The following is a 72,089-nucleotide window of genomic DNA, read 5'->3' as shown; positions in this document are numbered from 1 at the left end:
ACAAGATTTCTGCAGCTGAAGTCTCTTAGGAGTGTCACAGATTTGATTAATTTCCTCTCTAGATCATGTCCCTTAGTTTAGATGTCGAGGTCCGCTCCCTGCCTTACTCTCCCCCAAAATCTGCTTTTGAGCAAGCGGAAGTGTAGTAACTACTTTATCAGACTTGCTAATTTAAAATCTTGAGACACTGATTTAAGAACAAGTTCTGGTTTAATAGATTAATACTTTATAGTCCACTGGTGAAAAGATGTCAAGCAGTCATGATTAGATGATACTAGCTTTTATTTAGTTAATTATTTGGTAATGTTAATATAACATGGATGTTACTTAATTAAAACTGCAACATTTAAAGGGTGCTTGATAAGGACCAGCTGTCTTTTCCAACAGATCAGTCTAAAGATGATGAAACAAAGCTTTGATGTGAACCTGTCTGCTTAATTCTGCTCAAAGGCTGAATTTTACCCATAGATTTAGCACGTTTTTTGGAAGCAAACAAGAGAAGAGGAGCATGAAGCATTATTGGAGAACTGTTAAGCTTGAGTACCATTTTTAATTTTCAAAAGTAAAAATATTTTTTATTTTTGAAGTATATTGCTTTGTTTTTATATATACTGCTACCAGTATAATGAAGTGTGTTTGAAATACAATGGTTTTTTTTTTTTTTAAAGAAACTTTAGGTTAATGCTGCTATTTCTATACCATGCGTTGTTTTTACATTTAAAAATGAACATTATGCATAAATACATCACACCTAGAAAAACACATCAAAGTTATATCAGATACATTGATGGATGTTTATTTGTTATATCCTTCTTCCTATATTAATTATGAAAAAATATTTTATGGAAGTGCAAGTTACAGTAACTTAAAACAAGGAACTATGGCTAGATCAGTACACATTAATTACCTAATTTTAGGTTATGGTAATGTGAGACTTTATTTAAGGATGAAAATTTAAGTGCAAACTTCAAAAAGGATTTTATCCTTTTACACATACATATTTTTACATACAGTTTTACAATTGTACGTTGTCTAGCTATTTTTCTTTTCCAGCTGTCCTCAATAGGAGTCGCCCATCTTGACACCCAGAGCTTCTACATGATTTTCTCTGAGGCTTTAACCAGCTACATACTTACTAAAGTAGTGAATACACGCTTATGCCAGTAATGGAGAGACGCATTGCGGTAGTTTTACTGCAATATTTATTTAACAGAAACATATATCTTATCACTTTGATTATCCAAAATTGTGCCAGCCAAGCCAGGGTATATATGTATACTTTAACATGCTTAAAGCTTCTTTACTTACTAAATTGTACTTTCAAGATCATATCTAAGGCATAATTTCTGGATTTATAAAAAAGTATTGTTGACCTCAGTGGATCAGAGAAAATGTCCCTTATCAAATGGGTGTACTGGTATAAAACAAGCAGGTGTAATTTTTGGAAGTGAGTCAAACTCCGTAGACAGTAAATATTAAGGAACAGAGGAAAGTACAGTTAAGAAGTGTTTCTTACTAAACTGCAGTGGATGTCCAGTTTTCTCTGGGTCTATATACATCAAGTGTTCTATCTTACAAATTCTTGTTTGCACCAAAACTCAGAAAATTATCAGTAAACCTATTTCTTATAAATATATGAATTCTTAATGTTGTATTTTTTAATGTTCGTAAATACTTTATACTTGTAGGTTCTTAACTGTTTTTGGCTTTAGCCTATCAGCAGTGTTTTTACATCTGGCTTAAAAATGGGTTGAACACAGACTTTCTTGGTTGGTCATGTGTATACATAAGGGCCTGAGTTTTGTTTTTAAAAAGGGCCTGGAGTAACCTACGTTATGGTGAAGATGCATCTGATGACTCTGTATCAGTGTTAAGTTTTTGCTAAGTCTTCTACTAATACCAGCTTTCAATGGGTCTCTGCTTGCAAGCTTTCTGTCTTAAAAATTACTTCATTTGCCACCAGCACTCGGGCGGCTAGCTGATACCTGGTGTGTTAACCCCTCTGTTCATGGGGCCTGTTCTGTTTGGTTCTACCAGTCAAATACCCCTAGGAGATACTGTCCAAATGCACTGTTTCTTGACTGAAGAACAGCAGTGGGCTTCTGGTTAATTTACAGTGTGACTGCAATGAAGAACATGATTCTGAGGAAATAAACTTCTGGTGTTTTACCAGTACCTCAGAGAAATTGTTGGAGGTCGGTTAAGCTAGAGCCCATCTAGTAGAAAGAGCATGAAAAAGTGAAACATTTATGACATGGCAAGTTAGGGTAGCTGCCAGTCCAGCAGTAACTATCAGTCATACCTGTGCAGTTTGACTGAATTCTCATCCCTGCCCAAAGTATGGTCTTTAGACTTCCAAACAGAGCAGAGTTGGAGGCAGAAGAGGCAGAAATGGTACCAGAGGAGCCTGTCATGGTAAAACCAGAACAAGATGAGGTGCAACTGATGAGTCTGGAATAAGTTCTAGAACAAGTCACCTGGACAGGTCAACTAGAGGATGTTCAAAGAACAAATTCCAGAGATTTGTCTTTTTAAAAAAAAACCAAAAACCACAAACCCAAACCCATCAGAAAACCCCAAACTAACAAACTTCAGGAACCCACTGAGGAAGCCTCACAAGAGCACATCCAGACATGTTAATGACAACATTTTAAAAGGTAGTATAAGCAATAGTACATGAAGCCACATGTACAAGTCGCATCATTATTCTATTCTTGCTGTCACCTCTCACCACTGAATGGGTGGATTCCAAGAGTGTGAAGGAAATTACATGTGCAGGTAAGGATTTGTTCTCTCAAAGTTTGAACTGATTATTAAAAATAATTAAAGCTTGGATTAGAGGTTTCGCAAGCATCAGCACATGTTTTGGGATATATTGTATTCTTTGGAGTTCTGTTTCACTTGAAGGCTGTTGCAGTGTTACATCACTACTGGCTTCAAAGAATTGTTCCAGACATCCTGTTTTATTACTCCTTGTGCTGATAATGGTGCAAAAGTCCCATGGGTATTCCAGAACACTGGCTCTTGGTTCTCTGTTCTTGGCACATCAATCAGGTGGTAAGGGGATAGCAAAAGGAAGCTAATTCTGTGGCTAGGAAGTGTCTGCATCCTAATTTGGTATCGTGTTCAATAGTCATACACATTTTCCCTCATCTCTTGGCTGTTGATGAGCATTTTTCATACATTTAAAACTCAAAATGCTGTGTTAGATTCTTGTAAAGGGCACATATTAAGTGGCTATTTTTGTACTTTTTAAGCCCTCTCCATTCTTTGGTGGGCTTTTTTAGGCAGTAGGTTATGAATATCTTCAAACAGGTGGATGAATTCCATCTAGTGGCTTAGAAAAGCAGTTGTCTGCTCCTGCCAGAGCTATCCAGTACATTAAACTCCTGTTCCTCCTCGAACCTGAGTTAAACAATCCATTACTGACCTTAGATGAGTTCCTTAATCTATAATGACCAGGTTGAAAGAGTTAAGTATGAAATTCTTTTCTTAGCATGTTATCAATGATTAGGGCTGGAATCATGGCTAGCAAAACCTTTTGAGTAGGTTTATGTAGAGATGAAATAAGGAGTACAACAAGATTAATTTAAGTATCAGCCTGCAGGTGTGCATGATGCAGAACGTAAGGGATAGGGATTGGTTTCTTTTAGATGACCGAAGAATCCTTGCTCTTTCATTTCACTGGTAGGACACTGTACCTCTGAATAGTCATCGAGACCTTTTGGGAGAGGGCTGTGCACTTCTAGGGCAGGTAGGAAGAAAAAGACTGATAGCTCACCTGCTGCATGCAAAACACATTGATGCTGTCTACAAGGCAAGTGAGCAACATTCTTCAATAAAGCATCAAAATCTATCAGTAGTACATAAATGGATATTGAACATATGGAATGTATGTCATAGCAATTTGTTAAATGCATGTTATCTTTCTTCATGTTGCCTCTTAAGTTTAAAGCTGTAGGTGCATGAGCACCCTTTATTTTTCTTACTCTTGCAGATCTGGTCTTGGGCTGTTACTCAGCAAGACAGTAACTGGGTTTGGGATATGTCATGCTGCTTAATTCTGATGTGCCCACATAAATGTGAGAGGTAGCTTTGTTCTAGGAGATTGCATGCTAGATCAGGTATCACCTCTCTTCTTGCAGTTCTGAAAGCCTAAACTCTGAAACGTATGTTCTGATTAGTTCAACAGAATTAGAGTTGTGTGATTCAGACTGATCTGAATCAAATTTGTGCCACTTGGTGATTGGTCGGTGTAGAGAGGTGGCTGTGAAATGATGACCTCTGTGTTGACAGATGCACCTTCTTGTTGGCAGCATGGAGTCAGCAAGCTGCCAATCTTTGTGTCTGTACCTGGCCTTTTCCTTTTCCTTTACAAATGCTGTACAGAGCGTAATGCGTCACAGCAAAGCAGAGGTCGTTGTAATGTCTTCGAGGGAAGTGCTGTTGAAATGCGTTGTTCTGCTGTCACCTTTGTATTCTGATGATCTAACATTGAAAGTACATGCTCCTTCTGTGCTGGAACCCTGGGTTGACAGAAGCTATAAGGGTCAAAAGAGGAGCCTGCAGAGTTCAAAGGGCTCTAACTAAAGATGTGTATTGGATCATAAGTTGCTATAAACGGTGGCTGTTACACTAACAACTAGACAACATCAAAGTCTTGAGGCTGCTACATGGAGATGATAGGCATGCAGTTCTGCTTGGAACTGCATGTGAAGGCTTCCAAGTAATTGATTTCTATTGATCTAGCTATACGATTCTCTTACCTCAGAAAATTGTATGTAATAACCATTTCTATACCCCCTGTAATACAGCAATGCTGGATTTTCCTCATAGTTGGTGGGCAGACTTAGGTTTTAATTTCTGACCTTCCCTATGTTCTTCACTCTTGTATCAGTGGGAGGGACTAGATATTTCTGATCTTACTTCTGACTACATTCAAATCCAACCAAGCAATCAGTGACTTCTCCGACTTTTTTTGTATACGGCTGTGGGAAAATTCCTGGTTGGCTGGCTATGAATTAATGAAAATCCTTAGAATGCTTCACTAATGATAGCTCCTGTGGCTTTAAAAATGCTATTCCCTTTTTTAATTTGAGGGAGGTCACAGAGGTTTACAGAAACTAAGAAAAGAAAACTTAACATCTGGTTGTGCTCTGTTGATGACTGCTTTTGTGTGAAGAAAAGTTATGGCGTCTCCTCAGTATCAAACGCATTCAAGGTGATCCTTTCTAAGAACTCTTTGCAAGAATACTTTTCACTCAAACTGTGTTTTCTAATTAATTTTGCTTTGTATTTTCAAATGGAGGATTTTAGTCCTCCATGGGAATCCCAAACTCATAATATTGTCACTTAAAATACACGCTACCTTTATAAAATAAACTTATTTTCTTGAGTTCTGTATTTGTAACAAAAATATTTATGTATGTTTCTAATATTTTCCTTTAAAGTTGTAGAACTGCAAGATTAAAACAAGCTATTGGGTTAGATTCTGGGATTCAAGAAAGGAAGGGGTTTTTTTGTGTGTTTGCATGTCCATAGTGAAGTTCAGTTTCGTGTATCTGCATATAAAATTCCAAAGAGTAATGTGATTTGTAAAAGTCCCCTTTTTTATAATTTTAATTTTACAGGCTAAAAGAGAATGAATTTTTTTTTTTAATAATGCAGGTTAAAATTGTGTGTGAATTTAGTTTAGCTAGTAGGAAGGCATAGTATGAGATTTACTGTTTCGAGCTAAACAATCTTCTAAATTGTTAAAACTAGAAGCTATCAGCTGCTCAGTTAAACATAGGTATTCCAGGTGTGACTGGCCTGGAATCAGAAAGCATAAAAAAATACAACTTGAGAGACTTTCAATAGTCACATTATCTTTTTATTTTATACAGTGATTTAAACAAACTATATGGAGGCCTCTATTTGTCATCTACTTGTGGAAACAACACCCCAGTCTGTTTTCCTTTTAAACATAGAATGCTAAGGGCTTTGTTGAGTGGGTTTGTTTCTGTTGTTTGTTGGGTTTTTTTTAAAGAGCTAAAATCCTACCTGTTAAAATCAGTGGCAAAAACTTGGACTTCAGTTCTGATGGGATTTTGTCTTTTATACCTCAAGTGGCTTGACGCTTTGTGGTTACCCAGCGCTAAACAGCTGTGACTGGCTTCAGTGCAACAGCTGCGTGCTTTGCACGCTTGTGAAAACAAGCCTCTTATCTACACACAGAAGCAGCCAGATGGGAATATTACTGCCCGCTAAACTAGGACGCAAGCAGTTCACTTCCACGGTAATGTCCCATGTGGAGAGTTTTTGGGTGCATCTTCTCAGCACAGGGCAGTGCTGCAGACAGCTGGACTAACTGGGAGCCAAGGAGCTGAACACCAGGACTGCTGTGTTAGCGGGGCACCATGCTTGCGTTCATGGCTCATCCAAAGCGGAGCAGTTTGCCAGCACAGCAATTTCTGATGCTTAGGCTTTCTTGTAATAGCTGTCTTCAATCTCAGTGTTGTGTAGGTGTGTCCTGGAGCAAACCACGTAGTGTGTTGTCATAGAGTGGGTAGTGCGCTGTAAAGTTACATCTTAGTTTATCACGCAGTAATAACTTCTTTTACAAACAGGCCCTTAGGGATAGATTTCCTGCCCCGCCTCAAAGTACCATAGTAATGTTGGGTACAGCTGCCCAGGCAATGAAGAATTCCATCCCTTTCCCCTGTCTGAACTATTCAGGTGCCAGTCTTTATCTTGTCTCAAAGCCCTTGTAAAGCCTGTGTGCCCTGCTTCATATTCCTCCAATTTCTAAGGGGATCAATGTTATCTCCCTGTCTGGGCTTGCCCCTAATTATAGGCAGTAGTAACAAAACGAGGATGGAAGTTGGAACTAGTAAGTTGTGCAGTTTACTCTGAACATAAAGACTGCTCTGTCTGGATGAGCTTTAAATAAGGTGTGGGAAGGGGGCGTTGCTGAATCGCAAACCTTTTTAGCAAAGTTTTCAAGCTTGTGCTGGGCTTCCCCTTGAAGTCTTAGAGATATGGGGTATAAATGGGTGATTTAAGCCTCACCCTGTAAATGTGAGCAGATCCTTAGAAGCTTGGAGTGGGATTCTGAAAAAGAATAGAGTGCCCTAACTCCTATTAACTTTCAATGGGATTTGTTCTCTTTTGTGGCCTAGGGTGTAGTTACATTTTATATTGACTCAGCAGTGAAGCTGGTTAGTGAAATTTTCATTCCCATCTGCTTCCTCCCACTTTGGCGTTGCTGTTTGCCCTTCCATCCTGACCTGTTTTCATGCACCTGTTTGTGAGCTGCATTGCAAATCACATTATTAAAACAGTTTGAATTGAAAGTATCCCTTTTTTTTTTTTTTTTTCTTTTCACAACTGGGATCATTTCGATGACATGGATAAAATGAATTGCAGTTATGTTAAGTATATGTTCAGAAGTGGTGAACTACAGCATGAAGGAAGAGCCAAGGACTGGACAAGGGAGTCAGGAAATCCCTAAGCTAATTTTGTGATTAAGTCAATGTTCCATGTAACTGTTCAGGTACTTTTAAAATTTCCACTCTTGAGGTGTGTTAATTTAGATACCTTTAAAAAAGTATCTCATCAAAAGAGTTTGAGGTTAGTATACTGAGCATATATGAAACTTTAAATTATACAAGATTTTTCATGTGAACATTTTTTTAAACAGTGAATTTTTCCACAAGCAAGAAGATGGTAATGTTTCAGAAATCACTTCAGCGTCTGTTGAAATGCAGCCAACTCTGTGGTGGAATACAGAGTGCACAGTAACGCTATACGACCCTTCCTGCCAGGAAATGAAGAGTAGTGTATTCATTTGTAACCCGAGGGGGGGGCTTCACTATACAGCCTACAGTTTTTGAATGGAATTTGGGTAGATTACCCCTAAAATTACAGAATGACCCGCTAGATCTTACATAACTCTCTATTTCTGACCTTGCTCTGAAGACAGCATCTCCTATTAGTGCAGTATCTATGAGCAAATTTGTATAGTTACAGAGTATAGTTAAGGATTATTCCCCATTTATAAGGAGCTTTGATTTTATTTACTGCATCAGAATTTTATTTGAGGCCTCCTGATACTGCTTCACAAGGCATGTATTAGCAGCCCCAAAAGAAGGAGGGGCCAGATGTATAGCCTGATGCTTTTGTTACAAAAGAATATATAATTTTTGCTTTTTCTGTTGTATAATACAAAATATTTAGCTAAGATACTTTTCAAAGAATCAGTAACACGATCTATTCCAAAACAGTTACAGCTTTGCTTTTATTGCTTACATTTTTTCAGCAAATTTTGTTGGTGGTGTTTAATGATTATCTTTACCTTAGTTTACCTCCTGACAGGAGCAACAGGTTAACCACAAAAAACGTTAAAATAAGAATCAAAAAGACAAAACAAACTAACTCGGCCTGACCAGTAACAGGTGAAAAGTTATTATTCTATGCTGCTTCGGAGCTTCAATGACAACAAAACCTTTATCTTTTATTCATTAGTTAGGAATAATGCAAGTTGGGATAGCTTAGGTTTCTCCATATAGTTGCATTTGTAAGAGTAATTCACTAATCATGCCATTCACTTTTGGGGCTCTCTTTCAATAAGGACCACTAGCCGTGAAATGTCATGCAGAGGTTTGAAAATGGGACATTCAGCTCACTCAACAATGAGCTGCAAGGGCAGAACTTCCTTTTTATTACATTCTGGCAGTAAATGTAGGAATCAAAGCCACAAAATAAGTGATAGAATGATGCCTGGTATCATCTAACAGTGCTGATAGATATGGATGACTGTTGTTCAGTGTAGCCACATTACATTTGGTGTATAAGTTTTAGTTATTGTTTGTTGTATTCCATTCAACCGCAGAAGTTAGCAATACGTAAACTCCAGTAGTTTATTTGCATGCTTGTATGTGGAAAGTTGATTTGTAGTTATAGGTATGATCTCCCCCTTCTCCCCCCAGTATCGTTACGTTTTGTTTCAACAGGGAAAAGAACTGTTTCCATGTTTGTATTTTACAATCACATCCAAGTAGTATTCCTGTTGTAAGTTATTTGTATTGGAAGTGAAACTTGCTAGTCTTTGGATCTACTTCTCAATTTACTACAATAACGTGATTTTGTTTTAATAGAGATGAAGGTTTAAACTGAGAGAGTTTTATATTCTGTATTGTATTTATCTTCCTGTTCAATGTTTTAGGATTAGCTATTTATATATTCAGTTTAACTTTGATAAAAGGAAGTCAAGTAAAAGTTTGAGAGAAATAGAGGTTCAGTTTAACTTTTTAATCTGTGTATTGAAATGGTTAAGCTCTTAAAACTTATGTTGCAGTTCTGGCTTCGTAAATAAGATGACTGCTGGAAGGAAACTTGTTCATGGTATTGACTTTCTGTATAGAGACTTTTTTGTTAGAAGTGATTGTTTCCTACAGAAAAAGATGAGTTAGTGTGCGTGGCTCTTTAAGAGGTTAAAATTATTATAAATGCTTTTTCAAGTATTTTTACATTCAAAAGAATTTTTTTCATAATTTGATCAAAGTCGTGTAACCTGTGGCTCTGTTTTTGTTACACATGCTGATGGTCTGTGGATAACATTACATTTTTTCAGCATGAAACTGAACACTTCAAATCCCTAAAGCAGTCTCAAATTTATGGTTAATAAAAGAATTTATTGTACTGGATGTCATCTGTTATATCACTCTGGGAACAGAAACTGGCAGTGAGTGGACAGGAAATACTTCCATTTCAAATCGCTTCAATCTTATGGTCTAGGGTGAAAGTGTCTGATTTCAGAAAAATCACTGTGACTATCGATGTCATAGAAGTATTTCATTTAAGAAGAGTGTGATCTTTTTCAAATATTTTTTTTTTGCTTTACAGTATTTTAAGTAAAGATACTACTTATATTATTAGTGTCATACTTTCTGTATTTCAGTATTATCTCTTAACCTTTTCAAGGCAGAAAGAGTAGTAGTTATGTATTTTCAGGTAAATATCTATACATGCCAAGTGAACAGCAATTTGGTGAGTTACTGTACAGTGGCCAAACTGCTTCACAGTCTCAGACCTTTGTATTTGTAATTGGTTGTTTTTTTAAGAGTGTGAACTCCTGTGTGATGATTAGGGTCTTCCAGCTTAATGGATTTCTTCAAGTTGTCTCCTTTTCAAATGCATTATCAAGTGTGAGATCCATGGATTGTAACTTTATTAATGGGAACTTCAAGTAGTCAGAGTGAAGTTGCTGTATATTTTTCATGTGTTAAGTAGTATTTGAACAGCTCTGCATTTTAAAGTGTTTAAAGCATTTCACATAATTGTACATTTTAAATAGATACATTTGTCTAGGGGACATTATAACCGGGGAAAAAAGTTTTACATTTTTATCTTCAGCATGTATTAACAACCTGAAATACTCCTTTTTTCATTTTCGTACTGTTGTGCATTAGTATGTGGTTATAAAAGTTTGGAACCAATTGTGTATTTCCTTCTTTAAAGATATGTATCAGAGGCAGAAGTGTTCATTTTTTTTTTACAGATACTGTATGAGACTGAATAAATTTCATTTATTGGATGATGGGTTTCAGTTTAACTTTTTCAGTGCAAACCAGTTTATCTGGCATTATTTTAGAAAATTATGTGAGAAGACAATGTGAAAAGAAAACAGTACCAGGTAGTGGCCATGTGAAGACTAAATCTGATTGGTAATTTTCATTTGAGTCCTTTCTCTTTCAACTAATTACATTTTATTTTATGCTTTGACTAAGTTAGAGGTGGAAGGAAAAAGGAATTCATGGTAGTGTTCAAAAGGAAATAATAAAAGCCTAGTATGATTGCTTTCCTTCTGGGAGTGTGTATACCTTGATGTGACACAGGTGTATTTGTAAATAGAGAAATCAGTTCTGAAGCTTTTTATTCATCATTTTACAGAACACAGGGAAGCAGTGAATTTGGTGTGTCTCATGCCTTGGAGGATCTGGGCTGGAGTAATGAAGATCATCAGATTAAGACAGATTGAATAGGGTTCAGATAATACTTGCTGTACTTGCTTGGTTTCTGTCCAATCATGGTAAAATTACTACACAAAGCTAACTGTTTACTTAAAAATCAAGAGAAAAGTTGATACACCCTGCCACTAAAATCAGACCAGATGATTATTTTACCCAACTTGACACCCTGTTTCTGCTAGATTGTAATTGTGTCTTGAACATCACCTTGTGGAAAGCTCAGTGCATTGCTACTGTAAATGTGACTGTTGTTCATCCTTAAATGTTTTACATATTAACTTTGTAAGTTCTTTTTTTTTTTCCCCTAAGCCTCAGTAGATTATAATTTAGGTTTCAAATCGTTCTTGTCAAATTTATATCAGCACTTATTACCAGTTACCCTGATTGTACTATTATAATAACTTAACCTCATACCTTATTACTAATCAAAAGAACTCAAACAAATAATCCACAGATTATAATGTGGAAAACTGTGTGTCTGTTTTCTTTTATAATCAAGCCTTAGCTTCTGTGTATCAGCTCTGCATCAATGAAGTTGTTTAGGTGTATGGGATTTTTTCTGTTTTGCGTAACTGCAAAGGTGAAAACCAAGCCTTAAAAGTGTCATGATTTATTACTTTACTTGGGCAGTTTGGAAAAGTTTTATTATCTGAAGTGTAGACTAAAAAAATAGTTAATTAAATCTAACCACCCCCCCCCCCCCCAAACCAACCAAAAAACCAACCCCCCTGCCCCCCAAACAACAAACCACTCCCCTTTTAAAGAGAGAAAAAGTTTAAACTATGGATTTGTTCTAAAACTTACTAGTTACTATGAATATCACCAAAGGGCATGAACTGAAATCTGCATCTCAGTATCTCATTATGCTGAGTGTGTGGTGTGTATGAGTACACAGTATAAATGGAAGTCCTTGCTCTGAGTACTTTGCTATCTGAAATTATTTCATAGACAACTGGAGGAAAAGAATTCTGTTACCCCATTTTACAGATGAGAGGCTAAGGCACAAAAGGTATTAAATTACTTCTTCAAAGTTGTTGATATAGGGTATGGATAAAACAGGAAATAAATCTGTGTTTCCTGAGTCTCTGAGCAGGAGAAATCACAAGATGATTCTTCTGTTCAAAATACAGTGCAAAAGGAGCTTGTGTATTTTCTGTTTGCTTTTTTAATGGTCAGTGCTTCATGTCTAAGGTGTTTCACAGAGAATTAGGTGAGAAGGAAAGTGAGATTTAGAATCTTTTTTCAGTCTTAAGGCTTTAGGATTGTCACTGTCCTCCTTACATGTATATGCAACACCACTGGAACATGCTGGTCTGTGACTGGACATTACAAAATATGCCATGGTCATAATCAGTTACAGCTTCTTGCATACTGGCACCTAGCCAAGCTTGACCTTTTAGGTGTTTCCGCAGTAGAAATGCTATGTAAGAAAATATGTCTTTGCAGAATTTTTTTTTTTTACTTGAACAGCGTATGTGTTTGATATGGTATTCTAAAATGATTTTTTTATTTCTGGCAGTTTTAGTGAGGTAGGTGAAATTACAGTTTAGGATACTCTCTCTCCGGGTTCCTTTCACTTGTAAGGACTTAGTGTGGGATGAGTCTGGATCTTATTGGTGCTGCTTGTGTGGAAACCAGAGGAATTTCTTTAGAGCAACACAGCAATGGTATTTTTCCTGAGGCTAAATGCACTTTATACCATTCCTGCATCTTGCCCAAGTAGGCCATGAGAGAGTAGACCTATATGACCTGCATTTGTACATCAGGCATTTGATTTCAGGGTTCCTGTTATTTTTCCCAAGGTGTGATTTCCTGTTATTATTTATTAGTGAATGTGGAAATTTATCATCTAAAAGAAAGCTGCTTTGACTGAAAAATTAAATGTTACGAAGATGTAGGTTTTCTTTGCCATAGTTTTTTTTTTTTTTAATTGGATAATCCAATTTTAACCAATAATACAAGAACAGAAAGCGCTCCAAGGTTCTAGGAACTTTGTAAAAGCAGTCCTTCACGAAAAAGATTTAGAATGAAAATACTGCAAGAGCTTAAATAGTAGTTCAGCAAATGGCACCAATGAAGTAATTTAAAGCCCAAGCAGGTTGTGATACAGGTTGTGTCAGTGTTTTAGCAGATAACACATTTCATGTCAAGTAGTGTATTAATTAGTATGAAAATGGCAGTTATGAACTAGCTATGTACTGTACGGATAGAACGTGTAACCTTTGCTTTCGTCTACTTTCAAAAGCACTTAACATGAAATACATAGGAAAAATGCATCAAACTGTTTTACTTGAACAAGTATATTATAAAGTGTGATATCCATAGGGTGTAACTTTTATTAGTGGAAACTGGGTGCAGTCAGACTGGAGTTTCAATACTCAAACATTAAATCTCTGTTTAAAAAATTGTATTTAGGTTCCCTTTTTTAGTGGTTGAAAACCTCATGGAACTTGATAGCACATAATGCCTAAAGAGTTTGCCAGTACAGATATACTTAAAACACACACATTTCCCCCACCCTTCCCTGCCCCCTCCCACCCCAACCAGTAAGATTTAGCAATACTTAATGCTTTTTGAATCCAAGTACTGGAGAGAGATGAGCACACAGGAATATTGGAATGTGTTCTGTCTCCTCTTCATCCTTTTTTTCATTGTGAAAAGCCTCAACAGTCTTGATGGCAGAAGCTATTCTGTGTAAAGAGATGGTTGAATAGCACAATTAGGGACAAAATACATGGATTTGCAGAGTGTGAAAATCAAAACTCTAGGAGGAGAAAGTCAGCCTTGATGATCAGGTGAATTCTGAGTAAACTTTATTCAAGACTGGCATTTTTCAGAAACATTCTCAAGAATGTCTCCTCAGAAAGCTGTATTTTGGATGGTTTTACTGTGTTGTGTTCAAATTCCTGGCATTGATCATCATTTGGCGGAGCTTTTCCTACTTAAATGGCTGTTAAGTGTGGAAGCTCCAGTTTGCTTGCAGAGAGGGGCCAGTATAGTTGGAATATTTGACTACTGTTTCTTCCAAGTATCCTTCAGGTGGACCAGAAGTGTTTGTGCAGCTTTGTGTATATTTCTGACACATTCCAAATGGAGTATTTTTGGCTGGAAACATGATGGCTGTGCTCCATAGAGGGTAACCAGGAGTGTATAAATTCACTGGCAGCTGAACCTTTAAAACTGCAGCCACCAAATGTATCTGCCTGTGTCTCTCAAATTCAACCGTGTGGATCAGTACGTATGTCCTGGTTTCGGCTGGGATAGAGTTACTTTTCTTCCTAGCAGCCGGCATAGTGCTGTGTTTTGGATTTAGTAGGAGAAGAATGTTGATAACATGCTGATGTTTTTAGTTGTTGCCGAGTACTGCTTATGCTAGTCAAGGACTTTTCAGCTTCCCATGCTCTGCCAGGCGCACAAGAAACTGGGAGGGGGCACAGCCAGAATAGTTGATCCAAACTGACCAAAGGGCTATTCCATACCATATGACGTCATGCTCAGTATATAAACTGGGGGGGGTGGCCAGGGAGCAGCGATCACTGCTCGGGAACTGTCTGGGTATCGGTCGGCGAGTGGTGAGCAATTGCATTGTGCATCACTTGCTTCGTGTATCATTATTATTATTATCATTATTATACTGTTACTATTAGCATTACTATTTTACTTTATTTCAATTATTAAACTGTTCTTATCTCAACCTAGGAGTGTTTCTCATTCTTACTCCTCCGATTCTCTCCCCCATCCCATCGGGGTGGGGGGAGTGAGCGAGCGGCTGCGTGGTGCTTAGTTGCTGGCTGGGGCTAAACCATGACAACGTAGTAAGCACTGGACCTTCTAATCCTCAGTGCTGATTGTATTACTGCTTAAGCTATGGGAGTAATTTTCATCTTCTCTGTGGACCAGGACTAGATGGAGGCTCTAAGAAGAAATATATTTGCTAAAAGAGCATTGTTCAGCAGTAAGAATCTCTGTGTTTGGTTGCTTGTCTCGGAGAGGTAGGAGTAACAATGCGTAGCAGTGAAGGAACCAAAGCCCATACCTTTAACACGGTTAGAAGGAAGGGTAGCGTAACGGAGACTTGTTTCTAACTGCAGGAAGCCAGCTTACGCAGCTTGTCCATTAACTTTGTGAAAGGAAGAAAGGGAGGAATACTTGATTGCGTCCTAGGGGCAGATTTATAGGGAAAGGTAATTTATTTTATTAGCGTTGTTGATGTACAAGAACTTCTAACCAAAAAGTAGTTTTAGTCATTGTGTTTGACTTAATGGTCCCTCCATTTTTGCTGGTTTGTTTTTTTTTTTTTCCCCCATGCAGATAAAAAAGTCTGATACAGTCATTATGCCAGTCTGTTCTGAAACTGTAGCAGTCTGCCCCTCACTTTTGATGAGGGGATCGTATGACATGGCTGTATATGGAATAAATGTGATGTTTCTTGGTATGTTATTCTTCTGATGTCCCTCATGATTAGGGTGAGAGGAAATGGCCTCAAGTTGCATCAGGGGAGGTTTAGATTGGATATTAGGAAGAATTTCTTCACAGAAAGAGTGGTCAAGCATTGGAACAGGCTCCCCAGAGAGGTGGTGGAGTCGCCATCCCTGGAGGTGTTCAAAAAATATGTAAATGTGGCACTTTGGGACATGGTTTAGTAGCCATGGTGGTGTTGGGTTGATGGTTGGACTGATGATCTTAGAGGTCCTTTCCAACCTTAATGATTCATTTTAGTTTTCTACTTTCATTAAAAAATAATCCAGCCACCAAGCCAGGAAACGTGAAATTAATTATTACTTTACTCTTAATTGGTTTAGTGGTGGACTTGGTAGTGTTAGGTTAATGGTTGGACTGGATGATCTTAAAGGTCTTTTCCAACCTAAATGATTCTGTGATTCTGTGATATGGAACTTAATGTCAAAGGTATCTTTGCATTGCTACTGAGTAGATGCCTATCACATTTAAAGTCCTAGCTTCTCATTGCCTGAGCCTTTTTAAGTTATGTAGCTCACAAGGATAGTAACTTTGGGAAGAGACGCTTGTATCATTTTAAACAAAGTTGGTTTTTTACTTCATCTCCTGCAAAAACAAGTTTCATGTGAGGTATTAAAAATACTGTTGGGGAAACGGTGAAAGATTCTTTAAAGCTGGAACATGGGATTTTGGCAAGCAAATAATTGATTGTTCCTGGAATTGAACCATACTGCTTACGAATTCTCAGTTTTAAAATCTTATGGATGAGTACAGTTGTGTATTTCTAAATCCCTAAGAATAGGGTTTTATGTCCAAAATAATTGCATTACTTCAAAGGGACGGATTAAGATGGAACAATCCCAAATCCTATCTACTTTAAAAGTTTTATGAGTTCTGTGGCACTCTAATCAGTAAAGTGGAGTTATTGCTAAGTTACCTTGCCTCCATATCGTCAAGAACCAAAACTTTGGTCTATTTATACGTTGGTCCTACAAAACCAATGTGCATTAGTTTTCTTTACAGTCATGAACTCCTGTGAATAAATAGTACTTTCCTTAGTTATGCCTGTATGTTTCATTTGTGTAAGTAAGAATTAAAATTAAGTTTCTAAGAATATGCATTTCATATTTCCTGACTGCAAAGCTCTTAAAGAATTTCAGTGACTTTTTCTCAAATAATACAGGATAAGGATTAGGACAGGGGAAAGACATTGTGTGAAAACACACAAAACAAAATAGATGTGGTATGTCAAATTTTTCACGTTCCAGCCTTTATGTGATGTTCTGCTTTAAAGATCTCCTTGCAAGCAGCTGTTCTTATCATTTTCAAAAATTACAAACCAGATAAACTCACCTTGTACTGCAAATGGAGTATCTCCAGTCTTGCTTGCTCTAAGGTTGTTTGCAATGAAAACCTCCAACAATGCAGTAAATTTCAGATTAGAATTTGTTGGGTAGAACAGTTATGAATAAAGCAGTTAATCCACATTTGATGACAGTTTCTCTCAGAATTGTTAGGTGTTTTTTGTGTGCAATTTGGCGTTAGATTGAGAAGCAAAGAGCAAAAAAACCCACCCTGAAATAGTCATAATTGTGAATTGTGTTCTGACTGAAGTTTAAAACTGAACCTATGAAGTCAACCCTAGTTACTTTTACAGATTTTCTCTTTCTTTGGATGAAACCTGGGATCAAACAAAGAGCTCATGCTAGAAGTTTCCAATTTGAAAGGTAGGAATCTGGCAGCAGAATATTAGTAGTGAACCATTTATAATTTTGGAAAGAAGTTCCTTTAGTTGTTCTCCAGGTGCCATTGCATATGCTCAGCTTTAAAGGAAAAAACCTTCTTTTTGGATCTGGCTGGCTTGGAAGTACTTACCGATTTAGGAGAAGCAGCAAACCTTTATGTGCATAAAATATTGGAAGATACAATTTGTGGCTCTGAAGAATACTTCTTCTTTGCTTTCTTTTTTTCCCTGATGTTCTCTCCTCTGAAAGCTACATCATTTCTTAATGTGGTAAGCAAAATGAATGAATGAACATGTCCATATATATTATATACGTATTAATATAAATGATATATATCCATTGTTCTGTCATGCTTCAGTCACCTCTTGAAACCTTTTCTTGATTGTCTTCTAACTCTCTTTGAACATCTTTGGGAGAGAAAGTCTGTGCCTCTCAGCTTATGGGTCTGCATGTTTGCACATTAAGCGGACAGTCAATTAAATGAATGAAAATACGTTGTTTAATTGTTCCCTAGATATCTTAGTTTAGAAGTGCTTGGGCATAAGCTAAAATTCAGTGCTTATGCAATGGTTCCTTCCCCTGTAGGCTTATTGAAGTTGTGGATAACTTCCCATCATAAGAAGAAATATATTATTTGAGTGGAATAATTAGCTAGCTTGTTCATTTTATAGTATGCTGTGTTGTATGTTAGGCAGTAAGCATGCATAACAGGCTTCATTAATTTCTCCTCCTTCATTGTTTCAGATGTGAGTTATTCTATTTATTTGTTGTTCATAGCACAGGTCAGTGTTTCTCAAACTAATTTGTCTTGAGTCCCTGTAAACCCAACTTAACCATTTGCAACCCCCTTCCTTCCCAGTCACAATCACCATTTGTGCACCTGTCTTGGTATTGCTTTTTCTCCCCCTTCTCTTCCCAAACACTTCGTCTTTTCTCCTAACTCTCCTGCCGGGGGTCATGTCCCACAGTTAAGGGAACACTGGTTTAACTACAGACTTCTGGCTTTTGTCCAAATATCCTTAGACTAGCACATTTCAGTAATGTTTGTGGGAAGTGTGCATTGTTTGAAAATACTTACTCTGTTGATTTTTTGGGGGGCTTTTTGTTTGGTGTGGTTGTTTTTTTTTAGAAGCCTTTTAATTTACCAAACGTTATTCACACAAGAAAGTTGGAAAAAATTAAGTGTGACAGGGGAAACTATAGAAAACTTAGGCAGACTTGCAAATTGCATGAGAGAAATAAGAGCTGATACCCTTTTTTCTGCCATGCTTTGCTGTATTGAATTCTTGGGCTTGACTCAGAGATTTAAGATTTTCATGGTAGGTAGCAAACAGTATAGATTAAATTTTCTTCTGTTGTTGTTGGATTGTGGCTTTAAGAACTGTGTGTTTCTTAAAGTAAACCAGTTGACATACGTTCAGTGAACAGCTGCGTGGAGCCATGTTGCATATTGAGAGTCATGCTGTAAATACTTTTTGTAGTATTTCTTCCTTGCAGTGATGTCTTACCTATCAGACTGACTAATGTGTAAGGTAACCTTCCACGTTCCCTTTTTAAAATAGAAACTAAAATAGCCAGGAATGAGGCATAATGAAAAGGCATTTCTACTGTATTTTTCATTTTATTTTATTTTTAAAGAATTTTTAGATAGGATACACTGCAATTCATGGTCTTCAATCAGCACGTTTCACCCCCAAAATCCTAAAAGACCCCCATGAAACTAGTTGGTGTATGAGTATACATGTGTACATTTAGGGACAGCCTCATTCTCTGATAGGATTTAAGTCAGCAGCTGTTCAGTTCAATATCCTTTCATGATAGGAGGAACTTGAGAAAACTGCATGTAGTTGAAATGGCAGAAGAATTTGTTCAAACAAAATATAATTACATATGTGGGAAGTCAACCATAAAACCATGGATAATGTCATCATTTTGTGAAAAATGAGATATTTAATGATCACAAAAGGTCAGGACACTTCTTATGCAAGTGGAGTATGCATTCCTTATGTTTGGTTTAGGAAAATAAGTATTACATGTTACTCTTAAAAGAAGGTTTCATCTCCCAGATTCTTAAGAAAAACGGCTTTTTTTTTTTTTTTTTTTTTTTTTTGGTTATACATGGATTATCAGTCACGGTGTCTGGGCCATCTATACAGTCCTGGTTTTGAATTTTTTACTTCTTGGAGGGTTTTGACTGTCAGTTAAGTTAGCACATTTTCAAAAAAAGGCTAGTATGGATGCTTTATAATGTTTTTCCAGGTCACAGGGCTTAAATTGGGGTAAAAAGCTGTATTCTGGGAGATGGAGAAGGAATATGCTAAAAGTGAATATGCCTGACAGTTTTAAACAAAAGGAGGTATATTGTGCCTGCCTCAGGTCACCAGGCATCTACTTCCTGGAAGGCTGAGCTGCACTGAGAAAGTCAAAACATTAAGTATATTCACATGAAACAAGGATTCTTCCAGTTCAGAGGAAAGGCCTAATTGATCTACCAGGCAACCTAATACTCTGTCTGAAAGGGACAATTGTGTAAAAGTAATGTGCTAACACCTGGAGATCAACCACTGAATTTTCACAAGTAACGTGGAAGAAAAATTGGGATCTTTGAACAAGACAGGCTTGTTCTTCACAAGGATGTGTTAGGGAAGAACCAGCTAACCAGCTTGTATAACAAGAGGATAAACAGGGGTTGGATGGATCATGAAGTTCCTTCGTGCTCAGAAATGATGGTTGTCTTTCCCTGCCAATACATAGTTTATAATGAAGTAAAAACAATGCTTTACCTTTCATATCTCAGGCCAAACTCAAGATGCCATGCTATGAAAACACATTCAGCTCTGCTGCGGCTGAACTTGTGTGCAGTGGCTTGAAGATGAAGCAGTGAAACAGTAAATAACTAATAACAAAGAACCAACCAAATCTGGTAATTTCTTATAAATCATTATGTTGCTTACATAAGAAAAAACACAAAAGATGCCAACTTATTAAAAAAAAGTTTAAAAAAAAGGGGTTGAAGAGTCTAGGTCCCTGTTTCAGATATGAAATGGGCACCAAGAAGCCTATTGCTCCTTGAATTCACTTTCATTAAAACTTACTTCTCCAGTGTCACTGAGATGTTTTTTGAAATGTTCCCATAATTTTTGCATGCAATGCAGGAACATTTTAAAAAAAAAAAAAAAAAAAAAGGCAAATCTGAACAAAATTTAATGTTGGAATTGTAAGTTACACCAGGGATATAGTAATAACAGTACAAACCCATCCACCCAGGGTTTACCATTAATTCTGCAGTCAATGGAGTACGCATAAGTTATATAGCAAACGTTAGCATGGATTATGTATTGTGTTATATTCTGTTGGAAGCAATCCAAAATGCAGGCATATAAATAGTACAGATAATTCATCTTCTTACTGATGACTGTAGAAGTAGAAAATATTTTAACTTGGTTGAAAGCATCAAGAAAGCTTTAAAATGAAAAGAGCAGATGTCAAATAGAAAGCTTTTAGTTTACTGAGCAATGAGTATGATAAACATTGATTATTCATTTTGATGTTAGAGTTCAAAAACAATTGTCCCTTCAGTTTGCCTCATGGGAGCATGAAATTAGGACCATGTGTGCGTTGATTAACAACATATGAAAGATGAATCATGATTACTGTTTTGGTCTGGTGCACAAGGCTATGCTTGAGGGGTAGTGATTTCCTACCTCCTTTACCAGATCTCTGTAATTAGTGCTAGCATCTATCTCTGTTTCCTAGTATTGATGTTGAAGTGGCTGCCTGACAGTGCCTATTCACATGCATAAATTGCCTTTATCGAATGAAAGAGTGTTTGCTCAGCAAAAGTTGAATGTTGGAGTATATTTCAATATTTGTTGTAAGAATGGTTATTCATAGGACAATTCTGAAATCACCAATGCCGTCTCTGGCAGGAATTGTCAAATATAAAAAATACATCTTACTTTCAGCTATGAAACACTATGTGTTCTAGATTAAAAGGAAGAGGGAAAAGTCAACAATAAAAAATAAGCAGATTTTTAATTTCTTTCCATTGTATTTAATTTATGCCTCTGATGGCAGACATTAGTTAAATTTAACTTTTCTTGGAGGCACAATTAGTTCTTGTGGTTACAAATTTCATTTAAGCTTTATTTCTGGAAATTTAATCCTAACTTTGTTCCTCGCTGGTCTAGTAATGGGTAGAAAGAGTTGCTGTAAGTTCATTAATAAGTTGTTACCATAAATGAAGGATAGGTATTAGAAAAATATATTAAAAAACCCCAAAATACAGGTTAACTTCATGTAATAGTCTTTGCCTCTTATTAATACTTGTGTTCTTTCGTTGAAAGATGGATCTTTAAATAAAATTAAATGCCTGCACATGCCTTGAACATTCAAATGAGTTATTCTTCAGGACATGATGTGTGTTAGTGTTACTCAGAACTGCGCTGATTTAAGATATCTTAGGATCTTAACCATAACTATTAAAGCTGTTCATGTGGATTGAGGAACAGATCCAACATTGATCTTTGATTTGAGGTATGTGATATGTGATGGAAATTCTTTCTGGCTTGCTTGCCCAGTATAGATGCAGGATTTAGATCTTAGCTTATCACGTTTTCTGTGGAGTTCTGTGCTTTGAGCTCCCATAGTGTGAGATTTAATGTTATTATGGATAACACCCCCCACCCCTGCTCTTTGACAAATGAGATTATTCATAATTTAATCTTTGTGCATTTCAACTTTGATTATCTGTTTAAAGATCAGTGGTCTATAGTTCTTCATAAAAGATGTTTTGGCTGTTTTCTTTCCTATGTATTCCTTCTCAGTCAGTGTGTATAGAAATATGTGGACCAAAGGGATTTTATAGACAAAGCTCCAGGCAATGGAGACTTGCTTTCTAGTAAAGTTCAGAGTAAATTAAAAGCTGCATGTAAATTCAACGAATGTTAGTGGTTAATTAACTAAGAATGTAGAGCCCTAAGGCCACAGCATTAGTATTTATAGTTTTAAAGTAAGATGCTCTAAACAAGTTGTCTGAGCTATAAACCATTTAAAAAGCACAATTACTTTATGGCTTAAATACAAGGGAATGCTTCCTGGAAGAATATATTTTTAAACTCACAGCAGTACGTACTTGGAGGATTAATACCAAAGTTTAGCATGATCAAATTGTCTGACTAGCTTACATGTTTTTATTTATAATTCATATGACATGATTTAGTTCAGCTCTTTAAGGTGACCCTAATTCTCTTCCAAATTACTACAGCCTTTTTGCACCTTTTATACACTTGGGAGCAAAGTTTTACAACCAGTAAGTATCATGTGCTGCTTAAGTTCAGCAGAGTTTGACTTCTGTCAATGTAACTTGACTTTTTACATCTATTAATGATTGTGGTATATTGATTTATACTTCTACTGTTACATATTTTGTGGTATCACCATAATTCCAGTAGAAATGAAATTAAAGGTGCAGTAAAAAGTGTTGCATATATATATATTTTTTTTTAATGTAGGATATAAAAGATCCTATCTAAAGAATTAAAATACTTGTGCTAATTTTCTGTGGGCTTTGGTGAAATTTATGTCTCAAAACTTCAGCTCTAGGACACAAAAGGAAGACGGGTAACAATTAATTTGATGGTTTATCTGCCTTTATAAATATTTAAAATCAATAGTTTCTTTTTGCATATTTTTTATCAAACACATAATGTCTTTGTTTTGCTGTAGTAGTAAGTTAAATGAGATTTTATATAGCTTAAGAGAAACAGAAAACGAGTCAGAATAGAACAGGCATTAATGGAAAAGTTAAGACTGAAAAAAAAAATTGACGCCTTCCTGTTTCAGGAAACCTTTTTGTATAACAGCTTATTTAATGCCAAACTAAATCAAAGTTAGACAAATGAAAAGCCACCTAAGAAGAAAGTGAAATTACAAATTTCACTTCTAACAGTACTATCAAGATCTGCTTTGCTTTCATGCTTTAGTATTTTACAGTTGGGTTTTTTTTTTTAAAGGTAACTTAATTCATACCTTGTTTTTCTTTCTAAACACCTGTGTCTGACTGTTAAGTGAGAAGCAGTGAATGTTTACACATGATCGTAACAACATCTAATTACTATTGGAGTCCCTTTATACTATTAACTTCTGTCATTTACATTGTAGCTGTAAAACCAGATCCAATTCCATGTAAACGGGTAGTATTTATTTTTTTAAAGATAATGGTAAATATGACGTTATTTGCCTTTCAGGGAATGATATTGCTCCATAAGAGTCAGTGTTACGGTTTTCAACTTTGTGTCTAGTAAGGATGAGGGTGATGCTACATCTTGCGTTTCAAAAACCAATTTCAGTGCTATCTCTGAAATCCAAAGTTCTTTTGTACAGGTATAGAAGAGCCCAGACTCAGCAGCTTGCGTCTGTGCCTGGATTCCTCCCTGGGAGAGCAATGGAATAGTCCTCTGCTTGGTCCTTAGTTTCTGTGACACTCAGCAAGGATGGCAGCATCTGTTTTAATAGTATTTGATAATAGAAATGGGTGTCTGATGTAGCATAATGGATTTCTACGATGTGCACTTCTACTGGAAACATTATGGGATATAATTATCTGAATTATTCCAGTTGGAAATCCACTGTTTCATTTGTTCTTCTTTAACTATTTGTTGATTTTAGCCAATAATCAGTGGGAAGATTGACATTTAAATTCTCCATCTGTGGGGTTTGTTTTGTAATTAAGCTCTCATCAGCAAGAATTTCTTTAAAATATTTACAATACATGGTAAAATGATTTGGGCCTCTATATGGGGCCTCTCAAATAAATACAACAGAAATCTAGTGCATAAACCACATAAGACTCAAAGCACATGGAAATATAAATTCCACAAGAATGATAACAAGCACAGAAACATGAATTACATATAAATATATCTGTATAAAATAATTTAATGAAGGATAGATGTGGGCACATATCTACACACTGGACATTGATACTCTCTCTGTAGTAAGGGTTTCTCCCATACACAATTCAGGCACACTGATGAACCAGGCCATAGGGTTTTTTGTCCTGGCTTATCATACCTCAGTTTATGTTAAGCTTTGGGTTCTGTGTAGTTCTTGTGAGCATTGACTAATACTAGACTTATGAAAAAAGGATGACTTGAGTAGAGGTGAATTCTGAGTGTGCTGAAAACTTGGTGGGTTGGTTTGCCCAATCGACAAATAGATAATAGAATCCTTCAGGCACTTGTTCTGAGGTAGTTAATGAGATGAGGAGTGTCTGGGAGGTGATGTGTGCTCAGTTCTTCTAGTGTTTTGCTCCCACCTTTAATTTCTTTCCTGCAAATGACCTTCACCAAGAAAATAGAGCTAAAGTGCTATGAGTGACATTCCTTCTAATCTCTGTTTGAACTTCTGATACTTTTTCATGACTGTGGAATTGAGATCAGCTTTTCCAAGCTGATATTCTCTCTTCTCTTCTCTTGCATTGCGTTTGCCCTGGAGAACCCAATTTGATTTGTCATTAAACCTTGATTAAAGGTGTGGTTTTTGTATGGCACAATTAACCTAGACAGTGGAAGTTGAGAACGTCACATAACTTTCTTTCAAAAATAAGCTTCTATGATTCACATCTACTGGGCAAGTCACACTAAAGCCAGAATTTCATGTCTTCATGCAAATATTATAGTCAGACTTTCATTTGTCTTTGTTTTCACTTCTTTGAGTATTAAATTTTGAAAGTTGGTGACAGGTGAGTGCGTGCAGGTGTGTGCAATCTGTTCTTCATTGCCTGTGTTGAGATTGATGGATGGTGTGCCCAAACAGAAGGAAAAAAAAAATATCATGAGTTCTATCATCCTCCAACAAACTATTTACAAAATCTACATAAATTCAAAGTAGCTTGCTTTATTAAAATTATTTTCTTGATATTTCTCTACAGGGACTGTCATCAGTCACCAAGAACAATGGAGTACTCAATATGACCTTTAAATATGACAGTAAGTTGAAAATTTGCACTGTATTCACAAAAATCGAGGACTCCCTAACAGTTGTCATTGTATAGCAACATGTCTCTTAAAAATGGCTCTAAGAATAGCATGAGCTCTTTACTATTGACATAACTTTAAAATTTAGATTTGTTTCTTCTGGGTCTGGTGGATCTTCTCCTTCCTGTGTTTCACTGATAATAAAACGATCTAATAATTTGTAGTAGTTTAACTTTCAGATTGGCCTACATCATCTGCCCAGTTTTGGCTGGAAAATTATAGAGAATGATTTTATTCTGTGAAAAAATGTAGTCATTGAGAGGTTCACTACACACACAGTCATAGGAAAGGATTATTTCAAGCTTTATACCTCTTTTCTCTGATGTGTAGTTTTGTGGGAAAATGGTGTAAAGTGTGTCTCAAGGTAGAAAATGTATAGTTTGTATGCAGGGAATATATTAAAAAATGTGTCTTTGCAAGGATTAATATTGAAAATGAATATTGAAGATGAGTAGCATGTCTTCAGCTAGTTGAAGTAGTTGGAACTTCTCATTAGCTACAGTGTTGAAGGACCAGGTTAGTGGAAAACTGCTGTCTACATTTTCAGTGAAGACAGATGGTTTTAGTACTTAGCAGATGTGGTCTGTTTTGCAGCTAAACTAAGAAGAAAGTAATCTCTAGCATAATAACGGTAATAAGCAGGTTGCAGCAATAATACTTCAAAGGTCTGCTAAATGGCTGTATCTTACTGTTGTCATTTTTTAAAGGTTTTTGTCATCTGTGTTGTCTAGTTGGTAATGTATGACTATTGACTACATTGGGAGTTTATACTTATTTGGGCAGTTAGTGGCCATCATCAATATAAACTCAATGTACAGACAGAGACGGTCCTAATTTACAGCAGTAATGTTTGTATTAATGCCAGTGCAAGTTACAGGTTGGGTTTTTTGCCTACCCAAAGAAATTGCCTCAGATGCTGAATGTAGGTAAGATTTCATCATTGACAGCATGTATCAGGAAACCTAACAATAGTGCTTTTGTTTCATTCTGATCATCCTTTTGTTCCTCTATGTTAATTCCAGAATTTGCAATCCTTCACTGTTATTTTTGTTTCAATCTAATTTGATGTTAATATTTAAAATGAGCAAAATTTAAGTATGTCAGAATTGTACAAGAGGTAAGTGGTTGCTACAAAAGAGTTGTGATTTTTTATCTACATAAAGTAAAACAGGAAATAATATCAGTCAGAACAGAGATCCCCACATTTAGTTAACACAATGGAGTCTGTTTAAGTCTCAGTATCTGTCATGTTTTTTCCATTAATTCTGGCACCAGGAACTGTGTTTAACCAATGACAAGTGTTAATTCAAAATTCTGCTGGCACTGCATGCTTCCTGGACAAAGGACTTACTGGAGTTCTGCAGTACTAGGAAAAGAGTTACCTGATATCCAAGGCTAAAGAGTTTGTATAATATAGTAATAGGTACTTATCATGAATAAGCCAGCACAAAAGAGAATTTGGCTTGCTGGCTGTGATTTAAGGGCTTTTATTTTGCCACACAGCAACTTTAGCGAACTGTGTTTTATGTTGTTAAATTAGTTGGTTAGATTATTTATTCAGGTGAGAAACAAATGTTTGTACATTTTAGTATTTCACTTTTATTCAAGTAAAAGAAGTGGTTTCCTGAAAAGTGCAATTTTTCCCTGCTGTTTTCTTTCTAAATCTGTTGTTCTTTAAAAATGTAAATCAGTGACTCACAGTCAAACTTCAGACATTTGTGCTATATTCTGTTCTGGCAAATTGTCATTTGACCGTAAAATTTTAGTAACCAGGATCCAAAATCTTGGGCTCATTATTAATTAGATCCAGACTTAGCAAAAAACTGTTACTTCAAACTTTCCATTGAAAGAGATACTCTATTCTCCTAAGAGGAAGTTCATGCTGTCATTGAGTTCACTCGTAGCAACAGAATTCTACAAACAGCAGAGTAAGTACCAACTGCCCAGCTTTTGTAAAAGGCAATTTTGTACAAACTGTTCTGTTCTTATTTGCGTGGCGGTTATATAAAAGACCCCTTACCATTGTTATTCATAGTAAAAAGCTATTTTCTAAAACTGCTTTTCAGTTAATAATTTTATTTTCCTTGCCTTTAAGATCACACCTCTGATTTAAATTTGAATTTCTGGCATTTGCATATCAAAATCAAATTATTGATTTTTCATGTTTTGTTTATACAAACTCTGTATAGACAAATAACACAGCATATAGATTATCTCAGTTTTTTAGAATTAATCATCAATCAGTAATATATAGTCTACTGGTCAGCTTTTTGTGGATTTTGTTGGCTTCAATAGTTCAAAAGCAGAATGTTTGTGCACACATGCCGTCATGTATACTGTGCTCCAGAACTGTTGAATTCTCTGGCCGCTACTTCTCTTCCTGCCAGAAATATGAGCCTAAACATTGTAAGGCTTTAAAAGTAATAAAATTTGGGGTTATTTGTTTTCTTGTTTTGAATGCATAAAGACACGGTCAAGTTCAACAATGAAATCAAGAACGTTTTTCATATATTTTATTTTCTTAATGAAAGCTGAGGTTTTCTATAATCGCATGTTTGCGGAGCTGTAACGGTAGGGAATACACTGTATTTTGTGAGGACAGCAAGACAAAACCAGTTCTTACTGGATCCAGGCAGGAAAATGGTCTACAGGGATGTGGCTACTGAATGGACGACAGAGATGAGATGGGTTTAGGCAGTAGATTCTTTGTGGTCAGGATCAAGCAGTGTCGTGGTTAAAAAGCACTTCTTGAGCACCAGTTCTAAAGCTTCACATTGTTCATTGTTCTCATATGTGCCTAATCATTGAGCAACATTCTCTTGCTCTAAGCACTGTACATGCACGAAATTAATGCTAGTCCTCATCTTCTTTTGAGTAATTAGGAAAAGTTGTTCTCTTTTGGGAGTCCCAACATGCGTCATTTGTACTCTTACTGTGGTACAGGCCACATTGGTATTATAAACTGGCAATTTCCTCTGGAGTCCTGTGAACTAGGGTTTTGCAACTGGTGAAGGTGGTTGTGCTCAATGATTTGTGAAGTTTTGTGTTTTTCAGTGTCCTGAGACAAAAGCTTCATCTAGATTTACTATGCAATACTTATTTTTATAGAATAAATAGTGCACATGTACTTTTACTTTGCTCAACCTTGAAGAAATGTTAGGAAAGTAACTTAATTCTTTATTTACATGGAAAGATGTGGGTCACGATGGAAACTGGTTGCTTGAATAGATCTTTAAGATTAGGTGCAGTTGGCAGATTATGATTTACTTGCTCTGGTATGGCACAAGAATGTCAGCTAGAATGTTTTTCTTAAAGCGTTTATTTCTCCATATTTTTAGACTGCACCCCTTATCTGAATTCAGTGGGAAAACACGTGATTGGAGATGTGCAGAATATAACTATCAGTCAGTATGCATGTTATGAACAAGTTGCAGTGACGATACTTTGGACAGCAAATGTCATCGGTAAGTAGTAGAGGGAAATGGACTAATTCATCATGTCTTTGGTAATAACTTCTTGCTGATCACTATTAAGTAAAATAATTAAATTCGGCTTGGAATCATTGAAGCAAACTGCTTAAGAACAACAAATCCTTAACAGCTTTGCAAAGCTGCTATTTTTACTAGCTCACTTGAAATACCCTTAAAACTAGGATGCTCTCTGCAGCCATATGCTGCTTTCTGCTGTTCCAGTTTGTTGAGGTTTTCCTGCTCTTCAGAACTTTGTAATAGCCCCGATTTCATTCTCTGCCCCAAGTACATTTCAATGGCGTTGATTGAGTTTAATTGCCAATACACTTAAAGATCCTTTAGGATACAGATTGTCTTACAGGTGGAAAACATTATTTAATCATAGCTGTATAAACTTTAAGGTGTTCCCTTGTCAGGTCTGGTCACTAAGAATATTCCTTGATCACTTAAATGTCACTGGAAGTACCTTGTTGCCCACTAGAGCAGTAGTCTCCAAAGTGGGGGGCTGTGCAAGATGATCCACTGGGGCATGTGAAGAAAATTTTAGAACTTCTATTTACATATTTTTTTAAATGTTGAAAAGAAAAACTAAGCTTTACTAATATTTAATACATGGATTGACACTGGCACCCTTACTATGTCAGATGTCCATGTTTCACGTGCGGTACATGAGGTAGCCTGAAGGAAGAGCGGGTGTTCCACAATGTGGAGGGGTTCACAGTGGCACCCTCACTCTTTCATTTGCTTTCAGCATATTGTGATGTATTGCAGACTATGTGTGCCAGGTTAAGTGGATTTACGGATTATATTATCTAGTTTTAACTAAACTAACCATCATGATGAAATGGACAAGTGGCTTGAGATAATTGAAGGTAAAACTAACAATGCGAGCGTTATTTGAACAAGAAAGTAGTAGAGCTGACAGTTCCCCTACTCCTAGTACAGACTCTTCATTGCCACATTAGAAGGTAAAAACAAGGACTATCTAACCAGTTCTGATAAAAAGTTGGCCAAAATTATCAAAATTATCAAGACTCTTTGAAATACAGATTTACACCTGCCATTGTTAATGATGAACCTTGCACTAAGTGTATAGTGTGCTTTGAGATATTAGCTAATACTGTGAAGCCATCACAGTTAGCAAGACATTTGAAAGCTAAGCATCTGGAACATGAAGACAAACCTCTACAATTTCTTCAGTGATGTTTGAAGCCATGCAGTACTCAGTAAAGTACAAAAATTCACTAAACTTAATGATAAATCTTTAGAAGTCTCTTTTTGCAAAATGTCTTTTGAGATTTCTTACTCATAGTGAAAGACAAAAAGCCACATACCACTGGGGAAACATTTGTTCTTCCTGCCACAGTAAAACTGGCTGAAAAAATACAGGGGAATACTGGAATAAAAAAAAAAAAAAAAAAAAAGGATTCTGGTGTAAGGTTAGAGAGATAGTACCACATGTGAAATTCAGTCATTGCATCATTCATAGGGAAACTATTGCAGCAATGAAGTTGGAGCTAGAAGTGCACAGGATGTCATCAGTGTGGTTAGTTTTATAAAAACAAGACATTTAAATAGTAGAATTTTTACAGTACTTTGTAATGAGATGGGGGGTGACTGTGAAAATCTTTTGTGCCACGCAGAGGTTCACTAGTTATCTTGTGGCAAAGTGCTTAAGAGTTGTCAAACTCAAATCTTTAAGTTAAGCATTCTTCTTTCACTAAAAAGCAAGTGTTGCAAATTTGCTGACCTTTTCTGTGATGACAAGTGGTTGTCAGTTGTATGCTACCTAGCAGATATTAAAAAGCCCCAAAACCCAAAGAAAACCATGCTTAATGTGTCCCTTCAAGGTAAAGGTGACCTTTTAACAATGAGTGAGAAAGTAACTGCTTTTCAAAAGAAACTCATGCTATGGAAAGAGCCTTTTGAAAATGGATGTTTGGAAATGTTTCCTTTGTTATGTGATTTTGTTGCTGAAAACAATGCCAGCTTCTCTCATATTTTTACACTTAAGAAATCGGGAAACAGCCTGTTAAAAAATCTTCTGAATGCAGAATTTCAGTGGGTTTTGAACCCATTTGTTAAAAATATAAAAATGCAACACATTCTGATTAGCTTGGAAGAACAGCTGGCATCAGGGTAGTTAGAAATTTACTAGCCAAATTTCAAGAAGAACCTTTGTGTAATTAGAGGATGGAAGTGAAAAATGAGTATCATGATTTAGTAAATGCAGCCGATGTTGCACTTCCTCCATTTGGATCCACGTATCTTTGTGAGGTAATTTTTTCAGCTATGGCAGCCATTAAAACCAAGTAATGAAATAAACTGAACTTAGAACCAGGCCTTTGAATTGTCATATCACAAAGTGTTAAACCAAGATTTAAAAAAAAGTAGTGAAGCATATTCGATCCCTTTCAAAAATATTATTAATATTTTTAGTGGGAACAAAAAAGTTTTTGGTATAATTAATAAAATAAAAAATATTTTTAAAATAGTTTTTAATCTTTATCTCATGCTTTTTAAATTTTGTTTGTGTACATAATATATTAGCACAGTAGTACAGATGTATATTTTATAAATATACTGGGTTTTTTTTTTTTGTCAACAGTGTTTAGCAAAAGAAAGAGATGGAGTTTCCTTCTTGAATGCTTTTAATACTTGATTAAAGAATTTTAACTGCAAAGGTGCTTTTCCATATCGATGAAATAATTATAGGAGTTAAGCACAATACAGTTTTCAAAATTAAAACAATTTTTTTTGTTGTTCTTTTTCTCATACAGCAGAGTCTGAACTTGATATTTCATGGTTCATACTCCCTCAAAAAGCTTTTAAATAAGGTTTTTCTTATGATTTAGTAAGAGCTGGAAGTTCCCATTTATGTGGTAAGATTGCATCCTAAATGATGAGATTTGGCTAATAATGCAAATGTGTATTTATTAAACTTGATACACTTTTTTTAGCCTAGACCTGCATTTATTAAATCAAACATTTTTAGATAAGAAAAATTGTCATTTTTTGGTGGCCTCCCAGTATTAAATCATGCTTTTATAATTTCGTTGATTAAAAAATTAATTTCTGGGGTTTAAAAGTGTATATGAAAATTACACTGAATTCTGCAAAACTGTGCAGTTGAAAGCATTTGGTAATCTTCAGCTGCAGACTGGATTAATCAAATCTCTATGGGAAACAAAGCTTGGTGTTCTTTCTTGTAATGATGAGAGGTTAATCCTTTGGAAAGTGTGAGGACAGAACTGCCGTTGAAACATCTCGGGTAATGTGGAGACTGGACACTTCCTCTTTCATGATCTTCATGTAAGCACAAATAGAGCTTTTGTTCCATGGAATATTAAGAACACACTGGGCAACTCATGGTCTTTATCTTCTACCTTTAAAAAACCCCACAAAACCATGAAAACTAGTGAAACAGAGGAGGTCCATGGAAAATAATACATTTGGGATTTTTTTTTTTTTTTTTTTTTAATTTGACAAGCATAGCATAAACTCAAGTTAATCCATTTTGGTTTATGTAGCATTTAGCTTACAAAGGCTGCGCCTGTGTCTGATAAATACGTATTCTGCCATATGTAATGCTGCTGAAAATACGTAATTAGATGGAGTGGTGGTAGTTAGTCTTGAAGAACTATGCAGTGACTTTGGTACCTGGGCTGCAAAACTATCACAGGGTAGCGCTCTGGCATTGTCCTGTGACATTTGCATCACTGTGACACAGTTTAGTCAGTTAATGAAGTAATTCCACGATAACAAAATTGCAAAGAAATCTAAAGACACTGTGCTGAGAGTTAGTTGTGTTAGAGTAACTTGAAAAAAATGGGTGTAGTTCTGGCATCAGTTATAAATAACTGGAAAATTCACTCACTGGAATAAATTCCATTCCATTTAAGTCAAGTTTTCTGTTATCCCATACTATAGTAGAACTAAAGAAGTTGTAACAACCGCTATCACTTTAATCTGATAGTCTCAGAAATGATAGGAAGATGTTATAAAGTAGTATTTCTACAATTTGCTAGCAAAATGTTCTATTTCATTGCTAATCATGGAAATGTGAAGTTACTATAAGGTGATGAAGATAATGATAACTTACATTGCACTGATAATTCGGAAGCCTCAGCTGTGGTGTGGGCCCCTCTGCTCTAAGCATTACACGAGTATGTAGTAATTGCAGTCTTTGCCAAAGATTGAATTCTGAATAGGCAAGATAGAAAAGATGGGAAGAACTGACATTCAACAACAGGTATTAAAACAAGCATATTTTATATGAATGGTAAGTTTTATTTTTAAAAACAAATGAAATATATTCAAATTACATAAAATACCACATTACGCATTTTGAAATATTAGTCTTCTATTTAAATGTTCTGCTGTTTGCAGGGATTGAATACCTGAAAGGATTTCGAGTAATACTTGAGGAGTTAAAATCAGAGGGAAGACAGTGCCAGCAGATGGTTTTAAAAGATCCAAAGCAGCTCAGCCCCAGTTTTAAACGAACAGTAAGTCCTTTGTTTCAAGAAAAGTTTCACTGTTGCTTGTGAGTAGTCTTGAAAGTGTTTATATGCTGCATATAAATCTAAATATATCTCTGTCTAAATATATACACAATGTGCTCTTTACTGGGATGCAGGTTGCTTCCTGAAAGTATTGTTCTTTAAACTAATGATAGCTGTTGATCTAGAGACAGATCTATTCACCTTCTAGAGAAGCTTTCCTGAAGCTCGAAACTGTTATTTGGGTGACTCTGGAGTACAGGTGCACATCTGTAATAGTCTGTATCCAACTCTGTATTTCTCTGATATGAGATTCCTCATGTGAATGTGTAATGGAGGGGTAGATAAAGGATTCTTAATGTGCATTTCTGCTTATGTTTGCACAGCTGTGGGCCTGTTTTGAAAGATACTTTCAGTTATAATATTTGATTTTAAAATATGTTGCAATCTTGTCTTTTTGTAGGGAATGGAATCCCAGCCCTTTGTAAATCTGAAGTTTGAAACAGATTACTTTGTAAAGATTGTTCCTTTTCCTTCCATTAAAAATGAAAGTAATTATCACCCATTTTTCTTCCGAACTAGACGTAAGTATTGCCTATTATCTCTTCACCAATGGGTGTCATCCGTGTCCTGTTCCCCCCAGCTTTTTAGTTTTCCCAACAAAAGAATAGTAGTAGATGATGGTCTTAGATGAGTCTGGGTTAAGGCAGTTACTGACATAGTCTTTGAAGGAAGTTCTAGGTGTTAAGTGGAAAAAATTTGGATGTCACAGGTGAATCTGTGGCGTATGATAATACGTGTTAGGCAACATCCAGAAGAAAAGTCTCAGGTAGAGATTATCCCAGGTTTGCCTATAGCAGAATTACTCCCCTGGTCCTCAGGAACACTTGACTTATGAAGATGGTTTGCTCCTTCCCCTCTCTGGACATTGTGAAGAAGCTCAGGTTGTTTTTGGTTTTGAGATCACAGTTCCAAAAACAGGTATCTAGAGAGAGATACCGAGGAGTACATATAAAATTAGGTAGCAACAAATCAAATTGAATTTCTCAAAATTACTTAGCAATTCTCATTGGAGTTAGAGAGAAGAAACTTGAATAAGCTCCTCAGTGCTTAAATAGTATGATGAGAAACTGCAAGTACTCTTTGGGGTCAAATGTTGATATTTGTCCTGCTTAGGGTTTTTTGCCCTATAAAACTTTCTTAAAATATTTTCAAGTCTGTCTGTTGATGCAGACTGCAGTAACATTTGTCTTTGTAATCGTGCTCAGCAGATTTATTTACTCTGAGCAAATGTATTTAAGGCTAGTTTCAGCTTCCTCTCGTGCTGTGCCTGGTGCTATCCCTTTTGTCTCACTAAGGAATGCTATTTTCAACTTAATGAACCTGTGTTTCTCATATAAAGGTGAGAAGGGACTTGAAATCATAACAAAGCAGCTAAGTTTGCAAAATATATTTACTCCAGGCATATTAGAGATTGGGAAGGAAATGAGGGTATTGTCTTCAAAATGATGAACTCCCTTCTTTTGCCCTCGTTCTTTTTCTATTTAAATAGCACAGCATTTTGATACTGTATCATTAATAATTTTTGTGTGTATTTGTAGCGTGTGAATTGTTGCTACAGCCAGAAAACCTTGTCTGCAAACCTTGTAAGTAAATGTAATACTTTCTGTATATTCATCTTACAAAAAGTTACTGTACTTGAAGAGTCACTTTTTTCCAATTCATGAATATCTTCTCTGACAGACTGGAAACCAAGGAATCTGAACGTTACCCAGCAGGGTTTTAACATGCAAGTGTCCTTTGATCATGCACCACACAACTTTGGGTTTAGGTATTATTTTCTTCACTACAAACTTAAGCATGAAGGGCCTTTTAAGCAAAAGACCTGCAAACAGGTACGTCACTGAGTTTTGCAACTCTTAAAAGCACAAAATCTATTAACATTAGATGTTCTGAAGTTTTATAGAAACTTAAAAAACTTAATGTAATGTAGAATACTATCAGTTTTAATTATTTGGTACTACTTATGTAAATAATAATTGTATTGTGATAGCACTCATCAGTCAAAACCAGGCTTGAGGGCTCTGTTGGAGCTGGATAGTATAAGCAAATGGGAAGAGACTGTTCTCTCTCTTGCAGACCCTACAACTAATTAGTACTTGAAACTGCAGTTTTGTTATGTTCATTATACATATTATTTCCTACTTTTTTATTTCAGCTTTGCACCAAATTTGAGCACTTTATAGATTACCCATCTGAGATGGTATCACAAGATAGCTCTCATTTTAGTATGTGCATGGAATTAGGCTCTTGGTGATTTTGTACAGCTGTGTGCCTAGGTCTTATTACGGGAGCTGCAGTTTGCTGTATTATTTTCCTTAACTTTGGTTAGTATTCAATGGCAAGTTTGTTCTCACTGGTCATCCTTTTATCCTAAGTCTCTGAAAGCTGGGGAGCTTCAGGGCATAATGTAGAGTTTATGTATTAGACCAAACTTCAAACGTTTTTGGTTTTTGTTTTTTTTTTTTGATAATTAATCATACTTTAGTTCTGCAGGCAGAGGATTGTAGTCCTTGCATATTTGAATGGAGAAACTTAGTTTTGCTGGTTTAAGGTGTCTTAATACAGGAGGGTGCTGTAATATTTCTAAATCAATGCGAATGTATTTTTTTTTTAATTAGGTTTTAAAAGTATGTGAATGGCTTGCCAAGTATTCTCTTTCTTTGATGCAGGAGCAAAACACAGATACTACAAGTTGTGTTCTTCAGAATGTATCTCCAGGGGATTATATAATTGAGGTAATATTTATGAATAATCATTTGTACAACAGCTAAATGAGTATGTTAATGGAGGAATTAACTGAAATGAAAGTATTTCAGGTCACTTTTTGGTAAAATTTGGCTTCAGGCATCCCTACTGAATTACCTTGGGCAAGTAAAAGTTTTTGAACAGATTGTTCTTTCCATAGCTTTGCTTCCCTGAGTGCATAGCAGTTTCATCTGTGCCTTCAAGTAAAGTAAAGTTGTGGTCCTACATAGTTCTTGGACTTTGAATTTTTTTTTTTTTTTAAATTGGAATTCTGTAGTTTGGTCAATTTTTACTATACTTAAAGATGGGTATTTCTCTTGATGATGACAGTATCTGAACTCTGAAAGTTAATGTTACACCATAAACTATCTACCAACAAAGACAAATTATTTCACTAATTACTGGATTGTGGTGCTCCACAATTTTAAGTTTTGGACAGTAAGTTTCTTCACATTTGGTCATGAAAGCTGTTATAGTTGTTTACATATTGCAGAAAATAAATAAAACTAAATTTCACAAAATAAAATTTAACTTTTACTTTTCAAAGCTGGTTGATGACACTAATACAACAAGGAAAACAATGCACTATGCACTAAAACCAGGTATGAATTTTGTTTTTTAAACAGTATATAGTATTTACCTTATTAATTTAAATTTAGTTCTAATTATGTTGGAAATAAATCTTGATTTAACCTGTGTCTGCCGTAATCAAGACTACATGCACACTTGTACATACACATCTGCATCTCTGTACATTTATATTTAGTACAGTTTAGGTCAGTGTATCATTGGAAGTCTTTGTGGGGAAGTTACTTTTGTTGTATATATGGGTATGAAGAATCATAGCCTGTGTCTTAATTGCATGCAACTGATGCATGCAGTAGTGTGGAAATAATGTAATGAAACTGTGAGAGCAGCCTAAACACATCACCTGCCTGTGTACTTCAGCCCTGAAATGAAATTAAGCAGTCTGGAAAACCTGTCAGGTGAATGCTTAGCACATCTATGTATCAGACCAGTTACTGAGAAGCTAAATAAGGTAACTATTTAACTGTGTAACTGCAGACACAAAACATAGCTGCAGATGAAGGCAATGGGCAAAATGGACTGAATCCTAATGCACATTGGTAAAGGTAATCTGTGCAGGAAGACAGTTCTTTCTAAGTGGCTAGTTTAGCACCCTGGAACAAAAATCTGGCAAGTCCAAATGACTGTTGCATATCTTATCAAAACTACACTTCATGTAGTTCTTCTCATGGCGGGGGAGGTGTGGGTTGGCATACGGCACTTGTTACTTATGTTGGTCACTCTAATGCTGTGGCGATGGGGCCAATCAGCATAAAACCTATTCAACAAGGAGCAGAACATGATGTACTACTGTATATTTGAGAATAACCTGGTAATAGTGTATTGCAGCAGTTTTACATTCCCAGTGTGAACCTTTGATTAGATAATTATAATATAGCTTATTTGCATGTGGCTAATTCTGCTTTGTTTTTCAAAGTACATTCTCCGTGGGCTGGACCGATAAGAGCTATTGCCATTACAGTCCCTTTAGTTGTCATTTCAGCATTTGCAACGCTTTTCACAGTGATGTGCCGCAAGAAACAGCAAGGTAAGAGTGTTTATTCAATACAGAGTTCCATTTAAAGATGCCCTTTTGCAACCAAAAGTCTTAACTGGTAAGTTTATTCCAGAAATACCTTTATCTGAAGAGCTTTCTTTTCTTTTCTACCTCTCTCTCCTTCCTCCCCACAGCTTTTTTGTGTGTTGAAACTTGTAGCAAATTCTTATCAGTGCTTGATGGTAATTTGTTACCATGGAAAGTATTGTATCATTAATCAAGACTTCACTGTAGAAAGGAGAGAACAAAAGACCTGTTGGAAAATATTTTTGGTTTTGGGTTTCTTTTTATTTGTTGAAAGTACTGCATGACCACGTAGAATACAAACAGATCTGTAAATTGATATATTTTAAACATGCCCGCATTTCATTCAGGAATGTCTAACTCATATTTATTTTAAACCAGAAGGAAAGTAAAGCCGTGTGATACCAATACAATTCTCAGCACTGTCTGGAATACTACCTATATCTATTATTCCAGACTGGCTCACTTTCCTGGAAGTTGCCTTTATACTTCATCCTAAGCTGTCTTCCTAAATTTACTCTTTCTAAGACTTACTTGCAGATGTTTCTCTAAATTAGATTCCATCCCTCTTTGCTGACTTCTCTCTTCTCTGAGTCTGGGAGCTGGCAAGCCGCACATGTTACATTGAGATGTTAAAACTCAGTGGCTTTTTTTGTAGAATCTAGGGAATCATGCAGTTTCATGAATACGGAAAAAGAGATTACTTTCCCAAACCTCACGTATCTGTGTTATCCATCTGAATTTTGGCATTGAGGTATACTGCAAGTGTTATATGCCATCTGTGTTAAATCCTTTTACCTTCTGGTCTTCCGTGTCTATCCCTTTGCTCACAGCTAGCTCAGGTCAAAAAAAAACCCAGACAAATCACTAAGGATTTGTCTACAGAGAGAGTTGTTCCAGAATAGTTATTCCTGATGAATTGTTCCAAATTAAATCCCTAGATGGACACTTGTATTTTGAAATACTCATGTTTTATTCCAAATTAGCTTAATCAACTGTAGAACTAGATTGAATTACTCTGGCATAAGACCAGACAAGACCAGATAAGTTCCAGCATAAAAGCATGTATACAAGGAAAGAAACACCAATAGCTATTTTGATTTAAATTAATCATATCTTAATTCAAATTAATGTCCAAATATGTGTGGGTGTATATATATCCCAGAGAGATACTGTATGATAATCTGAAGGGATCTGTGTTCCTGGAGTTTCATATTCTTACCTGGCTTGTGTCATGTTTTTGGTTTTTTAAACAAGAGACTTTATTATACAGGAAACTCTTGATGATAATACATCTTTAATATTTATAATATTTAAACAGAGACGTGAAGACTATTGGAGCTGGATAGACATGAAACAACCTCATTCTATTTATAAAGTAAACCTTTCTTGAGTTTACTGAGTTGTACAGTAGTTAACTGCACATTTCACTTTCAAAGTGTGTTCCACATGTAGCAAGTCATAAACTGGATAAATAGAGCATGTGCAACTTTTCTTTTTCAGGCTGGAAAGGAAAAAAAAATCTTTTGAAAAAAGTCATGACTGTATGCACTGGTAATGAGCTTACAAAAGTTTTAAAAAAAACAAAACAAACCCAAGCTTTATAGTGTGAACTCTGTTTCTTTCTTCCAATTTAGAAAACATATATTCCCATCTAGATGAGGAGAGCTCAGAATCTTCAGCATATGCTGCAGGTCTGCATGTGGAAAGACTTCATCCCCGGCCAAAAGTGTTCATCTGCTATTCCAGTAAAGATTGCCAGAAACACATTAATGTCATCCAGTGCTTTGCTTATTTTCTTCAGGACTTTTGTGGCTGTGAGGTAAACTCAACGTTTCTTCTGTAAGCAGAGTTTCCTTAATTGAAATGGCACCCCCAAAACTCATCATAATATGTGCTTGAAAATGGGGTGTTTCAGGCTCTCCTTTCCACAGAGATAACTTTTGTTATTTTTCTAAATATTGGCTATATAAATTTTCTTTACTTAGGGAAAGGAACAGATCGTAGCCCACGTAAAAAAATGGAATAATGGAAAATGTGTACTGCATTGATTCCAGGACTTTCATTCAGCCATGTTCAGCTTGTTTCATCTTAACTGCTTTTTCTGTTTAGTAGGTCTTGCATCTTTATGGTCAGCAGCCACAAAGAGGTATTAGTGTCTACCTGATATACTTCAGTATTCCTAAAATACATTTCATTTTTGTAATTTTAAAGTAGTTGAATCTATCAAAACTCCTACTCATAGAGAAAAATCTGTGTAATTAGGATTAATTGTTGACATTATGTATTAATTTTTCTTGGGGTTTTTTTTTTTTTTTTACTTCCGTTCCGTTAATGCTGTAAAATCAGCATGTCTTTTTCTTGTTCTTGATTTAAAACTATGAGAAAGACACTCAAATTGTTACTTTGAATGACTAGGCTTAGAATCTCAGACTGCTTTCTCAACTATAATCAATATGTGGCCAGTCTTTCGCTTTTCAACTGTAAGAAGGCAAGACAACTGTTAGTCCATTTTTGCTGCATTTTAATTCTGCCACCGTGATTTTAAATGTGTGAATGGGAACTGTTTCTTCAGCGGTACAGCAAGTCTGTCCCCTAGTGGCCAAACACAGTAACATAATGGATGCCTTGCATGTTTGGGGATGTTCACAATTTATTCATATGCTTAAAATAGTTCAGGTCAGGTGTTTTATAAGTAACTTATTTGTATCCCCTTTTTAGAGATGTACTTTAGCCTTGCTACACCATACTACTTTGGAATAGTGTTGAGGTGAGCTGTTACGGCTATAACTATGTACCATGGAACACAGGGTATCAGGCATCATTTAAGATTTGTATAACAAAATACTGGTAGCATCTACATACAGAAATAATATGTGTTGTTATCAAAACTGTGGAGTTTAATATAAAAAGTGATGCTCAATGCATAATGGAACAGTTGCACAAATATTTTTCATATGGAATTGGAATATTTTCTCATGAAGGACAAAACCAGTGGCATTTAATAGCCATTTAAAATAATAACTTGACCATACTAAAAGTCCTTTCTTACAGACAGGAGATCAGACAGTATTTTGAAGAACAGAAACAAAAACAGACACAAAAGAAAAACTACCTGCATTGTACCTTTATCAGAGTATCTTCCAAGCAGCTGTAAAATGACTTCTCTTCCCCATGCATAGAATAGAATAGTTCAGTTGGAAGGGACCTACGATGATCATCAAGTCCAACTGCCTGACCACTTCAGGCATGATCACTTTCTTCCTGTAGCTGACTCTGCGGTAACAGTTTTCATGAGTCCTTGTGTTCTAGGCATCCACCTGCTCTCTGTCTTCTGACATGGCAAAGTTTTCCACTCTGTTATGGGTGAGAAAAATACCATAAATAACATAAAATACCAATAAATACCAAAATAACGTAAAATACTTCGTTCTCTGGAAAAATGCTTGAGAGAAGACTTTAGAAATGGTTTTCATGTGTGTCTATTATGAAAGTTTGTTGCATCTATTTTTTTCTGTTATTCTACTGCTCATTCTTTCTTTCATGAGGTAAAGCATTGTCCTTCATCTCGGCGTACACAGGCATTTCAGACCATGTAGAATGTTCAGAAAATTTGACAAAGTACAAAATAAAACAACTCATATGATAAAAATTTTCAGAGCTTTCTTATCAGAGATAAGCTGCTGCTGTTTTGCATCCTGACTGAAAGGACTCAATGTTATGGGCACTAATTATGTTTGTATCTAGATATGAAAATTCTTGGCATCAGACTTCATTAGTATGCAAAAGATGATAAATGAATATGGATTGCCATTACATTTGCCACATTAAGGACCCAAATATACAGCAGTTAAATTGTTTGAGGCAGGCACAATACATTATTTATTGTGGGTTGATGATATCTGATTTGATCAGATAATTTACTTGATCCAGCCACATTTTCTATGTTCTTTTTATTTCCCAAGAAATATTGCTATGTACCAAATCTGTAGTGGTTTTATTTTTTAAGGAATTAACTCAGTTTACATTCAACTATTTGGCTTTTGCACTGTTACTTGTTGATTCCATAAATTTATAAGTAACACAGGTATAATTAGCTATGTTTTTCTTTAAGTAATAAATAAGCAGCAAAATGGGTTCATATAGTAACTATCATTCTTGGGGTTTTTTGGTTGTGGTTTTTTTTTTTTTTTTTTTTTTTTTTTTTTTTTTTTTTAAATCTGGAAGGTTTTCCTTTTTACCTTAACAAGTCACCCACTTCCTTAGCCCAGTGAAATATTCAGCCCGCAAGCAAAGTTTAGGATGAAAGTGAGGCCTTGTTTATTTTGGTGAACAACTACTGACATAGTATCAGTGATTTCAGTTTGTCCACTCTCAATGCTATATTAATTATTATGTATTTCTCTTTTAAAACAGCTTGTATGTGCATCAGGGACAAGCTATAGTTAAACTCATGATTAATTCTCAATTGTTAGATAAATACAAGCTGACTCACTGAGGATAACTAGTTTGAATTTTATTAGCAAATACATCTAATAATCTAATAATGAATATCAATCAGAATGTTCTTTCCTTTTCCAGGTGGCTCTAGATTTGTGGGAAGACCTAAAAATTTGTAAAGAAGGTCAGAAAGAGTGGCTTATTAAAAAAATAAACGAGTCCCAGTTTATCATCATTGTGTGTTCCAAGGGAATGAAGTACTTTGTTGAAAAGAAGAACTGGAAACACAGAGGGGTAACCAAAGATGCAGGAAAAGGAGAACTCTTTCTGTTTGCTGTGTTGACTGTTGCAGAGAAGCTTCGTCAAGCAAAGCAGAATTCAAGTGACCTCTGCAAGTTCATTGCAGTCTACTTTGATTACTCCTGTGAAGGAGACATCCCTGGTATTCTGGATCTTAGTACAAAATACAAACTCATGGACAATCTCCCTCAGTTGTATTCACATTTACACTCCAGAGATCTTAGTGTACAGGATTCAGAGGTGTTTCCTGTTAACATTAGTAAAAGGAATTACTTCAGGAGCAAATCTGGGAGGTCCCTTTATGTTGCCATTTGCAATATGCATCAGTTTATTGATCAGGAACCAGACTGGTTTGAGAAACAATTTATTCCCTTCCCTCCACCTTTACATTACTCAGAGCCTGTCATGGAAAAATTTGATTCAGGCTTGGTTTTAAATGACTTGGTGAATAAACAGGTGATGGATGGCGATTTTTACCTGAAAACAGATGTAAATATTATTTCAGCAGGGAATTCAGACTCTCACTGTGTAATTCAGCACTTAAACCTCGGAGAAGATATAGAAACTGAGGACATTCAAGGTGGTGGCAGCTCTGTTCTTCAGCCGTTGTTACATGTTGTTAAAGCTTCAAATCTTAAAGATATGCCTCGAGATTCTGGAATCTATGATTCATCTGTTCCTTCATCTGAATTATCTTTACCTTTAATGGAAGGACTGTTGACAGACCAGATTGAAACATCTTCCATTACAGGAAGTGTTTCTTCATCATCGGGTTTAGGTAAGATGCAGCAGTGTTTCAAAAATTATATTCAGTTATTGTGAGCATATTTCTACCATGTCAAAATAATATGTGAGGAGCCATATAGAATGCTGCAGAGAAAGGTAAGCATTGTATAAAGAAGGTAAAAAAAGATAGGTTTCAGTAACTTTAGAAAAATGAATCTTCCTTAACTTATTCGGGGGGGGGTGGGGGGAAGGGGTGTGTGGATTCTTAGCTAAGTAAGATTTCACTAAAATTCTGTTAATAAGTCACTTCTCATTAATTGACCTATTACTGGAGAGATGGCTTTTTTCTTCCAGGGATGCCTTGGCAGCTGGGATACTCAGCTGACAGCTGCGTGGTGAAGCATTCTTACAGAATGGCCATAAATCTAAAACTGACATCCTGTTTTGCTCCAGCACATACTAGAACCTTTAGGGATATAGTCTGTACTGTGGTTAACTCAAGTTTCAGAATCACGTCAGGCTTCTCATCAGATATGGGGCTCGGGGAAATGAACAAATGGGTTTCAGTGGAGGAATTTTAATGCTTGGAAGACACTTTCCAAAATAGATACCCAGCTTAGACACTTACAGTTAGAAGGGGTAAATATCGCCTCAGGCTATATAAAAAGCTGATCTGACCTTACTAGTTACACTACATTGAACTGGCATCACAACTACATCAGTGTGGAATGTTCCAGTAATTGTATTCATAGGATAAAACTGCTATTTGAGATTTTCCTTAAGCAGCTACAGCAGGTGAATATTGTATTTTGATGGTGGTGTGCTGTTCTGCTTTCTTGAACAAATGTTGTCAGTGATCTAATTTGTTAGACTTTTCTCTTGGCTAAATGGATTTCTTTTTTTTTATTATTATTATTATTCAGATAATTCACAACTAATGTTTGATGCCAGAATTGTCTTGGGGGAGAGAGAATATAGATGTTGATTTACAGACATAGCATCTATATCTATAGTCTAGATAGTCTATAGGACAAAATAACTGAAACCTGAAAACTTCTCAGGTGGAAAAAATACAGTTTACTGATTTAATTACATATGCCACAAATACTCTGTTATTGTTTCAAAATTAATATTCTTTAATTTCCTGCCATCTTCTAACATAGCCTTTTCTCACATTTGTGGGAAAAACTACAGATGGTATCTGTAAACATTCAGGTGTTGGATGAAAGTAGGATGCTAGTTTAAAATTTATGGCCTCTGTGTAAGAATGCTTTACCAGTATTCCCCTCCTGATTCAATCACAGAACTATCAGCTGGGTATCCCAGCTGCCAAGGAGCCAGTGGAAGAAAGAGGCAGTCTTTCCAGTAATTAATTTTCAAGTCACATACCTACTTGTTAACATGTTTCAGCTGTAGAGGTTAAACATTATAGCACTAGCTGATAGAGTTGGATCTTAACACTGATGTTCCAGCATCTTAAGAAACCACAATAACTTCTGCCATTTTCCCATTCAGTGTCCCTGTCCAAAAGCACTACCCTGACCGACTCTCAAGCTCCCCCACAGCCCTCATTAGGCACAGGGTACAAAGGAGACAGTACCTAGAACTGAGCATCGTCTGCCTATTAGAGTGCAACCCAGTAAATCTTTTTACTGTCCCAGACATATGAAATATTTATAGCCCTAATATTTATATGCCTAATAATGAGAGGAGTAGATAGAATTTTTTAGCTTTTATTCTAAAATTCGACATGTCCAAATTATTACTCTGAAGTCACAGTACCACTTCTGTTCTGGCTACCTATTTTTTGCCCATTACTTCATCAGAACAGAAGTGAATAGCGCTGTCACTTACCATCTCAAGGTGGAACTTTCTTCTTAAAGGACAGTTATGATTTTAATTCAAAAGATCAAAGTCACATAACTTGTAATCCGTCCTGTCTTTCAGTGCAGTTGATGTGCAGACTACTGAACTGCAAAGAAAAGATTCTCAAAGAGATCATCATGTGGGACATCGTCAATGGAAGTTCAAATCAGTTTAATTTTGAGGAAGTAATAACCAATAACCAAACCTTTTACTAGGTCCATTCACTAATAAGGTCTTCTCTAAGAAGCCCTGTGTGGGGAGAAAAATTGTATTAATTCTTTAGATAAGGAGTTACTCAGCCCCATGAACATGGCATTACGATGCAGAGGGTTTTCTAAGTTTTCTTTGCATTGTTTCTAAAATGTTGACCAAATACAAAAATCAGTGTTTCAATTAATGAACCTCACTTTTTTTCCTTCCATAGGAGAAGAAGAACCTCCTGTAATCACTGCTACAAAATTCTTAGTGCCTGGAATATGTAAAGCAGAACTTCATTGTCATATCCATACTGACGAACTCCAGGCAATTGCTCCTTTATAATACATTACAACATTGTTATGCATTGCCACTTTATCAACAGCTTCTGTTTGTGCTTTAACTACCACACCGTCTCAGCACTAAATCTACTTGAAGGACCAGATGCTTCCTGAAGAAGATCTGTTACTCCTAAGGGGTTTTTTTTTATGGCCAGTAAACATGAATCTGTTGGTCTTTATATAAAGTCTTCCATGATTTGAAAAATGCAGTATGGAAAAACAGATGAGAATACATTTCAAAATTATTCCTATTACCAATTTAAATGTCATGATATTACACTGTTTACAGATGCCATAATCAAAATTGACTTTTTTTTGCTAGAAATAATCTTGCAACTGGACATAAAATAGCTTGGAACATTAAGTCTTAGTAAATGTCATAGTCTAGCCTCTAGTTTTAAGTGCTGACATACTTGATGGCAGGAATGTTGTAGTGAATGAGAGCAGAATTTTTTTTCAGAAGCAAGATAAAATGCCAAAGGTGAGATCAAGAAATTCTCCATTAGAAGAAATAATTTTCTTTTAGAAATGTTGGAGCTCCTTTCCTCACAGTCTCCTCTCTCTCCCAAATGTTCATGTGTCTCAGTATTTAATTTCAGATAAGCGCATGTCTCCCTCTTTTGTATGATTCTCCTATCTCTTCTCCACAGTCTGGCTATGATGACTCACAAATCGTACCATACTGAGTCTGAAGTAGCATTTTTATAATAGACAAAGATATAGATTCTGCATATGCTGAGTGATACCATGGAAACAGAGTTTCCTGGTTTTTTCCTGGAAGGGCTAATATAAAGAATACTTTAAAGAGATGGGGGAAGGAAGACCAAATTTTGTATTTAAGACATCATTCTGGATTTGTTCACCCATGAGATGAGTGTGTTTTATGGGGGATTTCATATTATCCTTCAAGGACATGCTGCTACAGAATCACCTGTGCTAAAACAGGTTAAGACAAGCAGTTAACAGGCATGGATACTTTGCTTTGTTTTGAGCCAGCCAGTAAACAGAAGCCTATGAGTTACTTTGCAGTTCACACTACTTATCATTACTTGGTGATTAAGATTGTATAATATTACTAGTGTTATATTAACAAAAAATCCTGAAACTACAACTGGACATGTTTATCTAAAAACACAGAGCATGCATGTCCTTTCTTCTGCAGTGATCAGGTAGGTATAAGGTCATCCAAAATACCCCTGCTGTTTCCAAAGAGCAACTTTTCATAAGTAAAACCTGTCTGTGTAACTGCAATTCTTGGCATGATTATAATAAGCGTGATAACAGCAAATAGTAAAGGACACCTTATCAATGGGCCTTCGCTAATTTTGCTCACGGGGTCAGATTCTGTCTTGTTTAACCTGTCTTCAGAGTCTACTAGCAGGAGGTTACTTTAGGAATACATCAAGGGGGAACTCAAACACCTCAAATATTCTCTCAGTTTTGATAGATGAGAATTAGACATTGCTAACTGTTACATTGTATTATCCATTTTAATAGCATGAGATAGAACTATTAAACCAGTGATGATTTTGGCTAAGTAGCTTTAAAGCTCCTGGGTTTTTTTGTGTCAGTTTATATCTAATCATTTAAATTTCCAAACAAAAGACTCTTGAAATTGCTGTCACAGATGGAGTAAGAAAGTGCTGTGACAATTATTTGAACATAACCATTGACGGCAGAACTGCGGCATGCTTTCCAATTGTAATACGGAATTCTGTGATCAACTAGATATATGTGTCAGATTTGGAGTACCTTGTCCATTAATGCAATGTTCCTTATTCTTCCTGTTTTCTGAATTGGAAAGAACTAACTGGAAAACCTCAAATTCGCAATACCTAAGTAAGTTTAGGTAGTTTTACATACATAGTGAATCATCTGCACCCTCAATGATTTCTTTTTTGTTGTTGTTTTTTTAAATGCTGTGCCTTGGACTGTACTGAAAGCAAAATTCCTGTTTTCCCATTCTTTGAAATTGAAAAATACCTAGGTCAAACTATGCGGAATAATCTAGAGGTAAATGTTCCTCCACTAAATCCAGCTATGAAGGATCTTGATTCAGTGCAATTCTTGCTGTTTCACTAGAGAAAGAGTTTGGATTGCTAAGACACAGGCAGAAAGGTTACAAAATTTGCGTGCTGAAGAGATGCTGTGCACAGAAATGCCAAAGCTGCAAAACATGAGGAGGCAGCAATTTCTTAGCGATTAGCTGGTGAAGGTAATGCTGCTTTCCTCCATGGAAGGTCCCAGCTCACATACTGTTATTTCATGCTAGACTAAAGATTGGGAAGATTTCCTGGTTCCATTAAATTCAGTAGCAGAATTGGTATTATTTAATGGAGTTAGGTTCTCATTTTAAGCTCTAAGAAAGCTCAGTTTTGAAAATGAATGAAGGCAGTTGCACAAAGAATCACTTGTCATTAATGTTTTTATTTTTATTTCTTCAAAATTTACTGTACAATCCTGCAATTTCTTTTAAATTTTTTTTTAAATTATAAAAGGACTGTGCAGATACCAGTCAAATCCACTGGGGAGGACCAGGTGGGAGAAAAGAATTCCTCATTGCTTCTTAGCATAAGGTGGAAACAGCATATATGTCCTCAGAAGAAAGAGAATATAATTAATTGAAAATTTAGAGTAGGACAGCCCACACTTAAAATACACAAAATTGAAAAAAGTAATACTTAATCTGATTTAGTGTAGTTTTTTTACAAAGCCACAGTGCTTTAAAAATTAGAAAAATATTGTGTATATTGAGATGGTGGAAGGACATAGTACTGAATTTGAATTTGCAAGAATTCTGTATTTTCCCTCCAATGAGAGTAAGAGCAAAAATCTTTGTTAAAAAAAAACAAAACCAAAACCAAATATGTTAACACACATATTAGAGGTTAGCTTACTACTATTTTCAAGCATTAGTAAACTCTAAACAGAATGTTAATTGTGAAACGATCCCTTTAATTTCTACTAGGCTCAAGTGTGTGGACATTGTTTGGATGTTCTAAAATGTATTTTCTGGGAGGGTGGAAAAAACATTGGAAAGCTGAGGGTTCAAGATACGACAGTGTTCAACATTTTGAATCATAGTTGTTGCCATAATCTGTACCTGTACATAAACACATCAACTGTTGAAAATAGAATGCTGCTGAGATTTGCAGAAATAATTTTTTTATGATACTATAATTTAGAAGTTAAGTATCAAAATAAAACTTTTTTTTTTTTTTCAGTTTCTTTCATTGGGCTTTTCTTAGTAGTATAAGAAGACTTGGCTTAAGAGTGCAACTGTTTTATCCAAAATACTTTTAATGCAGTTGTGCACACCACACAAATAACCAGACTCTACATCTGGAACTACATCTGGAATATTTATACTCTACACCTGGAACTGAAAGACATATTTTGATGGGTGTTTAATATAGTCAAGCAACTGTAAGATACTTTTAATTTTCTAAAACTTCTGTATTGGACAGACTGGGTCTGACTTTTTTTTTTTTTTTTAAATAAAACTGCCTTAATACGATTTTATGTAATTATTTTTCCTATATCCTCCTTGAAGGTCTCCTAGCAGTACATGGTTCTGCATGTCAAGTGAAACCTATCCACACCAACTACAAAACTATAATAACCTAGATTGGATTAATTTTGTCAAAGATGATGTGGTAATTACCTAAGATTTATATACTTTTTGTTTTCATCCAAGTGGATTTCAAAGCATTGTTCCAGTCAATGAACCCTGCAAACTGTAATTTCAGGGATAAGCCTTGAAACCACTGATATTCCTTACGTTGCTCAGGTAAATTAAGGTTTTTAAAATGGACTTTTGGTCTGGTACAATCAAACTTACAATGCTACAGGAACATCTGTAATGAGTCTGTAAAACTTATTATTGAAGACTTGAACTGCTTACTTAATATCAGATAGTTTGCATACACACTAGCTATGTTGAATTTACAGGATGTTTATAATGTTTATGCCTGTTGCCTTCCTTGGGCCTCTATCCCACAATTCCTAATTCTGCTTCTATCGCCAGGTAAATCAGAGACATTCTGAAGGGTCACTAAGCACGTGAATAGTTGCATTAGTAATTCAAAAGAGAATTTGATAAGTTACTTCTTTGTATCTGAAGTGGATTTCTTTGGGATGTGTTACCCATATGTATATTCTGCAGTCCTAATCTCTGTATCCTCTGCCTTGGAGCCGTGTACATGAGGGACTGTGGTTGAAAGAAAATGGAAAGAAGGTGTTGCTCTAGTTTCTGTACCTTCAGCTTAAAACATGAGAACCTTCAGGATTCTTTCCTGATATTTGGGAACTGTTGGCCAAAATTCTTACGCCTTGAGGATGTGAAAAGATATGCTTCGGTATGAGGATGTGCATATGGATAATACATCTCAAAAAACTCAAGGAAGTAAGCTCTCATTTTTCTTTCTTGTATTTAAATATTGTGGTGACTTGATACTGAAACCCTCCACCAAAAAAAAAAAAAACCACCCCACCACCCAACAACAAACACTTCCTATGTTATAGTGAAAAACGTCCACTGCACACAATGTGTGCAGTCAAAGTGTAACTGGTCAGACCCGAATTATTTCTAAAAGGTCAGAAGTTAAAGGCTATGCTAGAGATCAGCTGAAGGAATTTTCCCTCTATCTGCTATGAATTATTTTATTTTGCTTGCTATCATCTGTTGCTGTTTCTCAGACTCATAAAAAACAGAACAATGGTCAATTTCTGTCTTTATAACAGGACACAGTTTGATTCTTTATTCTCTTAGAACTGATTTAATAAAGTCTGATTTACCTATAATGTTAATTTTTATGGGCAGCTGCACTGTTGACAATGATTTCATATTTATAGCAGTCCATGGAAAAAGTAGATTGGTCATATTGTCCTGTTCACAAAAAGCAGAGGAAAAGGACATGTCGGTGTCAGATGTCACCTAGATGATCAGAAATTGAAGTGCTTGTCCATACCTACCTCAATGCTAAAAGCTCAGTTCTTGGTGATTTTGGTGTTTTACTCCGATGCAGATACTTAGGGAAGGCTGGGAGTTGGAAAACGCTAACGTGAAGGATGCTGGGAGGGGTGGTGGTGGGGTGAAGTTTAGTTATATACAATTAGATACAATAGTTTGTAATAAACTATTAATAGACATAATAGTTACAATAGTAAACATCAGTGCAAGAAGAAATTAACATCTGGAGAATTTTCTTCATTGACTAATAGAAGTCTAATAAAGACTAATAAAAAGACTTCATTTGTAATGGATAGGGAGCTGTAACATTCAAGGCTGATTTACCACAGAAATCAAACTACCTTTTTTCCAGACTCTGCTGGTAGGTTCATAGACCTTCACAACAGATGGAAGATTGAACTAGCGTGAGTGAGTGTATGGAATGCCGTCCTGTTGGGCTGCTGGTTTAGCTGGAATTCTAACTATTTAGCTGCTATTGGTGTGCAAAAAGATCTGCTTGGAGAGAGGCAGTCTTGTTGATTATATGAGTCAGGTAAATTTATTTCATAATAAGCTGTCGAATAGGTATTTTTGGCTCCACAGGGGAAGTATGCATCTGCGGTTTCACGTAATTGTAAATGCTGTAACACATGTATGCTCCCTGTGCAAATTCTGTATTAACCCTTTGACTGTAAATTGACATCAAATTGTTTTCATAACTTGCTCTGAATTTCTGTAATAACCAACCATGTTTGTGATGAGATTTTACTCAACCAAAAATATTTGGCTATTGCTAATAATAATAATAACATAATTTCCTAGGGAATATTTCATTTCTTACTAATAGACACGGAACCCAAGATTATACAAAGGGCCTGGGAGTCTGATACAGTGTTTTTCCCATATCAGAGTAAAGCAACCTTTGGAGGCTACACTCTGCCTTTTATTGGAATATTGACTATTGCCAACAACCACAGATCAAGAGTTCTTTATTACTTTTGACAGTACACTAAAAATACAGATCAAAACTAAAAATAGAAGTCACCTCTTCCATGGCTGAGAAAATTTTATTTCTAACCCAATTACAGAGGATTTAACTTGTCAAAAGACTGGATGCCTAGCATAGCAAAAGGGAAAATTAAACACTTAAGGAATGGACTTGGTTTTTTTTTTTTCTTTTACATGGTTACCAAACTAAACTGTGTTTCAAAGAAAAAAGTTTGCAGGAGGATTTTACATCGAAGAAGTGAGTGCCAAGAATATTTTCACTGCAGCTAGCTACTGCCCGGTGAAAGTAATCTACAGTGCAAGTTGCAGAACAATAATCACGATATAAAGGTCTTTTTTAGTAATGTTTTCTAAGCCTTTTATGAATGCTGTGGCCACACGCTTTTTCAGTAATGCTTTATTTCTCAGATGATTCAACCAATTCCAGTGGGTCTGGTTATGAAATCAGATATTAACAATGTGAGTGGGACATACATCGGAGGAGTTGTTTGGTGTGTCACAAGTCAGATCTTTTTCCTCACAAGTGCACAACTGGGGATATAAAGGCCATAAGCAAGTGTTGTTATCCTCATTTTACATGGGAAATGGAGCTAGATAGGAAATCGATCCACTTCAGAACAGAGAAGAGGCTGGTGTCAGCTGAAGACAGAATGCAGGGATTCATGTCTTCGTCTTGAGCCGTAATGGTGCTTCCTTCAACAGTCTGTAACCAATCAGTGTATTTGGTTAGAGGAATTATTGCAGCTTTTGCTGTTACGCCAATAACCTGTGTGCTAGAATAATCAACAGGGCACTGTTTTATGTGCTGAAGTTCTGCAGCACCACTGCAACAAGTCACCTACTGATGGAGCATGGTGGGAAGCAGAGGGTGGCACAGCAAGAACCGCAAGAGAAGGAAGAGGTAGATTGGGGCAGATGTTAAGCAATGTGTTTTATTTCCTCTACAACATCCCACAGAGACCTCTGAAGTGTGAGTTACCTTAGGGCAGCCTTTTGATGGACTCTGCAGGGGTCTGGTCCAGCCCCATAGCACTTCTTGGTACTACTTCTCTAGAAGTGTATTACTGGATATGAACCTGGTTTGCAAGAATGACTCCTTTATAATTTTGATGAAAATCAGGAGTGACTTCATTGCTGTCAGTTACATCATACTTATTTCAAAATAATTAAAAGTGGGAATAGAATTAGACTTACTTGTCTTTAGCAACGTCTGGCATAGGGGATGTACCCATAAAAGTCATTAGTCATCAACAGAAAGGAAACTGCCTGCTCTTTGTTGTAGCTTTTGCAGACGTGCCAAGGTGTGATTTAGGTGTTAGGAAGGAAGCCACCATCTCTTTGCAGAATAGTTGGACAATGCTCAGCTACTGAGGGTGGAGTGAGAATAATAGTTACAGTGAATCAGGAAAGCAGGGCAGGATTCTTCTTTCTAAACTTTACCCTCTTGGCTTAGGCTGCCTTTAGACCTGAGAAATACAGGTATATTTATATGAATATTCCTGCTCTTAACCTTAAATTGGCCTCTTAAAAACAAACATAATTTTTTAAGTATAACTGTCAAATACCACTATTTTAAGATAATGTTTTGGACTGAAGTAATAATAACATTTAACACTTGCATTCTATATTTTGAGAAATTGAAGAAAATTTTGTGATCGTTAGGATTTAAAGTGCTGAACAAATAACAATTGCAAGTTGCATTATGTAGTTTATCATCTTAAAAAACAGGAATTACAAATTAGTAATTACTGAAAAGTGTTAAATCTCCCTGGACAGCATTCTTAGTTGCTGTGGTTGAGCAGATTCCAGTATGTTACATAATTATAGAATTTACGTCAACTAATTCTTCATTCCCTGTGTATGTAAGTAAGTGGAAATTTTGAGGACACGTAAGATAGACCAAAAATTAAAGGTCTCTAAACAGAGCATCTCTTCCCATTTCCTGACAATGAATACCAAATTAAGCTTTAAAACAGGGGCCTAAAACACTCACTTTCCCTTTACAGGCATGGTAAGTCCTGAATAAAAAATGGACAGGCACTTGCTGCCCATTGCAGCTCTGCTTTTGTAACAGGCACCTCTTTAGTGGCACTACCAAAGCAGGGAGTGGGATGTCTGTTTTCTAGTTCTCTTGGCAGCAGCCAGGAGGAAAGTTCAAAGTTTCAGGAATCCATCAGAAATAATAAGACCTGAACAGCCTCAAAGATTTCTCCTGCTAACTATATCGATACTGATATCGATACTGCTGGGACACGAGGTTTTGCCCATAACGTAGTGTTGATTAAAACATAAATCTCTGTGTAGCGAACTTTGCCATAGGTCTAGAAAAGTGCCAGGTCCCCATAGATCGGTCTCATCTATGTGAATTGCTGCTTTAGAAGCAGAAAAAAAGTAGTTGCGAAACTACTATGGCACCTTGATGGCTATTTTCCAGTTGAATTGTTCCTAGTTTAAAAAGAATATTTCACCTTAAGAACCGTTTCTTTAAATGTGATTTCAGTTCCAGAGTATTTCCATACTGTGTAAAGTGGAGTTCAGAGATTGCTTTAGTATCCCAAACTGAAGAAATTAAATGGAATTTAAGAGATTCACTTAAAAGAAACGAGGTGTGATGTCCATATGTCTATACTGCATATTTGAAACAATTGAAAGATTAACTCTCACTGCAGGATGTTAGGTTTGAAATGGCAAGCCTAACCATAGTTGAGAAACACAATTATTCTATTTTAAAATATTTCTGGTGTCTGTGCTACCAAATGTGGTGAGCTACTTTTTGTCTTTTATTATTGTTTTTCCATTGGCTGTTTTATGTTGGCAATACTACTACTGAAAAAGACCTACCACCTACAATTCATTTGAATTTGCATTCATTTGAAGTAATGTAATTGTTAGTATTTATTATTATACTAAACTAGTGCCTATAGACCTTCGTCACAGAAAATAAGATTATGCTTACCAGACACAGTACAAACACATATCAGATAGTCCCTCATCTAAAGAGCTCATAATCTCTTTGCTTCCATCTTCATAGCACCCCCCCTTTTTTTTTCTGATCAGTAGGGTTTCCTACTATATTTCCGTACTTCTTTCCTCCAAAACAGACATGCCTGTTACCATCTGTAAATTACTTGTCACTACTTTACCCAGGTTATTGACCTAATGGGACCCACTCCTGGTCGCTTGCTGTTCACCTCGTTTGAGAATCTCAGCGTGGAACTGGTGCCATTTGCCTTTTTTTGGTCGGTTTTCCTCCTTAGCTGTTTGGAACACCAGCGTGGCCGTGGGAACTGAGCTCCCAGGGCGGCACAAGCCGTGCGAAGCCCGTGGCAAGGGCACCGGGCGGAGGGCCGGCGCCCCTTCGCACCTCCGGCGTTTCGCGGGTCCCGGCTTCCCCGGGCGGGAGGCGGAGGGCTCGGGGGAGCCCTGGGAAGGGGCAGGGGCCGGTCGGGCCACCGCTGCCGAGGCAGCTGCCCCGGGCCCGGGCGGCGGCACCTCGCCGAGGTGGGTAGCTCAGAAGGGACCCGCAGCGGAGGAGCGGAAGGGAAGGAGGCACGGCCGAGCAGCAGATGGGAGCTGGGAAGGGGGGGACCGAGTGGGAAAGGCGGAGAGCCGGTCGGGGTGGTGGCAGGCGGGCCGCGGGGCGGGCCCCGGCCGGCGGGGAGGGGCGGGCTCCGGGGGGCGGCAGGGCCCGGCACACAAACGCCGCTCCTCCCTCCGCCTGCCCTGACAGCCGCCGGGCCGGCCCCAGAGCCCCCCCCGCGCCTTCTCAGCGGCTCCCCCCGCCCTTTCTCGCCCCCGCCGACGGCTGCGGCTGGGTCCTCGCCGGGGCGGCAGCTCTGCGAGCCGTATGCCGGGAGCCGAGGAGGAGCAGGAGGGTGCAGGGTAAGCGCTGTCCCGCGCGGCCGGGCTCTGCTGGGGCTGGGCAGGGAGGCGGCTGCCTGTCAGAGCCGGAGGGGCTCGGCTCCTGCGGGGCACCTGGAGGCGGCCGGGCTTGCGGGCACGGAGGGAGGCGGCTGTGGCGGGGCAGACCACCAGGGTGCCATTGTGGCTCCGGGGGGACCCGCCGCCCCTTGCGGGGCTCCACACGCAGTGGGAGCGGGGGTGCCCTGGCGGTTCGCGAAAGGACTCCCGCCAGCGCCTGGTGGGTGCGGGGGGGACGCGCCCTCCTCCTCCTCCTCATCTCCTCACGCCATCGCCGCCCTCCTCGCCCCGCTCTGGCGGTGCCCCGGGGAGGGGGAGGCGCGGGGTGCGGCGCCGAGGTCGGTCTGAGGCGAGTCGGCGGGAGGCGGGCGGGCCCCGCCGCCTCAGGGACCCCCGGCCCCGCTCGTGGCCGGCGGCCCTGTGAGGGGCCCGGCGGCCGTTGGAGGCGGCGGGCGCTTGACCCGCTTCCTCTCAGGGCTCAACAGCCGGTTTGGTTTCATCCATTTATTTTTTCAAAGAGCTTTTTACATTTATTTTGGGACAGTTCTTACACGAGTGTCAGTTTAGAAGGAAGACCCCGCGAAGGAAGGGCCGAAGTCCCAGGTGCCGCTCGCCTCCTTTGAAAACCGTAATTGTTAGTACAAATAAGTTACTCGCCCGGCTGCTTGCTCGCCTTGGCGAGTACGAGAGCGGCTCCGCCGGTCTCGGGTTTGCAGCACAGCCTCCACCTTGGGGGGAGGAGGTGCTGGAGGTTTTGTAGGGGAAGGGAAAGTGGAAAAAAACAAACACCGAGTGTAATTACTTACACTTGTGAGGTCAGTCGCAGCAGACTCGGAATAGGCTGTAAAAGAGAGACAGCGTTGGTTAGCCTGGCACGGAGCATTGCCTGAATTTAAGTAGTTAATGCTGGTGAAGGCCCGGGGAGGTGACAACGCGGTGAGGTTGTTCCTGGCCGGCTGCGGGGTCGCCTTGCGGTGCCAGTGTTTGGCCGGTTATCTCGGTGAGCTGGCTGGCGATGACCAGAGTCTGTGCTTTACTGAGGAACCACTTGCATTAACACAAGAAATCCAACTTTGGTAGTCAATCTCTTTATTTTTCTATATCGTTCTTAAATCTTGTGAATATATAAACATTCATGTGTATCTTTTCCATGTGTGCATACATACATTAGTATAACTTATAGTTAAATGTCATCATAGAATAGACTCATTTAGGTTGGAAAAGACCTTTAAGATCATCCAGTCCAACCATTAACCTACACTACCAAGTCTACTCTAAGCCAATCAAGGGTAGACTACACTAAACCATGTCCCGAAGTGCCACATCTACCTGTTTTTTGAACACAAAACCCATCCTTTAGTATCTTGGGTGCTACATGTTCATAGTGAAAGGGCGGAGAAAATTCCTTCATCCTCAAACACTTGTTACAGAATTAATTTGGTTACATACCCAATTCTGTAGCATGTACAGAGGTCTGCTAAGTGCAGCAAGTTATGAGGTGGTTGCTGTATCTGTACGGAATTTGAATTCAGAATAGGAGAAGCCGTGGGATTCAGAAACAAATGCAGTTAAAATATTTATTGCAGAATAATAGGTTTTACAGAATGTAGGTGGGGGAGTGTGTGAAACAGAGCTGCCCCAGTGTACATGAAGTAAGGGAATATCTTTGCCTTGTCATTTAGTGGATTTAGCGCTTCTATTTAAAATTTTTATACACGTGACTTGCTACCTGTTCTCAGTAAATATTTATTATCCAATTTTAGTAAACAGAATACAATATTGTTTTGAACAGAAATCCCTTTTAATTTGCCATCAGAATTGTGTGGATCGGTTAGCAACGTGACAAGGCCTCGTGACCCATGAGGACACTGTAACATTCAGTATCATTCCCTGCACATTTTCTCAGACCTCCGCTCTGTTTTGAATAGCGTACTTCTTCTCGGGACTGCTTTTGTGTAGACAGTTGTTCTGGCATGATTCCAGGTTGTGGGAGTCTTATGTGTGCACAATTTGGAGGTGTATTATGTAGAGTTGCTTCCAGCAAGTGGCCAGTGAGACCACATGTCCTTGAACAAAAATCTGTTTTGTTTTGCTGTTGATGAATTGAAGTGGGTGATACCTGATTCTGCTCAGGAGTTTATATGTAACATCTTAGTATTGACTCAGGAGCTAGTTTTTCCCATGTTGAGTCTTTTGCTTTAGGTGCTAAAGAAAATTAACCTGACCCCTTAAATTCTGTTTATGCTAGGGTTTTATTTGTATGTTCTCAGTATTTTAGGTTTTTGAACAGTCTTTTTTGACAAAACAGAATTTTTGAGTATTTTTTGTGAAAGCATCTGCCCACTGCCACAAATGCTGTAATAAAGGCATTTAGAATCCTTTTGGAGTGCTTTGTGTATGTGTATTATATTGCAGACACCTTATACTCAGTTAAGTGTGAGTGTGCATTTTGAGAAGTAATTTGTTGAGAGTTGCCATTTCTTCCTGTGTAATAAGTAGGGAAACTGGCAAATGATACGCTTAGTGGAAGACTAAAAGACTTGGGGTGGTATGTATCATAGTATTGATTTATTTTGTTTAATTTAGTCTCTTAAACAGTCCATGTTATTTGTTTGTTTACTAAATCTTGGGGATATAAGCATTGCAAGGTCACATAGATTTTACAGATAAATTCCAGTACTTGTAGATAACTAGGTAAATCTAGTACTTTCTAGATAAATTCTAATCCGTGATTTGGAAAAAGCCTGAGCAGAGCAGCACTATCTTAGAATAAAAGGTGGAAACAGATGAAAATACTTGAATTTGCTGGACAAAGAAAGGTCTTGAAATTTCCATGTTTGCACCTATACTTATTGGCTGAAAAAAATGTTATCTCCACATATAGAGTATTTTCTAGGACCTGTAAAAGTCCCTTTGATTTTTTTTTTTTTAATCAAATTGTGCCTCTCAACTTGTGAGGGTGTGTTATGGATTTCAGTTGTCTGAGTCATGTGAAATCTGGAATAAACAAATGGCTATGGTCTTGCAGAAGCTTCTAAGAGCATGTAGAACTACTGTGGTGTAGTAGGTAAATAATTGGAAAATAAAGGGCTCAGCAAACACCCTCCATTAATCTGTGATTAACAAACACCTCGTGCTTTGCTTTTGACTATAATAGCTGCAAAGTAACTATTCTGAAATAAATAGTTATGTAGCATGTAACTGTGGTGGCCTCCATCCCCAAATGTAACATAGAGGATGTAAAAACTAACAAACAAAAAATGTTTTCTCTGTCTAGTGTCAACCAGGGTTGAACATGAAGTGATAAGCTGTCAATTATGGAAATGCAAACAATGATTAACTTACAGGTGCTCAACACTGTACAGGATCCAGCTGAAGTGGTTAACATGCTAATAGCTTAGGCTGTTAATATCTAAACACAAGGGCATATGTACACGCATAGTTATTTTCTTCTTCCTAATCACGTGCTGATGAGTAGTCTAAGGATTTCAAATCTGAGTACGCACGCTGCCATAGGTATATGAGTTACTTCAAAGTAATATGTGTCTTATACAGACCGCTGCTGAAGGTGGCAATTGAAGCCATGGTCAGTAGTGAAATCCAGTAATCCCCTCCCAAAAAATTGTTTAAACAGGACAAGAAGCAGAAGCTTTACGTTCTTTACAATAAAAGAGTGTTTTTTTTGCTTTTCGTGTTAAATCATTATATAAACAAACAGAAATGGTAACATGTGACTAGAAAGGTGCCCTATACTGTTATTGATACTGCCCTCCCCCCCCCTTCTATATAGGATTAATTACCCTCACAGTCATGCAGTTACCCTCATAACTCTGCAGGTGTAATTAGTGTTTGGTACAACTTGTATTCAAAAAGGTTTACTGGCTTTTATACCACTGAAGCTTGCATAAACTTGGAAAGTTGGCAGGAATTATCTGGACTTGTGCGGTTTCTGTAGAGCAAGAACAGCTGCTCTGCTGGTATCATCTCTGAAACATTTTAGTTGTTAAATAGAAGTACAGTTTTCATTAGTTTATTTTAAACACTTCAACATTTTTCCAAAATAAATTTTCAGGATTATAACTAAGAGAAGAGTATGTCTATTACAATGCCTGTACTGTATCAGGAATCCTACTGATTTTATTTTAAATATTACAGTGTGTCCGGCTAGTGTTCCCTCAGAAGGTTCTGTCTGGACCATCGCCTTTGTCTTGAAGACAACAACTAACTATTTGGATAGTGCATGGGTTTTTTGGGTGTGACTGACTGCTGCTGCCTGTATATGGCCTTAGCTGATGCATCCGGACAGCAGGTGGTTGGGAGAGGTTGGAGGCATGCATACATGCATTGCAGTACAGCGCTTAAAGCCACCATGTTTGTATCGACCCAGGCTATGATGAGTGTATCCCAAACCCGGTATCCCTCTGTAGATAGTGAGGTTCTTATGTGAGTATGAGCCTTAAAATACTTTGCCTACAGAAACAGATGCTGCCAAATTAGCATTTGTTGATGCTCCACAGATAAGTAATTAATATCCTAGAAAAAATTCTCTCAAGCAAGTCGATTGCTGTGTGGAGGGGTGATCTTGCAAACTTTCTCATGTAGGTTTGGGTTCTGGCTGTACTTAGCAGTTGCAGGTGAAAAGCTGTAAAGACTGAAAAGATGATCATTTTAGGACAATACACCTTTGTGTCTGACATTCAAATCTGTTCAATAACCAAGAAAAATAAATGCAAAACCAACTGGACAAACTTCAGTGAGTTGTTAAACTGTGCAGCAATCCTGAATGAAATAATCACGATTATTAAGACAGTAGGCTGAAAGGATCATAATTTTAATGTCAAGAAGAAAATGTGACACCCTTCCAGGCATATAAAATTTTGAACCTGCTACCATTCCCTGGCAGTGATGATTCTGATAAAGGAGAAAATGGGTTAATGGGTTGTGTTTGTCACAACTGTGGTGGTATTTCTCTCGGTTTTCATTTATTCTTAATGTATTTTTGTTGAGGATAAACCCCTTTATCATGAGGGAGGCAGGAATATGTTAAAAGGAAGAGAAGAATATTAAAAAATGTGGCAGCAGTTGCATTAATTGTACACAGGGCACGCATGCCGTATCTCTTTTTTTTTTCCGGAGTCTGCCATTACCATGAAAAAGACTTAATTTAAGTGCTAGTTTCAGAAAACTCCTTTTTTTTTTTTTTTTTTTTTTTAAATAAATTGTCCCTTAAATTGGTTTAGCTTTGTATAGCCTTTCTAACATTCTTTACAGAAACAGCATATAGTTATTCCTGGAAATAGTTTTCCCCTAGATAAAGTCTAGATTAAAAAAAAAAATCACAGATAAAATCTTTGTGTTTGTCATTGTTACAACTTTTGAATAACAACTTAGTGCTTGCTTTCAAATTCAGAAGTTTGAGGAGGATAGAGTTAAATTAATCTCAGCAATTGCTAGCTGTATGAGTCACTAAATTGGGAACATAAATACTCACAATTTTTGGAAAGAACCCCTCAACATTGTTTTGCTGCATAGTGTCAACTGCAAAACACAATACAGTATGTTTAGCTTAAAAGTGGTTGTATTTGCATTTGAAATCATAGTTTATGAAAAAAATCAGAATACTTTCTGCCCCTTTTTGCTTTTCAAACTGAATAACGGCTAGCACTAAGCCTGCAGTGGAAGCTAGATTGTTATACTGTTGTTTTTTGTTTGCTTGCTTTATTGAAAAGCGATAGAAACTTGGAGAGGGGGAAGAGGGAACAGAAATGGCCAATGCTGGAGAATTCTTCTTGCACACTGATAGAATGGATAGGTCATTTTGTTTACTGTCTGGTGCTGAAGCCAGATACCTGAAATAGGAACATCTGGATCTTTTAGTCCAGAGCGAAGCAGATTTGTCTCAGAATGACATACATAATTATAACATCAGTGACAAAAGATTCCTTGATATCTATTTATGTTGAATAGAATACAGTACTTGGTGTTCTCTGTATTCTGCTTAAACAGTATATTTAATTTGTGTGTGCACCTTTTGCATTTTAAACCTCCTGTTTAAAATGTTCTGTTCAAGTCTTTGCTAGGGTTTCATAATGTTAGATTTTTTTTACTAGTTTTTTTACTAGTTTATCACTCAGATAAGAGTGATTTAGGTGTGTGTTGTTATGAAGACACAGAGTACTGAAACATTAAGTTCCTTTTTTTTTTTTTTTTAAATTGATATGGCAACCAACTACCATCCATAAAAGTGACGACAAAGCTTGCAAACATGCCCTATTTCCCCGTACACTGCTAAAGTTGCTGAGTTGAAACAATTAAAAGACTCAAAGCTCCTGACAACTTCGCAGGTTGGACAGTGCAGATGAGTCCTTGTTCTTCTATTCTTTATTGCAGTGATGTACAATATTATGTAATATGCTGATGTGCAGGATAGACTAAACCAGCATTCTGAATTCTTTCATAACTCTTATTTTCCGCAGCAATAACCAGAGCAGGAAGATCTGTGTTTGTATCTTGGGAATAAAATGTGTGCATGTACCTGTTTGTGGTTTCCCTGATGCTGGTGTCTTACTATATAAACATATTTAAATGGTTCTGAAAGATGTCTGGGTTGTAACCACATCCTCTCTTCGATGCTGGTAAACTTCTCCATGTGCTTTCATGCAGGTGGTGAGATGAATTGTAATGTAATTGGTTGTCTTCCTTTTCCTTTGGTATTTTTTAGAGAAAAGAGCTAAGTCTTGGTAAATTAAAGGACTAGTCCTGTTGAGAACAGTGTCTCATGGTAGGCTATGTTTCTCCAGCATGGAAGACTATTCCATGTCAGTGCTCTGGCTTCAGCCTGGTATGAACTTGTGTTCTTATTTATTTTTTTATTTAACTGTTGTCTTTTACCTTTTAATCTGCTTTGTTCTGAGAATAAATGTAACATTCATGCTATTTCAATAACAAACATGGTCTTTCATATATGGCTGGATAGGCTATCTTGGTGTCTATAGCAAGTGTGTGTGTATGGGAGAGGGAGCCAAACTTGATACTTCCTGCGAGACAGAATCATTATATTATCTTAAAGCTTCTTCTCTGTCATCTTGAAGCGTTCTGATGGACTCGCCAAATACAGAGTGAGAAGTTATGTGCAGTGCCTGTAGTTCTCTGAACTACTTCCTCCAAATATCTTTGTATATACACTTGCCTAAAGTACCTATATAAAACTTACCTGTGCTTCTTAAGAAGACACAAGGTGACTATTTCTAATGAAATGCCTCAAGGACAGGAATAAAAACCCTTTCAAAAATATGTATTTAAAAAGGTACTCCAAAACCTTATTCTTTAGTGCATCAGGTGCGTTTTTAAAGACTTCAGGAAGGTATGTAATTGTATGCCACACGTATTCGCTGAGGTCAAAACTTACTTGAAATAACCATAGTGTCTGTGAAACAAACTTTATGGTATGCTAGGCTTGGATTGAAGCGATTATGCAATGTGAAATTTCTCAGCACTTCCTGCTACTTGGAGTTGTAGTCAGGAAAAATACTCTTCAAGAGCTTGAGTTTTCACTCTAATTTTACTGAAGTATGCTTTAGTGGTATAAAGATGTTTGGCAACTGCAGTATCGGAAAACCTCAGAAAAACAATTTGGATAAAAGATTGGTTTTGGTATTTGTTGTTATGCAGTTAAATAATGCAGTTCGTTTTAAAGTTTGAATCTGCCCTTCAACAAGCTATTTGCCTAAGGCGGTTGCTGGTTAGGAGCTGAGTGCTATCAAGATGTGAGATACCACGTGTTTGCCAACTTTGTGTGTGGAAATGTGACTTTTAAGAAAACAATACAAGAGTAAATCTGTTGACTAGAAATTACAGACTTTTGTGCAGCTAGTAAGGAAATGGAAAATCGGCTCTTTAAAGATGTTGTGCATGCTTGCTAATTAGTAATCTATTGTTCAGGTTTTGTGAGCATAAAGACTTCTGCTTGAGAGAATTACGGCATGTAACACTCCTAATTTTTTTTCTTCATAGTAGATGCACATTACTATGGTAATGCTACTGCCTTCTTTTTCATTAAAAGGAATAATAGTTACTGCATTGAAGGGTCTTAGGGTTCAGTAAAGCTTTTTTCACAGTTTCTTATCAACCAAGTATAACAAGATACTATTTCAACAATGCAAAGCATTTTGGTGAAGGTAAGGAGCTGTGGGAACATGTTTTATCAGAAGATATTGGTTATTTTTACTTGAACTGTAGTGAACAGCTGTTGAATGATATGTTATTTTTTAACTACCGCTACTGTGAATATCTTACTTGTCTAGAGATACAAAAAGCGAGCGGAGGGAAAGGCAAAAAAGATTTTTAGCCTGAGGATCAAAGTGTATCTACACTTCGGGGAATAAAAAAAAAAAAAAGAAGGCTTTGTGTAGGGAATCATGATTTTAAAAAGATTGGATAATACTTTCCCCATTCTGCTAGATAGAAATCACAGGCTGGTTTGAGCCCATGGGGTGTTGTGGCTTCAATGCTTTTCTTGAACCTTCTCATTTTTTCTGTTCAAATGATCCTATAATGCTGTTTTGTGCAGGTGTTTGGAGGCTTGAGTGCTGTGCTATACTAGATCCTTTTTTTCCCCCCCTTAATTTTTGTCTATTTGAGGGCAATTGCAGAACTTTCAGAATTAAATCTAAATATAAATGACTGTTTGGTTCTTGAGCTGGTGGCTTACCACTACTAGGCTTTTCTCTGCCGTTATGAGGTGTAAAAATCTATTCTAAGGCAGATGGGCTGGTAATGCATCAGATAAAGTTGATGATTTTAATGGAAGCATAAAAATTAGTTTCTTTGTGGAGATAACTTAAGAGAATTTTGGGGTGCATGCTTCCTTCTGGGTACTCTAGTATTAAACAACCTATACTCAGTCATAGAAGACTTAAGTATGCTAAATTTCTGATGTCTCTTCAAAACCAGCAAGGATGTTTCTTCAAGGCTGTTCCCTCCATAAGTTAGTGACAGTAGTGTTAAACATAGCTGCTATAAATAAAGGCCTTGCCATTGTTTTCCTATGTTTTTGTTCTGGAATTGCCTTTTGCCCACTTCCTCCAATTACAGCACAGCACGATCTCTAGGACAACACCTAATTAAAGTGCATGTTCCTTATCTGGAGCAGTCATGGTTCAGTGTACAAACAGAAGATGAGGAACAGAATACATCTGAAGCAGAGTCTCTTAAATTAATATTCATTTACGTGCCTTGGCATCTGGCTTCAAGTTATTAAGAGGGAAGATTATAGATATATTTTCCTCCTTCAAGTTTCATCATGTATAGTGCCTATGCCATAAAGTTCAAGTCCAAACAAGAGTTGGATGGTGATACAGAAAGAAGCACCTGTGAATAGCATTTTTTTTTCTGAATATTGTTCCTTTGCTTCTTGAATTGCATTTAATTTTCAAAGACATTATTACTGGAGGCTGATTTCTGGGGATAGTGTTACTATTCTGGTTGAATAAATCCTAAACCAGTATATTCCAAACAAAATTTTACTTTGCCAGTTTTAGCTTTAATTTTGTGTGGTTCACTTTGAATATAAACAATATTTTCGGAGACTATAAGCAGTACAATAACTTTTCTTTCCTCAACAGAACAATTCAGTTTTATTTTAGACCTACTGGAGCAGTTTGTGTTCACTAGAAATACTTCCACAAAATATTCTTACTGCTTGAAAAAAGATATACCCTACTACATCTTAAAATAGAAAAGTTTTTATTTTAAAAATAGTTACTTATTCTGAAGAAAGAGTCTAAGAACAGTCTGTGGCACAACAGCGAGTCAGGATAGAATCTACAGGCTGAGCATTTTTCATTGAAATGACTTTCAAGTAAGAAAAGTAGTGGTAATATTTGGTATCCATGGCTTTGGAAAGTGTAGATGGATACCAATTTTCCATTTGTCATTTAGAAACTAAAAAACTTTGGACAAGGCTATAAAACTTGTCAGTGATGTGGGGATCAGCTGTTTAATTACCTGTTGCTCCTGATGAAGAGTGAACTAGGACCTGTGTAGACCTGTTGTCAGGAGTAGGATGACAAAAGAGTATCCCTGATGATTTTCCAGAAGCTTGTCTGACTCACTGCTGTCCGGTCTCCGAAGTGTGAATGAGAAGTGCTGCTGCACGGCAACACTGTATGGACACTTGGTTTCAAAAACTTTTACCAGTCTCCTCCATCTCAAAAGACAGTAAGGAAGGAGGAGTATGATTTGAAAGAAACCAGCTGATACAGACGAAAGTCATTCAAGATGCTAGGAGTTTATGCTACAGCAGACAGGGATTACATGGTGGGTATTGCTTGAGCATTGTTCGTTCTGTGGCGTGGGTGGAAAGCTGGAGGGATGCTTTGCATTACCTGCTCCCATCTTACGGAAGTGTGCTCTTGGCTGCTGCGGTGCAGAGGGCTGGAGAGGGCCAGGCAGGCACGGTGGTGTTTCCAGTCCCCCTTTTGTCCATGGTAGCTGAGGAAGGATGCTTCTCTGCCATTGCATTAGCTGGCTGTTACGCCTCTCTCCTCCACAGGTGTAAGCGAAGAGTGCATTTGTGTAGTTAGTGGGTGACTTGGCAGATCTCTCATGTTATTGGAAACTGAGCAGTGGAGGCTGCGAGAGCATGACTGTGTGTCTTGAAAGAATATGACTATTGGCATCCAAAAAGCCTGCTGTCTTATCCAGCATACGGATACCTTTCTGAAGGTGTGGTGGATGAGATCTTGCTATCAGAATGAATAAATGCTGGCCTCCTGGTGCCCTCCTTTTATGTTACAGAAAACACCAGAAGCAGATTTTTGTAAGATCATGAGGTTGAGAGGAAGGAGTACAATGTGTTACGGACATTTTCAGATACTAGACTGGGAATGTGAGGGAGTTGAGAAGTTTGACAAGATGTATTCCTCTCTGTGTTACTCTACGTGGTTTTCTTTGCGGAACATTTCAGAACATAAATTGGGTTTATGCCATATTTAATTTATTTTCTGTTAGATATGTGTCAACCTTTATCATCAATTGTTCATAGAAAAGTTCATAACACAGTAACTTTTATCGCTTGTTCTGTCTTCTGCTTTTACTCTAGTTTCAGTGTGGAAGTCTCAATGCAGAGATATCTATGGAGTGTTTGCTTAGATGTTTCCAAGGGTGGGGAGGGCAGTGCCAAAAACTTTTTTTTTTTTTTAAGTCATACGTTGAACACTTGTACTGCTGTAGTACTAGTTCATAAGTGAACAGTAGAAGTTGGTTTTTTGGGGTGTTTTGTGGGTTTTGGTTTTTTGGGGTTTTTTTTTTTTTTTTTCTTCTTTTCCTGGAATGGCAACCTTGTGGCTTTGTAACTTTAATCTTTCAGCTTCCAACTTTGAGAATTAATGGACTGCTTCTAACCTTCCCTTGAACCTTTGATCTTACTAGTACAATTGACTGTAAGAGGAGGTAAAACTCCTGTTGGCGTAACTTATGTGATCATTGAAGCATCTGTGCTTTCCCAATGCAGAGTAGAAATTTTTAGATTTTAATTTGCCCTTTCAGGAAATTGCTTACCAAAAGAGGGGAACTTTGCAGAAGATTTTTAAGTATGGACTCTTGCATTGTTGCTTCAGAATATATTTATGAACAACTCCCCTCTTCCTGCACTATTATAGACTAGAGAGGCAAGTAATAATTTAACTTTCAACACCTGCTGCTGAGCCACTTCTAGAATTACTATTTCTTTTGATGGGTTTGTTTTTTGTTGGTGATGGTTTGGTTGGTTGTTTGGGGTTTTTTTAATGCTCTTTTTTTTTTTTTTTTTTTTTTTTCCCCCCAAAGTGATCCAACTTCAGAATCAGCAGTAAATTTGAGGTCAGGCACTGATCCAGAAAGGGGTCAGATGGCTAACAGTCTCTGTTCCTGTCCTCACAGCAGTGAGGCTTTTGTTGTTCTCCTTTCAGAGTAGTTTTCTGGATCTTTAAAACAAGATTTCAAGAAACAAATTTGCTCAGAAGCAGACTGTGCAGAATTTTTATCCCTTTCTATTACGAGGGATGTAAAAAAAAAAAAAAAAAAATTAAGAACTTGTTCTTGTAAGTCCATTCTGTTTTCTCTGGAATGGTAGTGCTGCGTGCTCTGTTCACAGCAAAGGCATTAAGAAGACATTAATTCCAGTCAGCTGGATGAGATTTTGGTTGCTGATTTTGGGACTTCTGTCCGATAAACATGCTTGCTAGGGCTGTTTATCTACTCCTGCACGAACAGAATTTTGAAACAAATATTGGCATTCTCTTCAAAGTGGTTGTTTTGTGAAGATTGGCCTAATCTGCCTGCCACTGATGGGACACATGCATTGTGCTCAACTTTTCTTGCCGTCCATGACTGTCAAGTCAGATTTTGACCCAGGTTTCACACAGGTTAAAACAGCTTTTTAATGGTTCTTTATACTTTCGTGCAAAAAGCAAGGGATTATTATCTTGACAAGCACAGCCTATTTTCTGGTTATGTTTTAGTAGGTATTAATTAATATACAGCTGAACCTGTTCTCTGTTAATCAGTTAGGTCTTTGTGCTGATCATAATAGAAACCAGCTGTCGAATCAAGTCAAATAAGATGACTTTGGCTAAAAATATTTTCTCCCCTTCTCTCTCTTTTAAAAGAAAGGGGAGGGGGAAGCTATAGGTGTAAGAAGTTCTGTGTTAACATTGCGGATCCCGTTACCAAAAAGTTTCATGGTGAAATTAACTTGCCTTATCTAGAGACTTCATGTGCTCTTACCAGGCAAGTCGTTTACTTGAAGCACCTTTGGCCGTATTTTTTTGGAAGTGTTGTAACTTGGGAATTGCGATTGCCAGCATTTGAATATGTCTGTGCTGTTTTTGAGAGTGACTTCAGCTGTGAATGAGTTGTTATTTTCTGCAAATCAGCAAAATATGGATCTTAAGTTACTAAAATATGCTAAAAAGCTTCTGTAAATCTTTACATATCAGAAATTGAAATTTTCTTCCCAGTGTTGTGTGGATCATTCCATGGCAACAATAGCTGTGTCTGCTGCTCTGAATTAACATAACTGACACCACGCATAGCCCCGGATACACGCTTGCTGACATCAACTCCTTTGGCATGTATTCAGAAAAGTAAACAAAAGACAATCAGTGTTGAATTTGGCATGACTAGCAAGTCCACAAAACTGCCAAATCCTTCTACATGTATTCATCCAATTAATCCCATTGATTTAGGACATTTACTCAAGTAAGTAAAACATACTGTATTTGGTCTTAATAGTTTTGGTTTTCTAATGAATTAGTAAACACATTCTTTACTTATATTGCATTTTTCATGTTTTTTGGTGGTGTTGTTCCTTTGTAGAAAAAAAATGAATTCTGAAAGCTCAGCACTTACCATGAGTAGCCCTGCTGTAGTAAACCAATGTGCCAGAGGAGGAATGGAAGAAGGAAAAGTTTGGTAAGCTTTACTTCTAATTTTCTAAGAGGTTAGTAGACAGCGTTATTGGGAGAAGTAGCTTTAAAATTAAGTAAAAGAGTTAGTTGTTATAAATGTTTGCATTTATTTTGTGTTATTTAACAACAGAGAAGGATTTTTTTATTTTGGTTTTGAGTTTTTAGCAGATGACCATGGGACAGAGTGTTATGGGGGATGGGCAATGGAAAAACTCCTGTTCACTTCAACAGTGCACCAGTTGTACTCATGGAATCTTTCACATACGGCAAATGTCTTAATCTCCCAATGCTGTTGCTATGCTTGTGTGATGCTATTACCCTTCATATTACCCTTCAGTACTGTGCAGGCTTCTGGTCTGCTGAGATTCGTGCACTGGGGGACATTACAAAGCAATTCTACTTTTTATTTAAAAAAAAAAAAAGAAATTACTCTGTACTGGAGGAAAAAAAAATATTATGCTGTTCAATGGTAGATGTGGACAAATGCTAACACTTTAGGACAATTTTTTTTGTGAAAACTGCCATTGACCATGCAATTTTTAGCACCACCTTTGGTGTTTTCATGAAGGGAGTAGGGTGTTGAGAAGGCACTGAGACTGTTTCAGCTGTGTTAATGAGAGCCTTTTATTGAGAGCCTGCTGATTTTTACTTGCTGTTGTCCACTAGGGTTTAGCTAGGGTTTTGTTACATTGTTTGTTTACCATGTAGAAAACAACCAAATAAACTCATAACAAGAAGCATGGCACCCATATGGACAAAAAGCTAACTTGCACCGTTTCTGTAGTTTGAGAAATAATCTTGAAAAGCTAAAGAATTAAAGAAATATTAGCAAAGGAATGTATTATTTCCTGCTGGATGCTTGTCAGGAAATCATGCGGAATCTTTTTTTGGTTTTGTTTTTATGTAGGATTAAATTAACAGCATTGTAGTACCTGGAAAATAGTTTCTTTTTAAATGTCTCTCTCTATTCTACTACTATTCCTGGAACATCCTCAAAGCTAGAAACAAAATTTTTGGATGAAGGGGTGGGATGAGAAAGACTTGTGAGCTTCCCTTCTGACTCCCAAATCTAATGAGGGGTGGGGAATTGTCACACACTGTTCCTTTGTTTGATATATTTTATTGTTTTGTTTCCTGCTTGTGGTATTGAGCAATATAATTGCATTTTCTGCATGGCATTTCTTTGTAATGCTTCATGGCAATTCTTGGTAATGTTGACTAAAATAGTGGGAGAGTACAATTTATATTATCAAGTATTACAGTATCATGGTGTGATTTGTTACAAATGTGTAATTGACCTTAGGGAAAGTGGTGGAAAATAGTGGAATTTACTTGTCTACTAGTCTTTGTTTTGCCTTTGGTCATGTCTGTTCCGCTCCCCCTCCCCCCCTATTTCTTATCTATACAGTTTGTGTATGCTAATCTACAGTTTCTTTGACATACATTCAGTCATACTTACTAATACTTTTAATCATTGCCTTCCTGCAATTCTTCATTAAATTAGTTGGAGGTTAGAGCAGAGATTGTTCTCTTCTTCAGGAATGAAATACATCTTTTTATTTAATATCCTAGAATGCTTAGGAGTTCTAATTAGGAGATAAAACAGATTCTTCTTTTCAGACATTGTAAAATTACCTTGGGATTTGAGGTTAAATAAATATCCACAATTCCAAATGCTCATCTGCAGGAGCAGACATACTCGCAAAGTTCCTCCCTTTATCTCTGTCAGTCCTAGGCCAAGTTATTCAGTGTATCACCAAGATGTAGAGAATTTTTTCACATTGTAGGATTAGTTTAATGCAATTTACATGGCACTTGGAAGATTTCTGTAACCACTAGAGCATTTACACTCTGGTTTATAGTCACCGCTGTATATGTGGATGTATACTTGATAAATATTTTCAATCAGTAAGATAAATGTGAAATGAAAATTTTGAATTAGAATCTCACCTTACAGACTTCGATGGCTATGAGTAAGTATGTGACAGCTTATGAGTGTGCTAATCAGGGGCAGTAGAAACTTGGACTGACTTGTCTTGACACTGCAGTGTTTGTTACTGAAATATACATCCATGAACACTTCAGTGGTTAAGGATATATTGAGATTTAACTCTTCTGTGGGCAGAGAATAATATATGTTGTCATAGTTTCTGTGAGATCCTTTTATATTTAAGTACCATGTATTAGGTTGTAGAAGTGGTATAAAGAGCCATGTTGTATCTTCATATAAATTGTGGGGCCTGTGCTGAATTACAAGGAGCTAAAAATATTTAACCCAACTTTAGGTGCGCTTCTTATCTTCTTAAATGTGTTTCAACCTGTATATCAACCAACAATACCACTTTTACTTTTGCTAGCTGCTTCTTTTGTAAACCGAAACCTAGTTTGTTAAAAATGGCATCATATTGCAATCTGGAATTTTAGTTGGGTTTTGGATTTGAGAAGCTCGACAGCATCTGATGCATGTCTGGTACAATAAATGCAAGATGTGGCTGACTTGAATTCTTTACTATCTGTGACTCGGCTATTACTTGATGGGTGCAGTAAATACAGTGGTGAAAATGTCATTTAAATCTATGTGGAATATATTTCAAGTTTTCTGAAAAAAACTTTTTTTTTTTTTGCTTCGTATTGTAGGGGTTTGTGAGTACTAGACCTGCATAAACATTATTTTTCTCAGCCTAATAAACTGCAATGTTGCACTGCATTAGTGCATCATGCATTTATTATTGTTTTTTCATTGTCTGATTCTTGAAACATACTTATGTTCTGATGGGTTCTCAGTTTTCATTTCATTAAAATGTGACTATTAGTAAGGACTGGTGTTAGTCATAGCCAGATTAGGAAGGTGTACTATTCAAAGTGTGCAGTAACAGTGTAAATTATTCAGTCAAGTCAGAAGTCTCCACAGAGCAAAAGCCCTGAGCGAGACCTTACCTAGCATTTAAACATCACTTGTGATGTGTGCAAAAGGTTTTGATGTTGTGTAAGACCTTATATTCAGGCCCCCTAGAAACCAAGGGAAGAGTAAATAATTGACTGGTGGTGACTTTTACTCACAGCCAGAAGACAAAGTTCTTAATTTCTTTCCTTGAAGAAATTATTACTAAAATGTGAACAGTGGGTAGATACACTTAATATCAAGGGCATTAATATTGTACAACAAACTTGTGGTGGAATTATCCACATAACCTTAGTATATTGTGAAGTTTTA

General features: G+C 37.0%; 1 protein-coding gene across 1 annotated transcript; it reads left to right on the top strand.

The window, feature by feature from the left end:
* Positions 1-25,151: 25,151 nt before the first annotated feature.
* Positions 25,152-45,551, top strand: IL17RD (interleukin 17 receptor D). Its single transcript, XM_009493670.2, has 12 exons — positions 25,152-25,203; positions 28,590-28,715; positions 33,111-33,229; positions 33,687-33,807; positions 34,825-34,869; positions 34,967-35,118; positions 35,956-36,021; positions 36,579-36,633; positions 37,536-37,646; positions 39,317-39,501; positions 42,261-43,197; positions 45,436-45,551. The coding sequence occupies exons 1-12, from the start codon at positions 25,185-25,187 to the stop codon at positions 45,549-45,551; spliced, it is 2,052 nt and encodes a 683-aa protein (XP_009491945.1). The 5' UTR covers positions 25,152-25,184.
* Positions 45,552-72,089: the final 26,538 nt, after the last annotated feature.

This window comes from Pelecanus crispus, chromosome 7 (genome assembly GCF_030463565.1).
Source record: "Pelecanus crispus isolate bPelCri1 chromosome 7, bPelCri1.pri, whole genome shotgun sequence".
Classification (NCBI taxonomy): domain Eukaryota; kingdom Metazoa; phylum Chordata; class Aves; order Pelecaniformes; family Pelecanidae; genus Pelecanus; species Pelecanus crispus.
This window is presented reverse-complemented; position numbering and strand designations above follow the sequence as displayed.

Bases quoted from the DNA above. Each gene is read 5' to 3' on its own strand.
- IL17RD (XM_009493670.2), top strand. The intron at 33,808-34,824 runs GTAAGTATTGCC...GTGTATTTGTAG, and splicing joins ATTTTTCTTCCGAACTAGAC to CGTGTGAATTGTTGCTACAG. The intron at 43,198-45,435 runs GTAAGATGCAGC...TTCCTTCCATAG, and splicing joins TTCTTCATCATCGGGTTTAG to GAGAAGAAGAACCTCCTGTA.